Consider the following 60,488-nt stretch of genomic DNA (forward strand, 5'->3'; position numbering starts at 1 on the left):
TTGAATATATTAGGTAACCTACCTGTTACAACTATAAATGTCTTAGATAACCTTACAAGTATCAGTGTATTCAATAACCTACCTGTTTCCAGTACAACTATTTATGGTAACCTTCCTGTTACAACTAAACAAGTATTTGGTAACCTTCCTGTTACAAGTTTAAATGTATTTGGTAACATACCTGTTACGCCTATAAATGTATTAGTTAACCTACCTGTAAAAGTATAAATGCATAAGGTAACCTACCTGTTACAACTATAAATGTTTTAGAGAACCTACCTATTACAAGTATCAATGTATTAAATAACCTACCTGTTACGCCTATAACTGTACTAGTTAACCTACCTGTAACAGATAAACATGCATAAGGTAGTCTACCTGCTACAAGCATTAATGTGTTAGGTAACCTTCCTGTTACAACAATAAATATTTTAGATAACTTACCTTTTACAAGTATCAATGTATTAAGTAACCTACCTGTTACAAGTATTAATTTGTTAGGTAACATACCTGTTACAAGTATCAATATATTAAATAACCTACCTGTTACAAGTATAACTATTTAAGGTAACCTTCATGTTACAACTAAACAAGTATTTGGTAACCTACCTGTAACAAGTTTAAATGTATTAGATAACCTTCCCGTAACAGGTTTAAATGCATAAGGTAGCCTACCTGTCACAAGTATTAATGTGTTAGGTAACCTACCTGTTACAACTATAAATGTTTAAGAGAACCTACCTATAACAAGTATCAGTGTATTAAGTAACCTTCCTGTTACAAGTTTAAATGTATAAGGTAACATACCTGTTACGCCTATAAATGTATTGGTTCCCTACCTGTAACAGGTATAAATACATAAGGTAGCCTACTTGTTACAAGTATTAATGTGTTAGGTAACCTACCTGTTACAACAATAAATATTTTAGATAACCTACCTGTTATAAGTATCAATGTATAAAATAGCCTACCTGTTACAAGTATTAATGTGTTAGGTAACCTACCTGTTACAACTCTAAATGTTTTAGATAACCTACCTGTTATAAGTATCAATGTATTAAATAACCTACCTGTTACAAGTATAACTATTTAAGGTAACCTTCCTGTTACAACTCTAAATGTTTTAGATAACCTACATGTTATAAGTATCAATGTATTAAATAACCTACCTGTTACAAATATAACTATTTAAGGTAACCCTCCTGTTACAACTATAAATGTTTTAGATAACCTACATGTTATAAGTATCAATGTATTAAATAACCTACCTGTTACAACTCTAAATGTTTTAGATAACCTACCTGTTATAAGTATCAATGTATTAAATAACCTACCTGTTACAAGTATTAATGTAATAGGTAACCTACCTGTTACAACTATAAATATTTTAGATAAACTACCTGTTATAAGTATCAATGTATTAAATAGCCTACCTGTTACAAGTATTAATGTGTTAGGTAACCTACCTGTTACAACTCTAAATGTTTTAGATAACCTACCTGTTATAAGTATCAATGTATTAAATAACCTACCTGTTACAAGTATAACTATTTAAGGTAACCTTCATGTTACAACTAAACAAGTATTTGGTAACCTACCTGTAACAAGTTTAAATGTATTAGGAAACCTACCTGTAACAGGTTTAAATGCATAAGGTAGTTACCTGTTACAAGTATTAATGTGTTAGGTAACCTACCTGTTACAACTACAAATGTATTATATAACCTACCTACTGCAATAATAAATGTATTGGGATCCTACCTGTTACAACTATAAATGTTTTAGATAACCTGCCTATTACAAGTATCAATATAATAAATAACCAACCTGTTACAAGTATAACTATCTAAGGTAACCTTCATGTTACAACTAAACAAGTATTTGGTAACCTTCCTGTTTCAAGTTTAAATGTATAAGTAAATCTACCTGTAACAGGTTTAAATGCATAAGGTAGCCTACCTGTTACAAGTATCAATATATTAAATAACCTACCTGTTACAAGTATAACTATCTAAGGTAACCTTCCTGTTACAACTAAACAAGTATTTGGTAACCTACCTGTTACAAGTACAAATGTATCATATAACCTACCTACTGCAAGTATAAATGCACTGGGATCCTACCTGTTACAGGTCGAAATGCATCAGGTAACCTACCTGTTACAAGAATAAATGCATAAGGAACCTAACTTGTTACATGTATAAATGCAAAAGGTAGCCTACCTATTACAAGTATTAATGTTTTAGATAACCTACCTGTTACAAGTAAAAATGTATTATATAGCCTACCTACTGCAAGTATAAATGCATTGGGATCCTACCTGTTACAGGTAGAAATGCATGAGGTAACATACCTGTTACAAGTATAGATGTGTAAGGAATCTAACCTACTTGTTACATGTAAAAATGCATTATGGAGCCTACCTGTTACAAGGTTTAATAGGTCAGGTAACCTACCTGTTACAAGTATAGATGTGTCAGGAAATCTACCTGTTACAAGTATAGTTGTGTCAGGTTAATTACCTGTTACAAGTATAGATGTCTCAAGCAACCTACCTTTTACACATATAAAATTATTAATTAGCCCCTTGGATTCCCTACATAAAACCCCGGATCTGTGCCTGTGAATGCTATTAAAAGCAACGGGGCACCCCAAATCTTACATCCCACCCACAATATGCTGAGGGAATAAAAACCGTTTGAACCTAAAATAAAAGCAATCAAATAATTTCACGTTAAGTGATTAAACATTAATATTATATCATGTATATATGTATTCTTGTCATAATTTTTTTTTCATATTTTTAATGGTATTTTGTGTTCATGGAAATGGCAACAAAAACTGACAAACTCATGAAATGTATATGATGTTCAACGGGACCAAATCAATATTGTATGTATTTGCACTATAAACACACTATCAGATTATTATAAGTGTCTACTTATGCATGGTTTTTTTACTTCTACATTGTGTATGTCGTGCATTGAATCTAAGGACCTATGCTAATGAGTATATCATTCCTGGTCATGACCAAAGGAAAAAGAGAAAGAATAATGATATCCACTCTGGTACTATCAATCAAACGTCAGCCTTGTTTGAATAAAGCAAGTGCATTTACCAATGAACTTATCTGCGTCTGCTATGCTCCATAGCGAATGTGTAAAACACTGATCGACGTCCATACCATACCCATAAAAAAAGTAAATTATTGATCTTATTCCTGATGTTTTGTTTTTGAATTGACATACAAAGTGAAAACAAAAAACAAAAACAAGGAAAGTAACTCCAACTCGAACTTTTGGTTAAAGCATGTTTGTTAATTCGATAATTTACACAAGTAACAGAACCACGCCACATGTTCTCCTCAACATGACACCAGACAACCTCCCAAAGATACCATAGTCTAGGTTTTATAAGGATAACGTAATCAAGATGAATATCCAATTGTTATTTTAACTAAACGACATGGTTTGAACTGCTCTCATCTTCTGCTGGAAAACTTTAAACAAACAAAAACCGCGAATGTGTGTTTAAGTGGTATCTGGCTGACGCCTTATGTTTTTATATTCTGTTTAAACAAGGGCTAATTCTCAATGAAATATTATCCATTAGAAATACTGATATATCGCTGAAAACATCAACGTTGTTTGACAAGTACATACAAAGTATATGTAAATCATGTGGGAGCTATGACCTACATGTATTTTGAGATATTCTTAAATAAAACAAACAGGGTTCAAGTCTGAACCGCAGCTCTGCTTTGGACATTCGTTTTGGAAGGTGTAGTTATGGATACGACAGGTATAAAAAGGCCAAGTCGTCGACGACAATTTTATATCCAGACTCAAACAGACTGTGAAACACCCTGGGAACGTGTTAGATATTTCCATCATGTCGGACACAGAGGTTGATCTCATCAACAGGGATCCTAATGAACTAAATAACACCGTGCAGGTTCGTATTGCTCATATATCTGTTAAGAAATATGAAATTGCAGAAACTATGTAAAACAGAATGCCTAAAATATAGAAATAACGTAACAGAGAAAATAACAATAGAAAATTATAAGCTTTGTTTTATACATTTAAGATGAGCATAAACGTCTTGATATACGGTTGTGTTTAATGATTTGTGATAATGTTTTAAATGATTTGATGATATAATATTACATTAAAAGTTATATATGTTCTTTTTCAACGAATGTTATATATGTATATACATTTAATTTTAAAAAGCAATTAAAAAGTGCGTTAACACTTAGATCATCCATAATGTTGACAGATAATGTTGATTTTTTTCTCTTTCTGAAATGTGTGATTTATTAAACGTTGCCTTAAATTATTTTCGAACTAGTCAACTTGCACCTAGTCAAACGGATATTTCGGTTTCTAATTCAAACATAAAGAACATTCAAAATTATGAAATTCAAAAAGAAAAATATATTATGACAAATAAGAGAATTGTTGAGAATATCAATGTTTAATCTAAATTACAGGTAGCGTTTGAGGATGTCCTTGGTGAGCCGGAGAGTTCCCACAGTATTGACTGTGTCTGGACAAACAGTCACAAATGTTTTACGTGTGGAAAGAACTGCTGTTACAAGTTCATGAGTACCTTGTGTGGCCTTTGTATCGCTCTGTACTGGGGTTGCGAGTTTGCTATGATTACCTTCAACGCTGTCTGGTGCTGCACACCAAGTCTCAAGGTCTACAGCATCGTATTCGGATTTTGCCAAAAGTTCTTCGGCACCTGCATCGCCTGTTGTCTGGCTCCTGTGTGCGAGACCATTGGACTGATGTTCAGCAAGATACAAATAGCAAAGTCGTAGTGTTGACTTTTAAATATCCGTTCAAAGTACTTAGAATTGGATTTGAACATTGTCTTTGAAGATTAACCGTAAAAGATGTGTTCATGCTGAGTATTTTGTTTGCGGATACTTGCAAAGGAACAAAGTCATTTCGCTCACTTTGACAGCTCAAATAGCATGACTGTGATATTCCCGGTGAATGTGATGAATTTTACAGCTCCTAATACTCATTATTATTTATTTCTATTTTATGTCTTTTATAACATGTTGTTGACATAATCTAACTCTAAATTATTATTTTAAGCTGTAAAATGAACATTTGTTTCCAGTAAAACATTTAAACTATGATGTATTATTTGTCTTTAATTTGACTTTTTGATTAATGATAACTCAACACTTCACTCACTGGTCTCAATATCAGCTTCAATTTAATTACAAATGATAGGATTATGTCTATAGTAGTTATCATTAAGGAAACGCATGCTAAGTCAGACAGAGTCACACATACTGTGTATCGAGAATTTTTCGCCCAGTCACCCTTTCGCCTTTCGCCCATGAAATCAGTTTTCGCTCAGTGAAAAATTCGCCCTTCATATTTAATCACTATGCTTATTATGCTGTCGACTTATATTCGTCTTTATGATCAATTCCCCATCATGATGGAGGGCGAAAAGGGCGAAAATTTAACTGCAGCTAAACATTCCCGGTATATTAAAGGAAGGGTTTCGAAATATACAAATCACGGTAAACGAAAAACCTTTGTTGGGACTAGGTTGTAAAATGTTCAAAAGCATCCTTGATCAAAGACTTGGTAGTGCACGAAATACCTTTAGCAGGAAAAATGTATTAGAAGTGTACAAACATCATTGATTAAGGCGAGACACCGCAGTAGACAAACATATCTAGGTATTTAAATGTGAAATCTATCATTGTTGACTCTTTGGCATCAAAGTGTTCAACAACAAAAAAATGTGGTTTAGGTATCGACGTGTACAAACTCATTTTGTTGTCTTTATTCTCTGTCTATGGTAAGAATACTAACTAATCATCCTAAAGTTCCTCTGTTACACGTTCAACTACTTGTACATCGACAGTTATATTGCATGTTTGTATAAAGTAGCATAGTTGGCGTTCGAATATCGACATTCCCTTTTTATCATGTCACAATTTAACGTGTGCATTTTCGCACGATGCTACCTTCCCCTAGGTGGTGACAAATTGATTTGTTCCAGCTAAAACTGGATACACACCTGTATAAAGGATTGGCGAGAAAGACATATTCTATAAAACCAAAAAAGAAGAAAACGGAAGCGAAAAAAATGTTTTCAGGAAGCGTAATGCTTTCTGCCGCCGTCGTATAATATCTAACTGTCAAATACAGGAAGGTATCAAGATAAAAATTATGTAAGACACAGTTAATGCATATACATCAGCACTAAAATATCACAGTTGAACATCAGGTTATGATAACTTAAAACAGGTTCTAGAGTAGCAGAGAAACAAGATATTAAGATGTGCGTTGCTTAGTTTGTTTTACAGATAAGCATGTAAGTATACAAAGCAAATTGTCATAAGCTTGACATATAAGTGTACAAAACGAAATAATCATGAAATACAGTTATTCTAAAAATAAAAACATTTTAAATACAATAGACAAATTGATACGGTCATCCATCTGCAGGTTTGTTATGACAAATACGTTAGTTAAAGTTAAAATAATCTTTCATTGGATTTACTGTTTTATTCCGAGAGGTAATTATGTTCTTTTTTTCTAAAAATGAAACCCGGCATACGACCTGTATTTAACAATGTTATCATCTACTGCGTCCTGTGTGGTGATGGAGCGAATGCTCGACGGAAAGAGAGATAACGATGACGAGGAAGAGGGAACAAGACAGAGAGGGTTTGATACTAATTTCACTCGTTTCCTTGAAGTAGTTTTACTCAAACAAAGAATTGGCCATATTGGCATTACGTGTTTAAATCTCAATAGCAAGACATCGTTAATTCATATAAGAACTTTTTTCAATGATAATTGTCTTAATGTATTTCCATTCTTTGAGACAATTGTATTCAATTGTTACTAATTCAGGTTTCATCCAATACTCGGTAAATGTTTATTAATAAAAGAAGTAACGATTTGTTAAATATTGACATTATCAATATCCGATGTTCAAACAATCAGACGTTTTGATGAGCCTTATATGATCTTCTTTTTAATTCAATTCGAACTATATTTATTCTTCTATGGTGTTCAAACAACTATATAAAGAAAGCAAATAACGTATTATTTTCTTTCTTAAACATAAGTGTCAATCTCTTCAAAATGACAGCGTGTTTGTTCAACTCCTTCAAAAAACTTCAAAGCCAACAGTAGATTGTTCCCAATTAATCTTAGATAAATATGCTTCGTCAAAACTTTACTATGCTAGGATGATGTATCTGCCTTCCTAAAACACTCACCATAAGTATGACGTGATGCGTCTAGACGTAGGTAAGGTGACCATAAGTATATGAAGGCCGAAGTATTGGTGCAAACATTGCATTTTCCAAACATCCTAACCAAGATAAAATCGGAATGGATGACAAGGCCGAAACATGGCTGAGTGAGATGTTGATTCCGATCAAAAATACACTGATGCATCCAATGAGCACATACAGTTAATAAACTGTAGATGTTATGCAGTGTTGACCGTTTTGTAAAAACAACAATCTTCCTTTGTTATATATATATATTTACAGTCAAACCTGCTTGAGCGGTCACCTGAAATAAGAAGCCATCTCCCTTATGTGATCAGTCTGTGGTCCGCCCGATAAAAAAACCTATATAATGACCTGAAATAAGCATCCACCTGTGTAATGCGGCCAGCGGTCACAAAACTCTGGCCCGAGACGTTATCTCCACCTGTATTCGGTGGCCATTTTGTCCAGAAATTGGCATCAAGAAGATCACAATATATTAACAAGAACATATCTTAATAGAGAAAAGATAATTAAAATGTGTTATTAAAAACCTTAGGTAAGGTTTGACACGTTGAATTGACAAGTTTTTTACACAGCGATTTTCAGCTTGCACATTGGGGCAGGTCCTACCGACCCATCAACAATGTTTTACAAACAAAACAATTAATTCCACCTTGTGTACTCATTCAACTTGTGTTTTTTAAAACAAGTATGATCTTTTGTGGTATCTGTACATACTGTATCCAAAGCTACTCAGGCCTAATATGTTATGTGATCAAAAACTTGCCGCTTATTGCATGCAGAAAACACATCTGCTTCCGGTCTGCCAGTCACTATTTCTGTATCAACGAAGCACACATCATGTCAAAAGGATAAATTTCACAGCGCAAACGCTGAATCGGATTTTTTTTGATGACTATGTCGGGATTTATTTCTATAATATATTTATTTGGTTTATAATAGCTGTGCGAGATCAGGAAATTAGTGTTCACCTTTCCATACGGCGCATGGATGATGTGAATTAACCGTTACGCTAAGTTGAAAGCTCAAAGATTCTCGCAAAGTTCTATATTTATTGAGTGATTTATTGATAAGTGATGAATTAACTCAATACTGCTATATCATTTCATTAGAAAAATATTTGAACCACATAGGTAAGAATACATCGCAAAGCAGATTTTCATTAAAAGTAGATCTACATTTAGATTTCAGTACTGGTGGTTGTCTGCTAGCGCAAAACGTATGTGGAACACGTGTGTAGCCAAACAAAAATAAATTCATCGTTTCAAGAAATTAATCACCAAAACGCCTTTGTATCTTATTGATTATGCATTTATATTCAAGTAAGAACTCTTACCCCTGTTGATGTAGGAAGAAAAACTAAAAATAACATAGCAGCCTATATTGCCGGAAAAATGTCATTAAAACCCGTGGATGTATGAAAACATGGTTGTGATTTTCGGGTGAGCCTGGTTTTAGCAGCCACCTATCTTAAGCGGTCAATTTCTACCGGTCCGTTGAGTGGCCTCTTAATAAAAGTTTGACTGTACTTTTACGATGATATGAAGCAGATTATAAAATGACAGTTTTAATTTATTACCGGGTTTTTTTTACAAATACCCAAGGAATGGTTCCTGACTTTGTTGGCTTAGACCTTTGAAATATCGTACCAATTGTTTGGTCTCTTGATAAATCAATGGATACAAGACCCAAAAGATAAAACTGCATTGAGATAGTTTAAGGAACATCAACTTCGTTTAAAGATAAACAATGCTTTTAAGTTTCTTTAAAACAACTGGTACATTTTTCACTAGTTATGTTTCGATGACTTTGCGCTTCACTTTAAATTACCATCGTCATTTAACTTATCACTGATGCTGTTTCGTTCATCGGTGTATCGAACTTTATTAACCAGCGTGAAGTTGGTTACTTATTCAATATTGGGCTAGCCCAATATTGGACTGGACCAATGTTGGCCTGGCGCAATATTGGGCTAGTTTGATATTCAAATGTACCTAACATAATAGTTCTTATGCCTCTTTTTCACACCTATAACGCAGCTGGGCATCTTCCAAGCGGAAGCCTTAGAAGATGCCCAGATACCTTAGAAGATGCCCAGATACCTTAAAAGATGCCCAGTTGTGGTATAGGTGTGCAAAAGCGGCATAAGAACTATAACAATATACCGTGACCTGTTGAAAACGAAAAATTAACGATTATGTACTGAAATTCGAAATGATGCCTAGTGGGCATCTTTCGCCTGGGGTATCGTTGATGCAGTTTTGCATATGGATACCTTAGAAGATGCCCAGTTTTGGTATAGGTGTGAAAAAGCGGCATAAGAACCATTATGGTAGGTACATTTGAATATCAAACTAGTCCAATATTGCGCCAGCCCAACATTGGTTAAGTAACCAGCTTCACGCTGGTACTTTATTAGCATGTCAGGAGCTGGAGTTACAAATGCTTTACTTATGTTAAGAACTGCGGTTGTAAGATGATGACACCATTATGCGATATCTGTATTGGCCTTTACTTTGAATGGGAACTTGCCATAATCACTTCCAACGCTGTCCGTCGCTGGACACCAAGGCCAACATCATTGCCTGTGGAGTATACCAGAATATCTCCGAAACGTGTGTCACCTGTAGTCTGGCTCCTGTATGGGAGAGCTTTGGACAAACATTCAGAAAGATTTAATTCGTAATAAAATCACAACCAGTTTATTTTGTCATAATGAACATGTAAAGTTGGTACTATTAAGCACGTCAACGGTCAATCTTATAACATAACTCAACGTCTGAAACAGGAAATTCATAGAAAAAGAGCAAATAAAAAGGTACCTCTAAGATGATCCCTTAATCATGGTTACTTATGTTTAACTGAAACTGGAAGGCATTGAAATAAAACAAACAACGTTTCATACCTTTGCTATTGACTGTGATAGGATTAACTGCATACTAAACATGTGCTATTATGGACTAATTGTTTTATATAAGTGCTTTCAACAATGTTTTCTTACATGAACAAAACCGAACCAGATTTCAATGAGCTTCTGTAAAAAATGTACTTTCGAATTGAAAACGTATTTCAAACTTATTTATTGAATGAAGATTAATTCACTCTACTGCCTGTTTCAGATCGTATTTTAAGAGAAAAGTCCTTAATTCATCGGATCTTAGCTTATGCAAAAAACGTACGTACCTTACCAGCGAAATTGCTGAAAACCTGATGACTTGATTTCACACTCAAAAGATATAAATACCAACATGTGCTCTTATCGAGAAACATCGCATGTACAGATACATTATTAGGCGTTTGAGGTAAATCTGTTTAGAATTACGAAATTCTGAATCATATGTAGATAGCCATGCAATGCAGTGTTGAACGTAGGTGTATATTCAAAGAAACATGTTCTGTGCGTGTATTTGTAGATTAGAAACGTTGTCTACAAGAGGGAAATATACTGTTTTACTTTTAGAAATGGAAGCGTCAGCAGCACCATCTGAAATTAATAAACACGTCAGAGGGAGTGGCTGTGACTTAAATCATCCAAAGTATGTCATCTACCGCGCTACTAAACAGAAAATATCTAAGAATGAACAAAAACTCAAATTGATAAAACTAGGACAAAATGTGAACAAAGGAATGAAAAACACAATGACGCTTGAACGAGTAATACGACCAGGCGTTCCGGAATAAAAGTATCTTCCGTTTCATCAAAGGTATCCGACTTATACATCACGCTAAAATGAAACTGAGTCAAATATATCGATCCATGATCAAGCTTGGTATGGGATCACCTGTCCAACCATGAGAGTTTTCTCGAGGGACTTCGTTTTCGTCCCTTATAAGGAGTCCCTATTCTAGCTTCCTAGCTAACAAGAGGTAATAATACTACAACATTATAAATCCTGTTTCGTATCTGTTGTAAAATGAATAAAGTTAATTTTATGAAATAACCCTTTATCTAAGCATACATTTGTCGAAAAATGGCACTTGACTTATTGGTTCTTAAGTAGAAAACTTTTAAATATTTAAACTTATTTAGACTCTATTAGCTTGCATATGGCTCAAGGTGTTGCAAAGTTGATAGCCACATGTCTATCAGACAACAGGCCCACTGTCATTATTGTATGTTTTATTATTATTACTCAGGACAGTTAGAAGTGATATATATAACCCTATTACCTTGAATGTGTGTTAACTGTACTTATTTTTACTACATAGTATAACTATATTCTACTTGTTATAAACATACTTGTACACTTCTGTATATAGTTGCTCGCGACTGTAGATATAGTTATACGCAACAGGTATTAGCAACATTCTATATATACAATGTACTAGGTTGTTACAGGTGAGTACATCAAAATGAATCGTTCCTTTTCATTTGTGACTTCAGTTTTCTTGGATGGGGAGGGGTGTGGAATGTTGCCTTTTATTAATGTTTTGTCTACTTGTTTTGTTCTTTTATTTTGACATTATGAAATCATTTATTTTTCGAATTTACGGCCTGCTTCAGCAGCTTCCATTGCCTGGCACATAAGGTAATGTTTTGTCGCAATGAACGTCTTCATTGAAGTAATAGTTTAATCTTTGTCGATATGATCAATCAGAATTGTACAATAGACATCACGTTAAATCATTGTTTTGTTATTTCACTGCATTCTGCGTCGCCAATTGTGTGACATATTTTCAGGTGTGCTTGCTCTTTTAATCAATAAAAAAATGTATACGATGATTAGCACTGTGTAGGAAAAGGTGTCGTCACTGCATCAATACTTTGTTAATTATTCATCGCATTTTCAAGTGTTGTAGCTTAACTTCAAAAAGGAAGTCCAGACTGTCATCTACATACACATGAGATATTTGCATTTCCTCTCTCATACCAATTGAACGTCAAATGTGGTGTTAAGATATTTTAAACGAATATTTTGATGTTTTACGCTTTGTATAAAAAGTTGAGCATGACAAAGATGGTTCAATGTGTAGACGATAACTTTGGGAACTAATATAGTGTACCCATGGCATTCAACACCTCATGAAACAAAACGGATTGATAGTTGTTTTCACAGCCATTTAACGACAATTGGCACCAGAACCAGTAGAATTACGCTACTGTGTACATGTATAACTACACCATACTCTATAGAGTTTGTTGTTTTCACAAGCAGTTTGCAGACATTGTCACAAAGTGCAGCAGAAATATCAATTATACGATGGAAATACTGGATTTCAACAACAGAGACCCGAATGACATTAACTTTAATGTCAAGATATGGTTATTATATATATATTTGTTTCGCTATGTCATATAATGTCTATATAGCGCTTGGCTTATTTTTATACGAGTATTTCCTGTTTACATGAATCGAAATGAAAGCATGAAAGAGCTTCGAAAGATAGGAGCTATGACTTTTAGAGTCACAGTAATTAACAGCCCAAGTATGCAACATATTAATTTTTTCTTAGAAATTTGAGCTAGGCTGTGATGGGATTCAACATATAAAGGCCTATCAAACTGCATCGTCAATAATCCTAAAAAGTCGATATCCTGGATTTACTTCTTCCTAAACGCATTTGATATTTATCTACAAAACTTGCATGATGAATAATCAACTAAACGCTTATACACGAACTAAATACGAAAACCTTCATCAATGATTAATTATACAAATATTTTACTTTTAATTCTCTTTTATGATCTTAGGTTTCCTTCGAGGATGTGTTGGCCGAACCAGATGGTGCCATCATCACTGTCTTTGTGGTCTGTGCATCGCGTTGTCAGGGGGCTGTAAGTTTGCATGCATAACATTTGATCAGGTATGGTGTGTGACACCCACGCTGACATTCTTTTCTAATTACTGTGGAAGTTGTCAGAAGTTCTTCACCATACACTATAGAGATATACGCTACTGTGTATACCTACACCATACTCTATAGAGGTATACGCTACTGTGTATACCTACACCATACTCTATAGAGGTATACGCTACTGTGTATACCTACACCATACTCTATACATATATACGCTACTGTGTATACCTACACCATACTCTATAGAGGTATCCACTACTGCGTATAACTGCACCATACTATATAGAGGTGTACGCTACTGTGTATACCTACACCATACTCAATAGAGGTATACGCTACTGTGTATACCTACACCACACTATATAGAGGTATACGCTACTGTGTATACCTACACTATACTATATAGAGGTATACGCTACTGTGTATACTTACACCATACTATATAGAGGTATACGCTACTGTTTATACCTACACCATACTCTATACATATATACGCTACTGTGGATACCTACACCATACTCTATAGAGATATACGCTTTGTGTATACATACAACATACTCTATAGAGGTATATGCTACTGTGTATACCTACACCATACTCTATAGAAGTATACGCTACTGTGTATACCTACACCATACTATATAGAGGGATACGCTACTGTGTATACCTACACCATACTCTATAGAGATATCCGCTATGTGTATACATACAACATTCTCTATAGAGGTATACGCTACTGTGTATACCTATACCATACTCTATAGATGTATACGCTACTGTGTATACCTACACCATACTCTTTAGAGGTATACGCTACTGTGTATACCTACAACATACTCTATAGAGGCATACGCTACTTGGAATACCTACACCGTACTCTATAGAGGTATACGCTACTGTGTATACCCCCACCATACTATATAGAGGTATACGCTACTGTGTATACATACAACATACTCTATAGAGTTATACGCTACTGTGTATACCTACAACATACTATATAGAGGTATACGCTACTGTGTATACCAACACCATACTCTATAGAGATATACGCTATGTGTATACATACAACATACTCTATAGTGGTATACGCTACTGTGTATACCTACACCATACTCTTTAGAGGTATACGCTACTGTGTATACCTACAACATACTCTATAGAGGTATACGCTACTGTGTATACCTAGACCATACTCTATAGAGGTATACGCTACTGTGTATACCTACACCATACTATATAGAGGTGTACGCTACTGTGTATACCTACACCATACTCTATAGAGTTATCCACTACTGCGTATAACTGCACCATACTATATAGAGGTACACGCTACTGTGTATACCTACACCATACTCTATAGAGGTGTACGCTACTGTGTATACCTACACCATACTCTATAGAGGTATACGCTACTGTGTATACCTACACCATACTCTATAGAGGTATACGCTACTGTGTATACCTACACCATACTCTATAGAGGTATACGCTACTGTGTATACCTACACCATACTCTATAGAGGTATACGCTACTGTGTATACCTACACCATACTCTATAGAGGTATACGCTACTGTGTATACCTACACCATACTCTATAGAGGTATACGCTACTGTGTATACCTACACCATACTCTATAGAGGTATACGCTACTGTGTATACCTACACCATACTCTATAGAGGTATACGCTACTGTGTATACCTACACCATACTCTATAGAGGTATACGCTACTGTGTATACCTACACCATACTCTATAGAGGTATACGCTACTGTGTATACCTACACCATACTCTATAGAGGTATACGCTACTGTGTATACCTACACCATACTCTATAGAGGTATACGCTACTGTGTATACCTACACCATACTCTATAGAGGTATACGCTACTGTGTATACCTACACCATACTCTATAGAGGTATACGCTACTGTGTATACCTACACCATACTCTATAGAGGTATACGCTACTGTGTATACCTACACCATACTCTATAGAGGTATACGCTACTGTGTATACCTACACCATACTCTATAGAGGTATACGCTACTGTGTATACCTACACCATACTCTATAGAGGTATACGCTACTGTGTATACCTACACCATACTCTATAGAGGTATACGCTACTGTGTATACCTACACCATACTCTATAGAGGTATACGCTACTGTGTATACCTACACCATACTCTATAGAGGTATACGCTACTGTGTATACCTACACCATACTCTATAGAGGTATACGCTACTGTGTATACCTACACCATACTCTATAGAGGTATACGCTACTGTGTATACCTACACCATACTCTATAGAGGTATACGCTACTGTGTATACCTACACCATACTCTATAGAGGTATACGCTACTGTGTATACCTACACCATACTCTATAGAGGTATACGCTACTGTGTATACCTACACCATACTCTATAGAGGTATACGCTACTGTGTATACCTACACCATACTCTATAGAGGTATACGCTACTGTGTATACCTACACCATACTATATAGAGGTATACGCTACTGTGTATACCTACACCATACTCTATAGAGATATACGCTACTGGGAATACCTACTGCATACGCTATACAGTTATATTCTACTAAGTAAACATTCGCCATACTCTATAGAGGTATACGCTACTGGGAATACCTACTGCATACGCTATACAGTTATATTCTACTAAGTAAACATTCGCCATACTCCATAGAGTTATCATCTACAGTGTATTCCCATATCATACTATATATAGTTATACGTAAGTGTGCACACCATACTCTGTGCATAACTACATTGTACACCCATACGCTATAGAGTTAAACGGTACTGTGTATAATTGCACGATCCTGTATAAAGTTAAACGCTACTATGTATAATTACACGCTTCTGTATTAAGTCAAACGCTACTGATTTAACTACATGCTTCTGTATAAAGTCAAACGCTACTGTGTATAACTACACACTTCTGTATAAAGTTAAACGCTACTGTGTATGACTACACGCTTCTGTATAAAGTTAAACGCTACTATGTATGACTACACGCTTCTGTATAAAGTTAAACGCTACTGTGTATAACTACACGCTTCTGTATAACGTTAAACGCTACTGTGTATAACTACACGCTTCTGTATAACGTTAAACGCTACTGTGTATAACTACACGCTTCTGTATAACGTTAAACGCTACTGTGTATAACTACACGCTTCTGTATAACGTTAAACGCTACTGTGTATAACTACACGCTTCTGTATAACGTTAAACGCTACTGTGTATAACTACACGCTTCTGTATAACGTTAAACGCTACTGTGTATAACTACACGCTTCTGTATAACGTTAAACGCTACTGTGTATAACTACACGCTTCTGTATAACGTTAAACGCTACTGTGTATAACTACACGCTTCTGTATAACGTTAAACGCTACTGTGTATAACTACACGCTTCTGTATAACGTTAAACGCTACTGTGTATAACTACACGCTTCTGTATAACGTTAAACGCTACTGTGTATAACTACACGCTTCTGTATAACGTTAAACGCTACTGTGTATAACTACACGCTTCTGTATAACGTTAAACGCTACTGTGTATAACTACACGCTTCTGTATAACGTTAAACGCTACTGTGTATAACTACACGCTTCTGTATAACGTTAAACGCTACTGTGTATAACTACACGCTTCTGTATAACGTTAAACGCTACTGTGTATAACTACACGCTTCTGTATAACGTTAAACGCTACTGTGTATAACTACACGCTTCTGTATAACGTTAAACGCTACTGTGTATAACTACACGCTTCTGTATAACGTTAAACGCTACTGTGTATAACTACACGCTTCTGTATAACGTTAAACGCTACTGTGTATAACTACACGCTTCTGTATAACGTTAAACGCTACTGTGTATAACTACACGCTTCTGTATAACGTTAAACGCTACTGTGTATAACTACACGCTTCTGTATAACGTTAAACGCTACTGTGTATAACTACACGCTTCTGTATAACGTTAAACGCTACTGTGTATAACTACACGCTTCTGTATAACGTTAAACGCTACTGTGTATAACTACACGCTTCTGTATAACGTTAAACGCTACTGTGTATAACTACACGCTTCTGTATAACGTTAAACGCTACTGTGTATAACTACACGCTTCTGTATAACGTTAAACGCTACTGTGTATAACTACACGCTTCTGTATAACGTTAAACGCTACTGTGTATAACTACACGCTTCTGTATAACGTTAAACGCTACTGTGTATAACTACACGCTTCTGTATAACGTTAAACGCTACTGTGTATAACTACACGCTTCTGTATAACGTTAAACGCTACTGTGTATAACTACACGCTTCTGTATAACGTTAAACGCTACTGTGTATAACTACACGCTTCTGTATAACGTTAAACGCTACTGTGTATAACTACACGCTTCTGTATAACGTTAAACGCTACTGTGTATAACTACACGCTTCTGTATAACGTTAAACGCTACTGTGTATAACTACACGCTTCTGTATAACGTTAAACGCTACTGTGTATAACTACACGCTTCTGTATAACGTTAAACGCTACTGTGTATAACTACACGCTTCTGTATAACGTTAAACGCTACTGTGTATAACTACACGCTTCTGTATAACGTTAAACGCTACTGTGTATAACTACACGCTTCTGTATAACGTTAAACGCTACTGTGTATAACTACACGCTTCTGTATAACGTTAAACGCTACTGTGTATAACTACACGCTTCTGTATAACGTTAAACGCTACTGTGTATAACTACACGCTTCTGTATAACGTTAAACGCTACTGTGTATAACTACACGCTTCTGTATAACGTTAAACGCTACTGTGTATAACTACACGCTTCTGTATAACGTTAAACGCTACTGTGTATAACTACACGCTTCTGTATAACGTTAAACGCTACTGTGTATAACTACACGCTTCTGTATAACGTTAAACGCTACTGTGTATAACTACACGCTTCTGTATAACGTTAAACGCTACTGTGTATAACTACACGCTTCTGTATAACGTTAAACGCTACTGTGTATAACTACACGCTTCTGTATAACGTTAAACGCTACTGTGTATAACTACACGCTTCTGTATAACGTTAAACGCTACTGTGTATAACTACACGCTTCTGTATAACGTTAAACGCTACTGTGTATAACTACACGCTTCTGTATAACGTTAAACGCTACTGTGTATAACTACACGCTTCTGTATAACGTTAAACGCTACTGTGTATAACTACACGCTTCTGTATAACGTTAAACGCTACTGTGTATAACTACACGCTTCTGTATAACGTTAAACGCTACTGTGTATAACTACACGCTTCTGTATAACGTTAAACGCTACTGTGTATAACTACACGCTTCTGTATAACGTTAAACGCTACTGTGTATAACTACACGCTTCTGTATAACGTTAAACGCTACTGTGTATAACTACACGCTTCTGTATAACGTTAAACGCTACTGTGTATAACTACACGCTTCTGTATAACGTTAAACGCTACTGTGTATAACTACACGCTTCTGTATAACGTTAAACGCTACTGTGTATAACTACACGCTTCTGTATAACGTTAAACGCTACTGTGTATAACTACACGCTTCTGTATAACGTTAAACGCTACTGTGTATAACTACACGCTTCTGTATAACGTTAAACGCTACTGTGTATAACTACACGCTTCTGTATAACGTTAAACGCTACTGTGTATAACTACACGCTTCTGTATAACGTTAAACGCTACTGTGTATAACTACACGCTTCTGTATAACGTTAAACGCTACTGTGTATAACTACACGCTTCTGTATAACGTTAAACGCTACTGTGTATAACTACACGCTTCTGTATAACGTTAAACGCTACTGTGTATAACTACACGCTTCTGTATAACGTTAAACGCTACTGTGTATAACTACACGCTTCTGTATAACGTTAAACGCTACTGTGTATAACTACACGCTTCTGTATAACGTTAAACGCTACTGTGTATAACTACACGCTTCTGTATAACGTTAAACGCTACTGTGTATAACTACACGCTTCTGTATAACGTTAAACGCTACTGTGTATAACTACACGCTTCTGTATAACGTTAAACGCTACTGTGTATAACTACACGCTTCTGTATAACGTTAAACGCTACTGTGTATAACTACACGCTTCTGTATAACGTTAAACGCTACTGTGTATAACTACACGCTTCTGTATAACGTTAAACGCTACTGTGTATAACTACACGCTTCTGTATAACGTTAAACGCTACTGTGTATAACTACACGCTTCTGTATAACGTTAAACGCTACTGTGTATAACTGCACGCTTCTATATAAAGTTAAACGCTACTATGTATAACTACACGCTTCTGTATCAAGTTAAACGCTACTGTGTATAACAACACGCTTCTGTATAACGTTAAACGCTACTGTGTATAACTACACGCTTCTGTATAACGTTAAACGCTACTGTGTAAAGCTACATGCTTCTGTATAAAGTTAAACGCTACTGTGTATAACTACGTGCTTCTGTATACAGTTAAACGCTACTGTGTATAACAACACGCTTCTGTATAAAGTTAAACGCTACTGTGTATAACTACACGCTAATGTATAAAGCTATGAGCTACTGTATATTGGTTCATTACTAAGTACATCGCGATAATTCAACATAATCATTATTTGCTTTTTATGTAAAGCATGTCATATTTTTTAATTTATTTTGTTGTCCTTATAGGATGTTTTTTTCTCTATTTTACCCCCATGTTCCATGCTTTCCTTCTCTTGTCATTTCGTGATTGCATTATTGTCACCATCCTATTGTTGATCTGAAGATTTAATGTCATGCGATGTATTTAACGTTAAAACTGTTGGCATCACTGCACTAGATACATTGTCAGCAAGGATACCTAATTACAGGTATACTACTCTATTAATCAATACAATAGGTGAATGATGGACTCCCACTCCGGAGGGCATGGCAACACGTAAGTATCAACGCTTTTCTTAAAAATTCATCGTTAGGACAGTGTTTTGTTTTGTTAACTTAACAATGGCTACTGAAGCATTCCAGGTTGTGCCATGTTCAAGCAATATGCATATTTCCTCTCTCTGGTGCAGTTCTGTTTATGATTGTTATTCAAATATGTTGTAAGGAAAACCATTTTGAAGCAAGTATTTCCTAGTGTTTAGCTACAGCTTGACAAAGATGATTTAATGTGACACCACCAGCAACAATAGGATCGATACCCTTGGATACGGTATCGAAGATAGTGTACCAAACATGGTAGTCATGGCATTCAACATCTCGTGAATAAAAACGAAAGGTTTGTTGTTTTAGCAAGCAGTTTGGGGACAGTGTCACAAGGTGCAGCAGCAGTATCAAATAAATGATGGAAGTAGATTTAGGCAACAGAGACCCAAATGACATCAACTCTAATGTCAAGGTATGGTTATTGTATATATTTGTTTCGTTATGTCATGCAATGTATAGCGCTTGGCTTATTTTTATGCGAGTATTTTCTATTCGCGTGAATCGAAAGAAAAGCATGAAAGAGCTTCGACAGATAGGAGCTATGACTTTTAGAGTCACATTATTTTACAGCCCCAGTATGCATATAAAATCGAGTTAAGGTAAGATGGGATTCAACATAACTAGTTAGTAAAGGCCTATCAGGCTGCATCGTCAGTAATCCTAAAAATTCGATATCCGGGATTTAATTATTTTCCATTTCCGAAATGAATTTGATGTTTATCTACAAAAGTTGCATTAGGAATAATCAACTGAACGGTCTAACACGAAATAAATACGAAAAAGTTCATCAATGTTTAATTAAACAAAAGTTTTCTCAGACTTTTAATTCTCTTTTATGATCTTAGGTTTCCTTCGAGGATGTGTTGGCCGAGCCAGATGGTGCCCACAGCTGTGACTGTGTATGGAAGTTGAGTTATTGCTGCTTTAACTGTGGTAAAAATTGCGCCTACCGTTGGATGACCTTTCTTTGTGGTATGTGCATTGCGTTGTCATGGGGCTGTGAGTTTGCATGCATAGCGTTTGACCAAATCTGGTGTGTGACACCCACGCTGAGAATCTTTTCTATCTACTGTGGAAGTTGTCAGAAGTTCTTCAGTATTGTTATTAACTGCTGCATGGCGCCTGTCTGCGAAACCTGTGGTTTGTTCTTCAGTCGAATATCTGTGAATCATGGCGAGGGGGGACAGCGGTGTTGATTGCTGATCCAAATGTGGATTTTGTCACTTGCCAGAACAGGAACCGTGTATTTAGAGTGCAGGGACAGTGCCATTGATACATAAAGTAGCTCTTTTTTAATGGACCAGGATATAGAGTTCTGTGATATTGCGTCTACAATACGAATACGCCTTAACATTTTCTTAGCAATATCATGGATTGCAGGTTCCATCACTGAAAGACACTTTGCTACTCATTTTATAAATTGTAAACATCAGATCGATAACCAATTAATATGACAAAAGACCGAACTTTTTGATATGTTTATTTTAAAAGTTGCGATTTACAACGAACTGCATCGATACTTCAGATGAAGGTAAACGCTTCAATACTCACATTCGATAAACGTTTATTTTTATGTATGTCTAGATATTGCTTTTATTATCTCATTACCCAAAGAAAATGGAACAAACCATGCATGAAGGTCGCTATCAGAAAAACACATGATTATTTGTATCATTAAAAAACCATTAGTTTCCATTACACATCTGTGATATGTTTTGAGAACATACTAGTTGAATCAGGTTTCTCTATATTTTGTGATATGACTTAGTATAATAAAAGTGTGGTGTTTTAAAAAAATGACCTATTATCATCGCGTTGTTTTTTCTGTTACGAAAAGTCCTTTTTTATCAATACACTTTCTGTATACATTTCATAATAAACATTCCTTTGATGAAAATTATATGACCATGAATAGTATGCATGATGCGCATGTATCTTAACAAATCAGTTTTGGTAACATTAATTTTATGAAATAGAAGGATGCTTTGTCGTAAATTAATAGTAGTCATAAAAATAATAGTCAAAGGTACTAACTGTGAAGGGAAATGCGTTCTCTTTCTGTATAACATGAAATGTTCGTGGGTACTTTCCTTCGTGGTATGAAGCTATTTAGATCGTTTCGTGGTACAAACGTTCGTAGATATCCTTTATTAACAAACGGTAGACACGTATATCATTCAAATTAGTTGTAGTTATTTTCGTGGTTCAATAGCAACCACGAATGTTTATACACAACGAACATTTCATGATATACAGTATAAATACCGTTTTGACAGTAAATTTGTATTGCCCATGTTTTCGTTTTCTTTTTGTCATAAACGGTTCACATTTGACACGTGGTAATGCATGGTTCATACCAAACTGTACTAGCAACCCATACAACTATTAACATAACACGAGGCCGTTACTTTTTTATATCAGATATACAAAAGTTAAATGATAAAATGTTTCGAGGACATATGGTATGTTCTTTACATTTGTTTTACTTGTGTTTAATGATAGCATCCAAATATTTGAATATAAATGTAAAACAAAAACTCGTGAAAGTCTACATTCCAAGGTTATTGGATCAAATTGAAAATACAAGGGAATATAAGTATTTTACATGTCATTTAGGCCTGATTTATAGACTGTCTAGTAATTGTGTTTAAGTGTAAATGTGTACAAATTATTGATGCTTGACGTCAGTCTGTAAACACGATTTTTCAGGATGTCATTCATGAAATAGATGTCAGTGTATGCCTTTGTTAATTATTTATAACACGCTCCACACCATGTACTTTCCCATTGAATACCTTGTTAATGAAACTGCAACGATTCAGACAAGGCGTCATAGTTCATTAAATCGTCAAAGAATCCCTATAGCACTGAAAAAGCGAATACCGCTTACTTACAAATACATGGGTTTTTACCATAACAATACTATATTCACAATATGTAGATTTTAATAGAAATGTTTTAACGCCTAACGATTGATTTGTTATCTTTTACATTTTAATGTCGTGTACAGTTGTTCATCAAGTGTTATGTAGTTGATTGGTATATTATCAGTTGGTATAGTCGATCGATAGACGAACGGTGTTTCTTTAGGTACAGTGATATAGTCAATAAATCATTGTTTTTTTGGCGAGATCGTTGATCAAGTCAACAAAATGAACTTAATTGGTGGTATGAAGACTGATTAAATGGATAACCTGCATGGAAATGGAAATAAATAAAATTTCTATCATTATTAGAATTGAAATCAAAACATTGACATTCTGGATTTCAAACAAGATCACTATCGATCATGAGCCTAATTTGTTTTGAAAACACCCGTGTCCTTTCTGAAGAGAATATTGCTGCTTTTGTAGTCCACATACAGCTGAAAACAACTCGGTAAGCAATTATGTTTCTAAAAAGCAGTTTTCAAAAGATGCCGAGTAAAACACAAACTTAGTGTATATTATAATACGAAAACATCTTTGAAAATTACATTCTGAACATCTTTAAACAATTATCACGAACATACATATGTAAATACATGTACTCTGGCAATATCTCAAATCGAACCTTCGTAAGCTTGTACCGCTTGATAAATGTACTGAAGCCAACAATTTATTACAGCTGTTTCGTCCTCATTGAACACATGGATGATGGAAGGCAAAACAAATGAAATTTCCAAATTCGTATGAAAAATGGCTTAAACAGAAGAAAATGTGTGCAATACCCCTTAATTCTATGAATTCAAAATATGAAAGTAGAAGTTCGTAATTCCTTAATTTCAAATTAAATAATGACTAAAGTGTGTATGTAATGAACCGGACCTCTACTTCGTCTAAGAGATTCTTTTTATCCTTGTATGTTTCTGTCGGCATGAATTTACTTTGGATTTCGGTTTCTATTCGGTGTATATGTCAATCAACCATAGTTTCGCTCGACAAATTTTCTATGCAGCAAGATGCAAATTTTCGTTATTCGATTCGATATATTGAAGAAGTAAATGAGAGTTGACCTGAGAACGCCGTACAAATTTAAAAGCACCGTTGTTGGATACTGAAAAGGTTGATTGCACCCACAGAAAGCGATAAGTCGATCACTTTGACTTATTTCTAAGACCAAGCCAACTCAATTTGGTCATAATTGAATCTGATATGTATATACCATTGGCAGTTTACGTCGTTATGAACAGAGGAAATCAACAAAATATCACCATGATAGATACACCAACGTCCTTTTAAATGGGAATACATAAAAACTCGTTTCATTACGAGCCCATCTTAGGCAGAAAAATCTCACCGGGAATCCATCATGGAGTTGGACATGGATGGCAGAGATCCTAACGCATTGAATAGTCATGTTCAGGTATGGTTTATTTTGCTTTACAGAAATATATCACAAGTTGCATCATGCATTTAACGAATAAAAATGATTTTTTATATATTTATATTAACCATAATGTAAATGATTAGGGATTTTTTGCCTATCGCAATAACCTTTCAAATTGGTTTGAATATGTAGTAGCAACACATGACATTGCACCGGAGCTGTCTCGGTGATGTCTAGGCAGTGTGGCTGATCATATCTAGGGCATTTTTAAGCAAATATCAATGTGAAAGAGCTTTTGAAATGAGACATAAGAAAAAATGTTATATCATTTGGATTTTGTATATTTTTCAAAAATAAACGAGCTTTTTCGGAAAACAGCCAATTTGATAAGAAGTATGCTGTGAAAAAGAAGGAGGCATTTTGACTTAAAAACTGCAACGGATCGTTCAATAGAATTTCAATGTTTAATATTATGGAGCTACGATGATGGTGCTCTTAAATTATACGTCAAGAACTTGCGAATAATTCATTGTTTTGCTTCTATCTTGAAGGTTGCCTTTGAGGATGTTTTGGGAGAGCCTGACGGTGTACATAGCATTGCCTGTGTGTGGAAGAACAGTTACTGGTGTTTCACCTGCGGTAAAAACTGCTGCTACAAGTTCATGACCTGTCTTTGTGGAATTTGCATCGCCCTATACTGGGGTTGTGAGTTTGCCATGATAACCTTTGAAATGGTTTGGTGTGTGACACCCATGCTCAAAATGCTTAGTATTTACTGCGGATGCGCCCAGAAGTTCTTTGGTACCATCATTAACTGCTGCCTTGCTCCAGTCTGTGAAACAACTGGCCTAATGTTCAGTAAGATTTCACTTTCAAATAAATAACAAACACTATATGACTGTGTTTCAATGTGCTGTAAAAAAACATATATCAAGAACTGAAGGACACCAAACTGTGTAACTAGGACTTGTAAACTACCTCATCGATACATGTATGTTTCGATAGTATTGACCTAAGTATTATATATTTCCTCTTAAGTTATGTATACACGTACTATTTATTGTGATGCCAAACTATTTCCTAATAAAGGTTTCTGTTTTGATATATTTTTTTCTTCATTTAAATGCAAAAAACACGTTGATAATCACCGTTTCAAATTAGAAAACAACACAAATTGATAACTCGTGAAAAAAATCATTATTTTTGTTTCAACGTTTATTTTAATAACCGGTATTAAGTAATGCAAGTAAAGACATTTTACCGCTGATAAGCGATATAGCGGTATACGAGTACTTGATAACAAATAAATAACATACAAACAACCTATTTTGAAACAGTCATACCGCATTCAAATTGGCTTCTAATTCCAATCACACGATCTTTAAGCTTGCCAGGCAATATAGTTATATTATATTTTGAAATAAAGAAAGGATATATTTATCAAATCAAGGGTTCTCAGTTTTTACCTGTGTACATATGATAGACAAATATATACCATTCCTTATAGATTTTCGATAGTCTAATAAGCTTTATAAATGGCGTTACAGACGAGAGTTGTATTTATCTCTGTCAGATTTATTTGAATTTTCAATTGAGAATTATTTCAAAATATTTCAAAACTTCTCCTCAAAATTAAGTTCCGATGATGACAGGTCAAAATTTCTTTGGTACCGGGTAATTTATCATGACGAATAATTTCTCTTAAAAGGTGGAAAGTTAGTGAGGACTTGCTTTTAAAATAATGCATTGAGTCAGGATGTCGATAGGTGTATGATATGAAATTAATTTGTGATATTTATAGAACATCAATATATTGTCATGATTAAAATGAACATATATCAAAGTAAGTAATACTCATGTAATTGTATATGTAATAAGGAGGAAAACCGATTTATTTCCATTTTGCTATGTTGCCATAATCATTTTATTAAAATTAGATAATATTATCAAAACAAAGCATCAAAGCAAATTACTTGATGATTTAACTAGATTGAGATGTAATACAATTTTAACACTTCAATATAGACATCGTTTTATCACAAACTGACAAATATGCACATATTACTGTAAATATATTTAAGATTAAAGTGGTTATTGTTATTTCATCCGATGTTTGATGCTTTCATAATAGTTTGGATATTATTCTTTTTCCTTAAAAAAGTCATAATCAGGAAATCTAAATAGTAAATAGTTTCTGTAACTTATGGTATCAAATAATCACAAATAGAAAGAAATACGAAATTATCAATACACAAGACCAGATCCGAACTCGAACCACAGGGAAAACAACAATAACTGCTGAAACAACACATCAAGGAAAAGACATTCTGTTCCAAGGCAGATTGAAAACCGGAAACGTGTGCTTAGAAAGGGGAATGTTTGTCTCTTACACTTCACAAACACATTCACGTATTTTGAACACGTCACGATCACGTCATCATTGTATACAGAGTAACCAGGGTAGCGTTAGCAACTGTGTCACACTTTCCATGCGACCTTGCAGACGGCGCGGTGTATTGGGTTTGCCATAACATATACTATTTACGATAGAAAATTTGTAGGAGAAATAATCAATAACTCCTCTGTGATGACGACAGAGAAGCTGCAACCATTGAGACAATGAGTTTTGAAGTTAAACACTCGGCAAATCCTCGTGTTTAACTTCAAAAATCGTACCGTAGGGTTAAAATTTCTTTATCTACATCGCAAAGGAGTGATAGTTCTCCTGCACTACCTGGTGAATCTGTAATAATGTCTTCTGCCGTATTAATTAAATAAATTTATATTACTTGCTACGTTTTGATTATGAACCGTTAGATTTAAATGTTGAACAGTTAGCTTTAAATTTTGAACAGTAATATTTAAATTATGAACCCCTAGATTACATTTTTGAACTGTTATATTTAAATAAAGAACAGTAAGGTTTAAATTATGAACAGTTAGATTATAATTTGGGACCGATAGATAAATGTTCTCCTGATACCTATACAAAGCAGTTTTAAGTATAGGGAACCTGACACACCCCAGTGTCGTTATTCAAACCTGACCATTTACACTAAAAAAGAAATACATACACTACATTAGACTTCAAACCAGACACCAGCGAAGTTTTACGTTTGTTTCCTTGTTGCTATGCTCTAAGGTTTTACAGGTCGATACACATCATTCAATAACCGCAGTATGAGATTGACAAATGTGTTCGTGCATAAAAATCTTTCATTTACAGAATGAGTACACATATGTTTTATGCATAGTAACGCACCTGGCTTTGTATGTGACCGTACAGAGACTATGAGAAAACCAGTTCAGATGTTCGTGTGAAAATATGGATTGAATGTTTCGTGTCTGATGACAAGGCGTTATTTCTGCATGGTGTTTTTGTTCCGTATACAAATATATTACTTAATGCTTAATGCTAACGTAAGGTTTTTTATTTAGTATATCATGTTGTTTACTCTGATGAAAGATATTAACGGAAATCTCAGAAAATGTCATACTCATATCTTCCTCTGAAAAAAAGGTATGAACTGATGAATAAGACTTATGACCCCACCTCCACAGAGGAAAAACCATGAAGGGATTGATCAGATATACTCAATCCATCCATAATCGGCCCCAACCCAGCAAATATATCATTAATAATATTATCTTACACAAGTATTAATGATGGTTACCTTTTTCCGTTTCATATGACAGTATTTAACTTCCCATGCCTAATAGTAAAACCCTGTGCATCAACTCGATAGCACACGTCTTGCTGATGAATGCATCGCTGATCATGAGTTATGTTGTTATGTGAACTTGCAATTTTTTTTTTATTTGTGTGAGACGTTTTAGTTTATTAACACTTCTTTATAGGCGTATGGAAGTGTCATATACAGTTTATTCACTATTTATGATCTACTGGGTTCATTTTTAAAACAGGTATATTCATAACTCTGATATATAGCGTATATCTGTAACTGTCCTTGTACCAATACACTGCCACACGGTAAGGAGTCAGTTGCGTCCCTAGTAACAGTGTCCGGGTGGGCGTAGTCTACCAGGTGATGATTGACATTTCCTAACGTAGACACTTCCTAAATAGTCGTGTCATAACTTGTTCTATGTGGAACTGGTTATATAGGCCTTAATGGGTAAAACCCAGCAACAAAGTCGGAACGGTACATGTCAGGGAATCGTTCAGAATAAGTTGTGATTTGAGATATCGTAGATGACGTATACTATAGAGCTGTTTATAGACATGAGTGATATCTGCTCCTGCTAATTAGCAAGAGATTAATAAAGATATGATTTCCGACTGAATTTTGCAGAATCAACGGTGAAAGACTTTTACAAAAATGTTTTGTATGTATATGATTAAGAACAAAATATTTAGAAATGCACATACTAAGTTGTAATGGGATAGTTCATTAAGACGTGCTTTTGTAACCCTCTACAGTCTATCAATCCAATATTGGTAATACATTTTCGAAATAGACGAAATATATGCGTCTTATAAAACTGGAGCACAATCGTGGAGGGTTCAGGGGAGGGAGGAAGCATACAACGATTAAATATAAGTGGACTGAAGACAAATATCTACACGAAATATGTCTGAATCGTTCCTAATCAGGTTACTCTTTATTCAGGGCCAAACCGTTCACATCTCTATTAGTTAACGATATTTCTAAGCTCAAATCGTCTAGACCATCCAAAATATTTAAAAATTGATCAAATATTGAATTTTGAAAATTTCCGTTTTAGACTCGTTAAGCTAACAAAGTGTCAAACAGCCGGTCCCAGGTAACTACATCTGCTGACAGGATTGTATCACCGATTTACTGACTGATATATAAGTATACTTGCATATGTATGTACAGTAATCACATACATTGTATCTAAATCGTTGTCATGTTATCACCAGCTCGTGAATAACATATGAGATTTGGACAAAGCTTGACTCTGTAGTATAACGGAAAAGGATATATATACATTGAAGCTAATTATTAATTTTCACACATAATGCTATGACAAGATACTGACCGATAGAGATGTCAACTAACACTGAAATAGAATCCCGTATATATTCACATATATAAGGACCAGATGGAGAGCGATTGTAAACGGGTACACATTAGTTCTATACAATAATACAATGATATGAAATGGAAACCCGTATATATTCACATATATAAAGACCAGATGGGGAGTGATTGTAAACGGGTACATTAGTTCTATACAATAAAACAATGAATAAAATGGAAACCCGTATATATTCACATATATAAGGACCAGATGGAGAGTGATTGTAAACGGGTACATTAGTTCTATACAATAATACAATGATATGAAATGGAAACCCGTATATATTCACATATATAAGGACCAGATGGAGAGGAATTGTAAACGGGTACATTAGTTCTATACAATAAAACATTCTATGGTATGTCATGGAAACCCGTATATATTCACATATATTTAGTACAGGGTGAGATTGATTGTAAATACGTAGTTTACATCGGTACAATAAAACAGTATATGACATGGAATGGGAAATGGATTACTCTAGTGCATTTGTATCAACACCTTGACCTCATTTGTGTAATAAGTTATCTTTTATAGTTTATTCACAGTTTTCTCTTAAAAATAATGCACAAACATGCTTAAAGGAGTTAATATAAACTTAATTTCTTTTACAACAATTATGAAACAAGTTTTTACAACTTATATATTAATCACTCTTGTTGGCCTGGATGTTACCGCACGGAGGTCTTAATGTGGTAGGAAACCGTAGTACCCGGAGAAAATCCACGTTTTACCACGTACTCGTAAGCATGAAACGCATACGGAAAAAGCAATCAGTGCTATTAGTTGTTGACACACCGATACACACTAATATTACCAATAAAGCGGGTGTCAGTACGCGTTCCATTATACATTAGGATGGTTTAAGGTCAGTGGACGACACCGATTATTTATAATCATCATTACGCCTGTGTATTGTTGGTGTGTAAATATCGACAGACATTCCTCGGTTGAGGACACATACAGTTATCTAAGGTGTGTCAATAGAGCAAAATGGGAAAATATATAGTCAACAGGACAAATTATACAGTCGACTGTAAAACGTTGAAAGCTAGAAACGTACTACTCCAATTCCTTTATCAAATTACTTTTAAAAAAGGTCAGCATTGAAAATGGATTAAAATCATATACTATGGAACCATTTGAAATAAATCCACTTTTTAGAAAAGGAAAAAGAGGCATCATTGATTTTGTAATTATCTTCTTCCTTTCAGGTAAATTACGTCCATGCATTTTTAACATATGTCAGGAAATCAATAACATTAGTTATATAAATCAATATTTAATTAGGCACATCCTGGATAGCAGGATTCCTTACTTTGCTTCGTAGAACCTACTATATGTGTATGTTTATTTAATCAGTCACATGGGGAACCTACATCTGCCCACTGATTAAAGTACATTTATGATTTATCGTTTAGGTACATATCTTATGTGTGTCGAAGCGAGTCTATATCGAAAAAATAAAGATATTCAAAGCAGATTTGTAATAAATAACATGCTATTTTATTCTTTATACAGTCAGCCTAAGAACTTTAACAATACATGTATGTAATTCTACTTTGTTTAAAACATGTGGTTTGCTTTTGTGTTTTGTGTTTTGTATTTTGTTTGCAAGGTAAAATAAATATACAACATTTGATATAGCGTCCTATCTAGCTAGAATAGCTACTTTAAAGTGCATTACAGTAGATAGATATACAATTTATACAATCAAAACAGTTAGCATATACATTAATCAAAAGAAAATTGAGGAATTCGTACGAGCTGCCTTATCAGGCGCTATTAACTAGTAACTACATAATTGTGCAATACACATTAAAATGAACGTTTACCACTAAGTTAAACCGTGGTACATAAACGAATCATAAATGATCAAATATAACAGCCTGCCTTCGGCTGACGGTACAAAAACGAAGCATCACTGTGTCCTAAAATAATAACCCACAGAACAGACTTCAAAAACGAAACATAACTATATATCAGACAAAAGATTACCGCGGTTCAGAAACGAAGTAAACATGCTTCCCATACAAAATTAAACTATGGTACAGAAACGAATTATAAATGCCTCAGATGTGCCTGTGCTGCCCTCGGCCATCGTACCTGTCTTTGCATTTCCTATTGACTTTGAAATCAAATATGTATTATGACAATGTGGAATAGTCTTAATAGAATGACCTGGTGAGAGGTGATCAGTATAGTCAGCATACACAAAGATTTACTATTGATTATTATCATATCATGGTATAAGAGTAAGCTGACCAAGCTCGATATCACACAGTTCAGACTGATTGGTATCACGTGTTTCATTAACTGCCATAGCATCGTACTGTCTAAGCCCTCTATGCTATTGTTGATTAGGGAATTTAACATTAAGATTGTAAACAAAGTATGACTCTATTGTTATATCATATTTGTTTTATTGTTAGACTTTTATAGAATAGATACATTATTGAGAAATTTTGGTTGTGTGTTGTTTTAAGTCTGATGTGATTGACGCGTACGTTAGTTTGATTGTGACATTGTCCTGGTGTGAAATGCTATTTCATATAAGTGATACGTACCTTAGAATGCAGATTGTCTAACCTTAGTTACATCTGTTTTACACAAACAAAAAAACATAAGGATGACGGATTCACCTGAAGTTAGTATCTTAAGCAGGGATCCAAATAATATCAACGAATTCCTCTTGGTAAGAATGAATTACTTTTTATCATTTCAGCTAATACATACTCCTATTTGATGTTTTATCAGATTTACCAATACTGTACATATGTAAACAAAGATTAATCATTAAATAACAGTGTTTAGAGAGTGAATTGAGCATTCGTTTGGACAAATATATTTCGTTTTCAATATGTAAATAAGTGACCATTCCTTTCTCTTCCATCAAAAATATTTAAGAGAAGGAGGCAACTACAGGCAAACAATGCATAACAACCTGTATAACGTATTCCTTAATCTATTCTATATTATACAAATCTGATTATAAACAAATTATGTTTGACTCATGTATCTTAAAAGTTACGAGTGGAGGGTGTTGTCGCAAATTTATACCTAAACGCACCTATTGCCAGCTGATTGACAAGTCGATAATGTGACAGAAAGATATGTCGAAAAACCGACAGGACGACAAGCCGTCAGAACGACAGACCGACAAGACGATAAGCCGTCCAAAAGACCGACAGGACGATAAGCCGTCTAAACGACAGACCGACAGGACGATAAGCCGTCCAAAAGACCGACAGGACGATAAGCCGTCAGAACGACATACCGACAGGACGATAAGCCGCCAGAACGACACACCGACAGACCGCCAGGACGACAATCAATCAGATCGACAGACCGACAGGACGACAACACGACATTACGTCATACCGACCGGATGACAAGCTGGCAGAACGAAACCGACAGGACAACAAAACGACAAGACATCAGGATAACATATCGACAGAACGGCAAGACGTCAGTACGACAGACCAAAAGGACAACAAGCCATCAGATCGACAGACCGACAGAATGGCAATAAATAATGAGTAGCCGATAGGTTGATAGACCACAATCAATAAAGTAGTTTCAGTGAACAATTACGGCAGTAATGATACCGTAGTTATGACGTTTATCTTTGGAATCAACACATTCAGTTCAATAACTGTCAAATAACTTTTACGCCAATTACAACCTAGTAAATGAATGAGAAAATGACATTATTTCAACAATGTCATTACGGTAGTATTGATTATTTGTATAGTTTTGTAGTCGCTACAATATATAATGATTGGAAACAAGAAATTATCGAAAACAGGGAGAGAATGGGTTTATTCAGATACAGTTTATTTTTATTAATTGCCGGTCTGCCGATGCCTGTTAACCGTTAACATCCGATATTGGCCTGGTTACAAGCCTGTCGTCTGTCAACCCGTCGGCCAGTTGAAATGTCTAATAGGGTCTGTATTTTTCAAACGTGGCCATATATTTAATATGGACTACTTTTTTGCATAAACAGACTCAATTTCATTTCATGACGATACAAATTTTCCATAAATCAGACTTGATCAAAGATGGTCTTTCTCGTCTGTTCCTTTATACATTTTCTAACTCTAGGTACAAAATGTATATCAACTGTTAATTTTCGTTGAAAATTAAAAGAAATACATATATTAATTTATCTTTTTTTTTTACAAAATGCGCTTCAAGAAAATTCTAAAAGAGCAATTTTCCTTTATTTTATAATGTTCACACTTACATTTTGCCAATTTTTTTTATAATAACGACGGCTTTATTGTGTAGGTAAACTTTGAGGACGTTTTTGCCGAGCCGAAAGACACGCATAGTCCTGGATGTGTTTGGCGTAATGGGTTCGGCTGTTACAGAGGAGGCAAGAACTGCTGTTACAAGTTCCTCACGTCAATATGCGGTCTGTGTATCTCCCTGGCCTGGGGCTGCGAATTCGCTCTCATGTCCTTTTCTATGGTTTGGTGTTTTGCCCCAAGTTTACGAATGTTTGGTATATGTTGCGGATGCTTACAGAAGGCTTTTGGCACTGCAATAACGTGCATTCTGGCTCCAATCTGCGAAAATTGTGGACTTTTCTTCAGCAGCATGCACTTACAAAATATGTAAATGAAAAAGGTATGAAAAATGGTTTAAAAGTAGCAAGATATTATAGCATAAAGACGTAATAATCGTAAAGATATACCGGAAAAGTCTCTGGTAAAATCCATATTCGATCAATGTAAATTTTGTCCTACTCATGACATTACTAAGAATTGTACAACTATAAGCTGTCATGATAAATTTGATCTAATTACGGAATATATAAAAATAATTTGATCAATGGCGGATTTGTAAAATATTGTCAATCATTTCGTGGTACATGCAACATCAAACTTGTTAAAGGGATGCAACAGGCATAATGTTATAACAAACTGTAGGAGATATGTTATTCATTATATAATAATTGTTGAGCTTTATGTGTCCACGTTTCCAACTTTAATTGGCTTTGATTATGAACATAGTTATATATTATATGTTCAGTGTAGAAACATGAATGTAAGACACTTGTGATGGCACTTTTCAAATTTGGTAATAGATGTAGTACATCCAAATGAAATACACTTCACCAGCTGTTTCATTATTCTATGGTTCATCGGTGATGCTAGGGGCCATAAGATGAAAACAAATAACTCTTAACAACTATTATTTTAACAGAATGGGAGGTGCGTGAACCCAATTAACTATATAACTTTATGAGTTTAAGAAAAAGGTAGGAGAATTAATATTGAGTAAAGTGTGTATATATCATGATCCGTGCCACTACTCAAAAGAGAAAACCGTGGTAGTTAAGGTTACAGCAAACCTCAAGCACTAGAGAAACCAACAGTAGAGTATACCACCGTGTATCTCGAAAGAGGGATATAAGACATACATATAGGATTGCACCTTTAAACATTTGGTAAAATAGTGATTCCCCTTCCCTAAATTAGTCTGCAGGTATACATATATATATAAACCGCCCGTGTTCTTTTGTAAAACGTCACGCTTTCTTTGTCCCCTTTAATGTGTTGATATTTAATTGATACATGTATATATAATATAACAGATGTACATTTTTTTTTATTAATGTAGCCTTTATTTTATATTCTAGTTCTATTGATCTTAACAATTTTGTAACTGTAATGGGTTGATGCTATGCGACCAGTAGAGTTTTTTTCAAATAATCAAATCTATGTATTTGTTACAGTGAAACTTGAATACACCATTCTTAAAAGAACGTCTGTAGCGTACAAAGCCTACCTGTCCTTATACTGGGGTGTAATTATAGACAAACGCTACAGTGTGACTATTCTGATAAATATGTTAAATATACAGGGAGGACAAAATGTCACCTGACTACAAACAAAGTCAACCAAAGTAAACAATATGGAAACCTATTCCAGCTTTTAGACCTAATATGCATTGGTGTTTTCCTCAACCCCCATTAACTATTTGAAGGTTAATGATCACAAAAATAGCACACGTCGTGTGTTTAACAACTAACAAAGGGCTAGAAACACTTTTTTTTAGATCTACGTCATCGAGATTGAATATCGTGACTGACAGGGAACAAAGAAATCGAACCATATGGGTGGTGCCTGATTTAAATACAAGCGAATAAATTTAAAAGTTATTTCAAATTGTACAAGCATTAGACGAAGACATTGTTACCGAATACGAGGGTATATATTTTTGCAATATTTGACAAAGATGGCGGTAGACTTACAAAACAGAGACACGTACGCGATAAATTCCCACCTACAGGTAATGTGAATTTTACTTTTTTATTGGTATATCATTTGTCCTGATTATGTCTATGGCATTGTTTCAAAACAAACCCGTGTCTGTAATGTCTAGGAATCAGTGTAGATTTGAGAAAGATTAATTCATCGGGTAGTTTTTGCACCTGTTTAAAGTTTCTCTTCGTTGACTTGTTGATCTAAAACATTGTCATTATTATCAAGCATATACTATATATTTAAAGTCTTAAGTGATTAAGTGCAGTTATTTACATACGTGCATGATTGTTTACTCATGCAAGATGTAATGTCGATACATTGTCCTGGGGGGGGGGGGGGGGGGTTCTTTCATTTTCTTGACAAGTTGCAAATGGCAGTCTATGAAATAATATTTACATGGCAATAAATTAAAAGAGTCCACCAAATATGGGTAGTAATTTCTAGTCCGTTTTGTGACGTCACAATAAATTGGCCTATGAAACTATGAATTATTCATCTCTCATAAACAGCTACTACAAAAGGCAATATCGCTCTGATACCAAGTTGACGATATCTAAAACATTTCATTGTAAATATGGCATTTTGCGTCACAAGATTGGTGACTCTCCTGGCGGGCTCTCAGTTCCAGAGGTTGGCTGTTAGTTTGAACCTAAAATATATTCTGGCACGACCAATATGAATTACTAGATGAAGAATTAAGTATCGACCATAGCCAAAATGTCAATTTTTAACATAAGTAAGGGTGCTGTAGCCACATTTTCCTTTTCGCTTTATTTCTACATGTGATTGGAACACTTTATGAACTTTCGTTCTATTGACATTTTGTACCACTGATGAAACGTAAATGGCCAAAATGACCCTACATTGCATAAAAGTAGCTAACTGCATATAATTTCATTTCAATAAGTGATCCTTACTCGGAATATCTAGTGGTTGAAGCTATAGTGAAAGGATTAATTAAAACTACTGAAAATAATTAAACTTTAACCAATCGTTCCTGGTTTATACTCATGTTTCAAAGTTTGAAAATATCACATGTCTAATTCCGTAAAAAAAAAAAAAACATAATTGCAGAATGCATTCAAATTATTTTAAACAGGTAAATTTTGAAGATGTGCTGGCCGAGCCGGAGGGGACTCGTAGTTGTGACTGCGTATGGGAAACTAGCTTCTGGTGTTTCACTAACAGCAAAAACTGCTGCTATATGTTAATGACAGGAATCTGCGGCATCTGTATCGCACTGTTCTGGGGATGTGAGTTCGCCGCTATCACGTTTGAACAGGTATGGTGCGTAACGCCGTTTCTACGAGTGTTCTCCATTCACATGGCCTGCTGCCAGAAGTTCTTCGGTACCGCTGTCCAGTGCTGCATGGCTCCCATATGTGAGACATTTGGATTATTTTTCAGTAGAATTATCATAGACCATCAAAATAAACGTTCATGAGGTTCAAAACATGAGGATTCGCATCAGAAGATTAATTTCAGAAAAGAATCTGTTTTCATTTTTAGGACATACAATGAACAGAAAAAAACATAGGTATAGGTGATATCTAATATGGATAAACTGCTGTGTGTTACATTTAGTTCTCTGAAGCAAAGTCTTCCTGTAAGTGTCCGGTATTCGGCATCAAATTCGTCCTCATGCACATGAAATAATACGTTATATCACATAGAAACGATTGGACTCTTATCCACTTCATAAGTATGGGATTTGATTGAAAATTAGACGAAATGACGTCAATCCATGGTGACAGTGTGTTTATGTGCCGTTGAACATTGTATCACTTAGCTATTAGCAATTTCCTATAGTAATTTAGACTTGACTGTATTTCAGTTAAATGTAGTAAAATAAGAAAATGTAAGTGACATTTTTATCAAAAAAATTAAAAAAAAATATGCTTAAAGACTTATCATGGTATACAAATGTATCGCACTGTTGTTTCATTTCCGAGGAACCGCCATGTCATAGACAATTCAAAATGCTATACTATACAGTCACTACAACCATTAAAAGTCAAAGAAAAATGTTTTCATCTTCACACGTTAAATGTTACGCATTCTGGAATATGAATAGTCTGAGTACCATGCAGTGGAATAAAAAAATTGAAATAGTCATTACATATTGTTGTGATACATGATATTTCTCATATGCTTTTTGTATCATTTTTTTTTTAATTTATTTACATTTGTTACATTAAATACCTACATAACACTCTTTTTGTATTGTTGTATTACTTTTTAACGTTGTCAATATAATGTGACAGGGTGATATACTTTGTTAGGTGCCTTTGGCATGATTTTCTGTAAGTGAAGTAGCTCTCAAGTCGACATCATATTTCCATTCGTAGTACCGTTTTATCAGGGTTTTCACAAAGAGGGATTAAAGGAATATGAATTGTGAAGAATTCAAAAGGTATTTTTCTAAATCTTCAGCACTCTTTCCTCAATAATGTTTCTCTGTTTACTCTGTACACTTACATACCTCAGATGGAAGGAACGCCTTCGTTATCTAATGGTGATAGCTTTCGCTTAAAAACAAACCAACTACAATACAAAAATATGACAGTAAACTATTTTGGAGTATATATTATTACGGAAAAAAGGAGAAAGACCAAGATCATCATCACTTAAAAGGCACTTTAATGATTTAATGACAGTGCTGCAAAAGTCATGTCAATGCGTGTATTATTGTTTATCTGACAGTAACTTAAATCCACATTGACACGAGATGTTTAATTGCCATTGTGATCAATCAAAGCGAAAGTGGTTCGATATTGTGAATCACTATTTCTGCGTCTGTTACACGTAGCTTTACATAGACATTGACAATCAATCAATTTTATATGATTTGAAACTGTTTGTTTATCATGACAATTCGTTCCTCTCAAACATGACATTGAATTATAACTTTACCAGTGCCATCTGTTTCGCACTGTTCTGGGGATGTGAGTTCGCCAAAATAACGCTTCAACAAGTGTGATGCCTAAGGCCTTATCTACGGGTGTTTTCCGTCTACATGGGGTGCTGTCAGAAGTTCCTCGGTACCGCTGTTCAGTACTGCTGGGCTCCAAATGTGTGAGACATGTGGATTATGTTTCAGTAGAATTGTCATTGACCATCAGAATAAACGATCATGAGGTTTTAAAACAGGATGGTTGGCATCAATCAATAGTAAGAATTCTTCATAAATATAAAACATCATATTTTCATTTGAGAACTAAAAATATCTATAAGGCTTTAACTAAAGTCAGAATACCGTTTTCTTATCAATTTACATTTACTTCACTTAAATACAGTCCTCCTGATGAATGTTCTGTATTGGGCATCGTGTGTGTGACCATCTACATGTAAAACCTAATATTGTTAAAAATTAACGAACTCTTATCTCCTTTTTTGTAGAAAATAGAGTTTGGTTGAAAATGAGATATTCAAAGAGATGTGTCTGCAACATGTTAAAGATTGCATCTCTCAGATGTTGTTGATAAAATTCAGGACAATCCAAGGCGATAGAGCACTAGAGTGATATGTTAAGGTTATAAGATATCTGTTACAATCACTACTGGCAGTCACGAGAAAACAGTACTTATTTTTCATACTTACGAATATACAATGATAACACAGAATACGAATATGAGAGAAAACTATTTTGGAATGGTGATCAAAGTTAATGTCTTCCTTAAAACTGTTTTGTGTATGTTTTATATTTATTCCAGTTAACAAATTGTCTACTCTATGAATTATGGTAGATAGCGAGTAACAGACCGTGTTAAGTATTCCTTATGCAGTTCATGAATTACTTTAAAAGCACATAAACCAAGAAAGTCGGTTATTTACATCACGACAGCAATGTTGTAATAACAAGACATTTAAAAAGGGAATATGTTATACTAAAGTCCAAATCTGCTTGATCTAATGACCTCAATGTTCATTAAACGTTTCAGATGCGCCCATGGGTGACCTTGTTTACGACCTGTTTGCAAGTTGTCAGTACCAACCATAAAAAAACAAGTCCTATAAGTGTGTACTAAGATGATTATAAGTAAAATAACTTGGAGACGAACACACAAAAACTGATTGGGTCTTGACACCAAAGGCCTTCGTGTCTGTGGTATATCATTACATACTGCGTTACAAGGGCATACTTTCCTGTTATAATAAGTATTTCAACAATGTATTCATTTGAGGTAGATGAAAGTAATATTGTGATATTACATTTCATTTAAAGAAAATGAATTGCATGATTTTATAGTAATTGAAGAAAGATGGAAAAGTAACAATCATAATGTCAACACTTTTCTTTCCATATTTCCTTCTTTAGGTTATAACCAAGCAAAATCACACATTTTTTCTAATGATTTCTATAGTAGGGCTTCTATTCTTTTCTTCCTCTCTTTTTACAATTCAAAGTAACGTTTGACGCAGATGGAAGGAACAGGGGGTGATCCCTTCCTCAGAAATATAATCATGGATCGAACTTTAGGATATCCATCGTGAACAGCGATATTAGAAACATTAAATAGATAGGTCACTTGTTTTTGTTCAAAACGCATCATCTAACGCCATACCTGAAATGAAATATTTCTTCTCTCACCTGTGACACACTTTGTGTATAGAAGACGCTCTCACTGGGGCACGGGATCAACGTCCGCCTTATCAGGTCAAACTGATCAGTTTAAATCAATATTCCAAGTGGAGGTTAATGGCCGAACACTGATTAAACAGACTAAGGTGACCGGAGGTCGTTCTGGCCAAACACTTCAAAACTGAAAGACGATAAGAAGTAGAGTTCTTGATAAATTATAACAACTTAGAATTGTTTGGCACTTTCAAATCATGTCAGATCAGAGTCTGACGCAAAAAGGTGAAGCCCAATCTACGATTTGATCTGAATTCAATCTACAAATATTAACCTAACAAACACATGTGACGGCAACTTTCAAATTTGGTAATAGACCAATATGCAATAAAATCAATAATACTGCACCATACAGCTGTTTCGTCCCTCTATGACTCATCAGTTATGCCAAGGACAGAAAAGCTGGAAATCAAAATTGATCAAACTACCTTTGACAGAAGAGGATGTGCGTTTAACTTCTTGTTCATATGAATTCCAAATATTAGAGTGCTGGTTTATTTCAAATTAATAATAACGAGTAACGTGTGTATATCAAGAACCGTGTCACTACTAAAAATATGATCTAACACTATTAATACATAAATGATAAGGTATTGATTTCAGATAATCATAAGATAGCGTGACATGGTATTAAGATCATCCACAGACTTTGTTAAAGACGAATTAATTTAATGAAGATGAAAGATACTGGCATGAGAACTATCCAGTAATATAACAGAAGAGCAGTTATTGTTATCAAATCGCTATATGCAAACACCATACAATTACTGATAATATCATATCGATTACAAGTATGTCATTGGAACTAAAGCAAATTCAAAAATTGTCAATCATGAATATAAGTCAACTTTTCGCCGGTGACTTCGTAAACCTGTTGCTTACTATATAATGGTGATTGTAAGCCATTTTTGTTTCACAATTATAACTAATACTGTTATCCATATGTTGTAAAGCGCTTTATATTAATTTTACAAATTATATAGGGCGTTATATAAATGTTGTATATTATTATTAGTATTATTGATTACCATGGTTATTTATCGATATTCTGATGACAGCCATTGTTTTTTCATCTATAACATACGATTTTTAATATTGATACTAGTATTCACATTTTCCTATAATTCTCTTTAAACATTTATTTCTAACTTCCTTTCTGTAAACGTATCGTTAATTAACAGGAAAGAGTAATCACGATACCACAAGTAAAACCGTTCCATACGACAGACCTATTTCCAGTCTATTTGATTGTGACGTGACGTTACTTAAATACCTATAATTTTACCCACTTATCCGTTTAAAGACTTTCTTTTCAAGGTATACATAAAAAACACATTCTTAAACAAACGAATCTTTGTGGTGTTCCGGGTCGTCATGGTAAACCACAACAAACAATCGCGACCTACACTCAACTACAAGCCCTTATACTTTTTCGGTCGGCTATTCATAACGGATGTCATTAACAAACCTATTTGGGTACACATCGGTAAAAAAGAAGTCAGCCGTGATGTGCTGAGGTAGCCAAATAACCCACAGCAACTTGTAAATATTTACCTGATGAAGAATGAAGTCTTTGCTTTTCACCTGGCCGACTGAAATTGTATTCCCTAGGCGCACCCCGTGTAACACGCCTCCTGTCCAGAGGAACGCATAGAATTTTAACCGATTTCATTACAAACATAGCCAGTTACTTTTAAAGAATGGTAGATTTGAGAAAGCAATTATTTTTACCGTATAATTGCTTGTATAAATCATGCATATTATAGCAGTCGTCTGCCTTAACGTGCTGACACATATATGTATATTTCTTGTTTCAGATATATTTACCAATTTTGATTCATAAACTTAAAGACTATGTAATCAATTTACGTCTTAAAAGAAATGTACGTACACAATACTGTTGTTATATTTACTTTCGTTCACTTTAATCAGTGACGTTTTTACATTTATCCACGGTGTACGTTGTTATACTTATAATCAGTGTACGTTACACAGTACTGTTGTTATACTAATAATATGTGTACGTTACAAAGTACTGTTGTTATACTTATAACATGTGTACGTTACACAGTCCTGTTGTTATACTTACAATCTGTGCACGGTACACGGTACTGTTGTTATACTTAAAAACTGTGTACGTTACACAGTACTGTTATTATACTTATGATCAGTGTACGTTACACAGTCTTGTTGTTATATTTATAATCAGTGTACATTACACAGTACTATTGCTATATTTATAATCAGTGTACGTTACACCGTACTGTTGTTATACTTATATTCAGTGTACGTTACACAGTACTGTTGCTATACTTATAATTAGTGTACATTACACAGTCCTGTTGTTATACTTAAAATCTGTGTACGCTACACAGTACTGTTGTTATACTAATAAACACTGAACGTTACACAGTATTGTTGTTATACTTATAATCAGTATACGTTACACAGTCCTGTTGTTATACTTACAATCTGGGCACGGTACACGGTACTGTTGTTATACTTATAATTACTGTACATTACACAGTCCTGTTGTTATACTTATAATCTGTGTGCGTTACACGGTACTGTTGTTATACTTGTAAGCAGTGTACGTTACAGGGTCAGGTTGTTATACTTCTAATCAGTGTACCTTACACAGTCCTGTTGTTATATTTATAATCAGTGTACGTTACACCGTACTGTTGTTATACTTATATTCTGTGTACCTTACACAGTACTGTTGTTATACTTATAAGCAGTGTACGTTACACAGTACTATTGTTATATTTACTTTAGTTCACTTTAATCTGTAACTTTGTTACATTTATATACGGTGTACGTTTCTATACTTATAATCAGTGTACATTACACCGTACTGTTGTTATACTTATATTCTGTGTACCTTACACAGTACTGTTGTTATACTAATAATATGTGTACGTTACACAGTCCTGTTGTTACGTTTATAATCAGTGTACGTTACATAGTCCTGTTGTTATACTTCTAATCAGTGTACCTTACACAGTCCTGTTGTTATACTTACAATCTGTGCACGGTACACGGTACTGTTGTTATACTTGTGATCAGTGTACGTTACACGGTGCTGTTGTTATACTTATAATCAATGCACGTTACACAGTACTGTTGTTCTACTTATAATCAGTGTATGTTATACCGTACTGTTGTTATACTTATATTCAGTGTACGTTACACAGTACTGTTATTATACTTATAATCAGTGTCCGTTACACAGTACTGTTGTTAGACTTAAAATCTGTGTACGTTACACAGTACTGTTATTATACTTATGATCAGTGTACGTTACACAGTCTTGTTGTTATATTTATAATCAGTGTACGTTACACACTACTGTTATTATACTTATAATCAGTGTACATTACACAGTACTATTGCTATATTTATAATCAGTGTACGTTACACCGTACTGTTGTTATACTTATATTCAGTGTACGTTACACAGTACTGTTGTTCTACTTATAATCAGTGTATGTTATACCGTACTGTTGTTATACTTATATTCAGTGTACGTTACACATTACTGTTATTATACTTATAATCAGTGTACGGTACACAGTTTATACTTATAATCAGTGTACTTTACACAATACTATTGTTATATTTACTTTAGTTCACTTTAATCTGTAACTTTGTTACATTTATATACGGTGTACGTATCTATACTTATAATCAGTGTACGTCACACAGTACTATTGCTATACTTATAATCAGTGTCCGTTACACAGTACTGTTGTTAGACTTAAAATCTGTGTACGTTACACAGGACGGTTGTTATACTTATAATCTGTGTGCGTTACACGGTACTGTTGTTATACTTGTAATCAGTGTACGTTACACGGTGCTGTTGTTATACTTATAATCAGTGCACGTTACACAGTCCTGTTGTTACATTTATAATCGTTGTAAGATAAACAGTAGTGTTGCTATACTTATAATAAGTGTACGTTACCCAGTCCTGTTGTTATACTTGTAAGCAGTGTACGTTACACGGTGCTGTTGTTATACTTATAATCAATGCACGTTACACAGTACTGTTGTTCTACTTATAATCAGTGTATGTTACACAGGACACGTGTTATACTTATAATCAATGCACGTTACACAGTACTGTTGTTATTCTTATAATTAGTGTACATTACACAGTCCTGTTGTTATATTTATAATCAGTGTACATTACACCGTACTGTTGTTATACTTATATTCTGTGTACCTTACACAGAATACTATTGTTATATTTACTTTAGTTCTCTTTAATCTGTAACTTTGTTACATTTATATACGGTGTACGTATCTATACTTATAATCAGTGTACGTTATACCGTACTGTTGTTATACTTATATTCAGTGTACGTTACACATTACTGTTATTATACTTATAATCAGTGTACTTTACACAATACTATTGTTATATTTACTTTAGTTCACTTTAATCTGTAACTTTGTTACATTTATATACGGTGTACGTATCTATACTTATAATCAGTGTACGGTACACAGTACTGTTGTTATACTTATAATCAGTGTACGTTACACAATACTATTGTTATATTTACTTTAGTTCACTTTAATCTGTAACTTTGTTACATTTATATACGGTGTACGTTTCTATACTTATAATCAGTGTACGTTACACAGTACTGTTGTTATACTTAAAATCTGTGTACGTTACACAGTACTGTTGTTATACTTAAAATCTGTGTACGTTACACAGTACTGTTGTTATACTTAAAATCTGTGTACGTTACACAGTACTGTTGTTATACTTAAAATCTGTGTACGTTACACAGTACTGTTGTTATACTTATAATCTGTGTACGTTACACAGTCCTGTTGTTATATTTAGAATCAGTGTACGTTACACAGTCCTGTTGTTATACTCATAATCAGTGTACGTTACACAGTACTGTTATTATACTTATAATCAGGGTACGTTACACAGTCCTGTTGTTATATTTATAACCAGTGTACATTACACAGTACTATTGCTATATTTATAATCAGTGTCCGTTACACAGTCCTGTTGTTATACTTATAATCAGTGTATGTTACACAGTACACTTGTTATACTTATAATCAATGCACGTTACACAGTACTGTTGTTATACTTATAATATGTATACGTTACACAGTACTGTTGTTATACTTATAATCTGTGTACGTTACACGGTACTGTTGTTATACTTATAATCAGTGTACGTTACATAGTACTATTGCTATACTTATAATCAGTGTACGGTACACAGTACTGTTGTTATACTAATAATATGTGTACGTTACACAGTCCTGTTGTTATACTCCTAATCAGTGTACGTTACACAGTCCTGTTGTTATACTTGTAATCTGTGTACGTTACACAGTCCTGTTGTTATATTTAGAATCAGTGTACGTTACACAGTCCTGTTGTTATATTTATAATCAGTGTCCATTACACAGTACTATTGCTATATTTATAATCAGTGTACGTTACACAGTCCTGGTGTTATACTTATAATCAGTGTACGTTTCACAGTACTGTTGTTATACTTATAATCAGTGTACGTTACACGGTACTATTGCTATACTTATAATCAGAGTACGTTACACAGTACTGTTGTTATACTAATAAACAGTGAACGTTACACAGTACTGTTGTTATATTTATAATCAGTGTACGTTACACAGTCCTGTTGTTGTATTTATAATCAGTGTACATTACACAGTACTATTGCTATATACTTATAATCAGTGTACGTTTCACAGTACTATTATTATACTTATAATCAGTGTACGTTACACATTACTATTGTTATATTTACTTTAGTTCACTTTAATCTGTAACTTTGTTACATTTATATACGGTGTACGCTTCTATACTTATAATCAGTGTACGTTACACAGTACTGTTTATAATCAGTGTACGTTACACAGTCCTGTTGTTGTATTTATAATCAGTGTACATTACACAGTACTATTGCTATATTTATAATCAGTGTACGTTACACAGTACTATTGCTATATTTATAATCTGTGTACGTTACACAGTACTGTTGTTATACTTATATTCTGTGTACCTTACACAGTACTGTTGTTATACTTATAATCAGTGCACGTTACACAGTACTGTTGTTATACTTATAATCAGTGTACGTTACATAGTACTATTGCTATACTTATAATCAGTGTACGGTACACAGTACTGTTGTTATACTAATAATATGTGTACGTTACACAGTCCTGTTGTTATACTCATAATCAGTGTACGTTACACAGTACTGTTATTATACTTATAATCAGTGTACGTTACACTGTCCTGTTGTTATCCTTATAATCAGTGTACGTTACACAGTACTGTTGCTATACTTATAATCAGTGTACGTTACACAGTACAGTTGTTATACTTATATTCAGTGTACGTTACACAGTACTGTTATTATACTTGTAATCAGTGTACGTTTCACAGTACTATTATTATACTTATAATCAGTGTACGTTACACATTCCTGTTATTATACTTATAATCAGTGTACGTTACACATTCCTGTTATTATACTTATAATCAGTGTACGTTACACATTACTATTGTTATATTTACTTTAGTTCACTTTAATCTGTAACTTTGTTACATTTATATACGGTGTACGCTTCTATACTTATAATCAGTGTACGTTACACAGTACAGTTGTTATACTTATATTCAGTGTACGTTACACAGTACTGTTGTTATACTTATAATCTGTGTACGTTACACGGTACTGTTGTTATACTTATAATCAGTGTACGTTACACGGTACTATTGCTATACTTATAATCAGAGTACGTTACACAGTACTGTTGTTATACTAATAAACAGTGAACGTTACACAGTACTGTTGTTATATTTATAATCAGTGTACGTTACACAGTCCTGGTGTTATACTTATAATCAGTGTACGTTTCACAGTACTGTTGTTATACTTATAATCAGTGTACGTTACACGGTACTATTGCTATACTTATAATCAGAGTACGTTACACAGTACTGTTGTTATACTAATAAACAGTGAACGTTACACAGTACTGTTGTTATATTTATAATCAGTGTACGTTACACAGTACTATTGCTATACTTATAATCAGTGTACGGTACACAGTACTGTTGTTATACTAATAATATGTGTACGTTACACAGTCCTGTTGTTATACTCCTAATCAGTGTACGTTACACAGTCCTGTTGTTATATTTATAATCAGTGTACGTTACACAGTCCTGTTGTTATACTTTTAATCATTGTACGTTACACAGTACTATTGCTATATTTATAATCAGTGTACGTTACACGGTCCTGTTGTTATATTTATAATCAGTGTACATTACACAGTACTATTGCTATATTTATAATCAGTGTACGTTACACAGTCCTGTTGTTATATTTAGAATCAGTGTACGTTACACAGTCCTGTTGTTATACTTATAATCAGTGTACGTTACACAGTACTATTGCTATATTTATAAACAGTGTACGTTACACAGTACTGTTGTTATACTTATATTCAGTGTACGTTACACAGTACTGTTGTTATACTTAGTATTGTATAATATACATTACTGTTAAAGCGGCACATCTGCGGTATATCCTGTATATGATATGAACGAAAATTATTATTTAATTTTCATATTAGCTATTTGGTTTAAATAAGAAACGCATAATATGATGACTGATACAGTCAATACGTACATGCAATTACAGGGCTAACACAACAGATTGACATTCTACATTAGTTATATTCATTTATGTCAAGTGAACCTGATCTTAACATCATGGAATAATTACGGGTTTTACGTTTGGTTATTGCCAGACCTGCCGTTTGAAACCAATAGATTTACACTTGTATTTTGTTATTGGACATTTGACATGACAAGGGAGGTAACTTTTCAACTATAGCGATAAATAATCCCCATTCGCTTGGAATTGTCGTTCACAAAACCGTTATTTGATTCAATATCCTCTTCAGAGAATCGAAATTGTTTGATGATAATACTTATGACAGAAATAAACATGTATCTTTCAATTCAAATCAATGAAGTATTCATGTCCAATGTTAAATCAGGATATCCTGTTGTTTCTATAATTTCATTAAAACTTATTTTAGATTATCTATTTTTTAGCAATAAGTGGAATAATATAATGATCTATATCTGCTCATATTTATTATTGTCCCCTCTAGAGGAAACAAAACTCCAATGAATACATATAAATAATATATCCTTTATAACTTGTTTTTTTTATTCAGATTTGGTACACTCACTTTAGAAACTTTCTGTTGATTTACCTTGTATACGTGTACAGAAAACCATTCGTTTGTGTGTTGCTGTTGTATAGCAAAGAGTTTTATGTCAACGGGATATATTTCTTTTCTTATTTTTCGAATATTTATCATGAAATGTCAAGTGAATCTAAAAATGAATAATCCTCATTGTCAGAGCGACCACTGGCCGATCTACGGGAAATATATTGGTTTCTGATAGTACTTGAAAGTGGGAAATGTTGTACATTTAAACAATTACATAAAACAGGCGACATAACAAAAGAGCAGAGTCAGGCACTGTAGGTGATGTGAAAATGTGATATTATTTAACTTTTTTTACATAAAATGCACGCTTGAAATGGGCAATATCAAATGAATGCTTTCATAGGGACATTATATATGTTCATGCATCGGTTGTGATCGTGTTCGTAGCTGACACGTATGGTACTTTGCCAATGTCTTCATACTGTTATTTACACGATTCAATAAATATTAAAATTTCCTTGGTTAAAAAATTCTGTCTATATCAGATATCGCTTTATTGCGAGTATTCCAGCAGGGAATTCGCAATATAGGCCTTAGTTTTCAGCTTATGTGCTTTCTTTATAAATTGTTGTTTGACTTTCCTATAAAGGTCTGCTTTTGCATGTGATAAGCTGGCGTTGCATCGCGTTTCTGTACAATATTTTGAACGTGAAACGTCACGTTACTGTCAACCGTAGCCAGATGAGTTTGTAAAATACCCAAGATGCTAGCGTTGTGAAGCTAAATCCTAATCGAAAACATGTTTAGATAGCATTTTTATGTGATTAATTTCTATATATTTTCTTATTATTATTTTAAACGTGTCAGTTGAAAACATTCTCTTCTTAAGTGAAATCAATTCAATTTCACTGTCGTACAATATTAATCCACGAAAAAAGAAAACCATGATAAATTGATAATATAATTACTGTAATGAACATGGTCATATTTTGATTTGTACCAAATGTAAATAGTGTAAGGTGGTATATTTGGCCTTGATACTCTATGGGATTTTATTCACAAGAAATAATTTTAGTTAAAATCCTTACAGCACAAAGAAAGGATTCCAACGCAATATAACTACTGAACGATGCATGTTGAAATTTGGAATACCGATAGTGGAAGGGAGGTAACTCGTTTGCGATACTTGCTCACCTCAGTTCAAAAATAAAACTTCATGTAGACATCTTAGGATGTATTTACCGTTATCTCGAAACGTGACTTTATATAATGATCCTTCGTCTTTAAGTTAGTATTGTAATGTATAAGACAGAAACCCATGAAAAAGAGCCGGACTTTCCGTGCCTCTGTTTAGTACCAACAACAATGGAGTTTCGGTTTTTATTAACAAAAAACATCACACTTTATAAATGATTCCAAATATGATATCAGCAAAACCAAAATTCTTACATAATATTAACATGTATTTCAATTGTACAGAAATTCATTATCTATAAACTTTCAAATCAAATTAAAGAAGCACTTTTATTCCAAAAATAGAAAAGGTGATATTCAAGGGAAAACATCCAACATTAGTTTTCTTTAAGCTGCAAAGTCCCATGTTAATGGACGACAACGACGACGATGATGATGATGATGATTATGATGATTTGTGACCCTAACAGTGTTGGCAATATTACAAATACTTAAGAAAGTTAATGGAATGCAAAACAGGCACGTTCTTCGAGCAAGTTATATATAGAAGTAATGAAGGTTTTTATTTTTTTCCCCGATAGGAATTACAGAGAGGCAGTGTATACGTCCTATGAGATATTCTCTATTATACGAAACTTTCATTTTGTACTTTTTCAATTGTTACACATGCGATGGAGCTGTGGAATTTAGTGTAGCGAAAACAAAAACTCAAGATGATATTAAAATCGATGACGCGATAGAGTTTGTGAACATAACATCACTTCACAATCGTTTCCTTTTGTACAGCGTCTTGATTGATCGGACTAACAGTAACTGGGACAGAAGAACAGTGACTTTAAAAGCAGAAACGTACACGTTTCACAACAAATAGTGGACAATGAAACAATGCGATTGTCACAGAACATAGCTTAAACGTCTGTTGAGGTATGTATACAACATTCATGATGAAGGATTTACATCGCAATTATATCGTCAATGACTTACTCTTTTTAAAAAGTAAGCATCCTTCTTTGCACAGTGCACAATAACGCTTATTTACACACAATTCCCTGGAAAACTTTACAACATTTACTTTTGTCAAAAAACAGGATTGTATACACCGGCGTTTGCCGGATTTATCGTTCTTTCCATGTCATTTAAGATATATATTATATTTTGCGTGTTTTGCGGCGAGACCCGGATGTCCTCTGATTCCAGCGTAGAAGCTTAATTACCACTCTACCCATTGCCTCTATGTCGGGGTATCCATATGGTGCCTCTTCATCGACTACGCTTGGGTCCAGTCTGCTGTAAGCTCTCAACTTCTTCTACAAAAGCATGAAGGCTTAGTTGTGTAATATGCCACTAAATCAAAGCAAACAGTTGGTAACTGTGGTACAAACACCAGCGTGCTATTTGCTACTCATGTTTCGTTCAAGTGATTGTCTTAAATATTCTACATCTTACCAACACGTTTTGATATGTTTATCAATTGATACCTGCTTTAAAGCGGGGTTTTTGGGTGGTTTTTTAAAATTATATTATCACTTTCATTCGAAAAGATCTTTTAAGTACCCAACATGTTTTCATACAGTATATGATTCTAAAACTATCCACAAAAGTCTCTTACATTTTTATCCCTAGTTACTATGACCATTTCATCGGATACAGAACCATGGAGAAGTTTACGTCTATGGAGAAAGTCCAGATGTCCCGCTAGGTCAGTTACAATCTTGTAAATCTCTCCCACGTCTGGTGCACCCTCTTTTGTGTATTCTTTGAGGGTCAAATGACAGGGCAATTCAGCTCCGATAATAAACTTGTCACTGTTACAAATATCGCTCCATATTGACTCCGGTGTTGAAGTTGCTGAAAGATGAAATTAACACAGACACAGGTGATCATAATAAAACAAGTCATATACTAGATTATTTTTTAATACATAATGACTCGAATTATGTTTGTCGCCTGTGGCAGTATATACTTATAACAAAATTAGGGTGGGCGGGTTTTACAAGATAATACAATCGTTACAAATTATTTTATTATCAAATATAACATGTATCTTATATCGTGATGGTCATATAAAAAACAGGTTATTTGAAATTCAGTTTAAAAACTACGATTGTTTGACAAAAAATATTAACAAAGAAGTAGAGGTGCTTTTTGGCGACGAGAATTACGTTAAGTGTTGGAAATAGCTAGTGAATTATTCGATTCAACCATACGAGGGTTTTTTTCGGGTTTTTTCTTCTTTTATATTCTTTGGATTTGACTTCTTTTGGATTCTTCGACAGGGCATTAATAGCCCAAAACAAACTACAATGTACATGTTAACAAGCACATATTGCCGTGTTCGAAACATATATAATCGACAATTATTTTAGAGAGTATGTTAGTCCTATTTGGATATATAGTCTGTAACATCCCCATATTTGTGATAGCTTTGAAATATCTAAAAGGTTTCGGTCATGCAGATATATTTGCTAGTATTATCAAACTACCTTCATTTTTACTAACAATTGTTGTTGGAGTGTGGGTTGTTCTTGGGGGGGGGGAGGTTGTTTTATCTCTCAGGCCTTACCATAAACTTTGCACTTAGAACCATGTAACACCATATTGCATATTGTTTACCTTTCTTTATCAATGTCACTATATAACCTTAATACGTCATTTCATAGACCCAATCGGGTCGCTAAAGAGACTGACATGTCACAAGTCCGGTGAACTATTTCGATTAAAAAATCAGCCTTAATGCGTTTGTAATTGACTACGTTAGCCTCGCTATGGAACATTTTAATAGCAAATGTACAAGTTCAATATATTCAAATTACATATATGAATTCCGATCTTTAATTGCGTTTTTTTAAATATCAAGGGGTTGACACTAAGGGTGACTAGAACCTCTTTCAGGGGGCTTGTTGAATCTTGACATTGAATACCACTAACACTTCCTGAGACATGGTCGTCCTGTTTATACCGACCACAAACTTTAATACTTAATTCGAATCAAGTACTGACTCTTAATCAAGGTACTATTTATTTCTATAAGATGAATATATTCGAAACTGGTAAATATAATATTGCATTCAAATGGTTTTCAGAATGAATGCCAGCCTAATGTTCTTCAAAGAGTTCGGTGTTACAATTAGGCACAATGACAGTGAATGCCAACTGAAAGCAGTTTGATGCTAAAATTAATATATGAATCTAACTCCGTTAACCGACACAACGAAGATTTGCAGAAAGGTAAACAGGAATGCTACACTTTGTTGATTTGGAAGGGAACTCACATGTTGAGAGTCGAGAAATTGCTGTTTTTGTACTCGCACGATAGCGACTGTTTTTCTGTTAAAAGCAAAAAGAAAGCAATATAATTGATAAACATTGAAAGTTACGATAATAAAATTAAGAAAACAACCCTAAAACGATTAAAAACATTAAAAGGTTATGAGAACAATCTTATTTAAACTTGAAAAATATTTAGCAATTTTTTTCAAATTATTTTATTTAATATAGAAGTGATGGTGCCTGTAGACCTACCCTCTGCCTTATAATGGCGGAGAATGTGTATAGAATTGGATTTAGTGCAGAGTTGATTGGTAGAACAAACACGGCGGCCCAGGCGTACACCGCTGGTGGGATGTGATGTCCAGATAACGCCATTAAGCCTGCAACAGGAAGAGAGGAGTGTTCTTAATCGAAAATATTCCTGAATTATGTGGCAGTATTAAAATCTAAAGCTAAATATCAAAATATCAGTTTTATTGAATATAGTATTCAAGGGTTGTGATAAGAGGAAAACGCAATAAAATCAAATAATAGTTTCAATTTTTACTATATCTGATTGCTATCAATGTCTTTTTTGACAATGCTTTTACTTACCCATTATTCCAAGGGGAAACCAACACAGGAAGTCCGAGAAAACCACTAAAAACAGACTCCTTGCTATGGCTGCGTCCTGGGAGCGTCTCTGTGATTTAATCAGTTCGTGCGTGCTAGATACTTCCTTGTAAATCAGTACTTGTCCAATGGCTATGCTTATAAAAATAATGAAGTTAACGAAAATAAAAATTGCGGTTCCATACTCCCATCCGGCAGGCCATTCACGAGTAAGAGGTAAGGCCAAACAAACAGCGGACCTCGAATAAAATTGACCTTTGAAATATTTTATAGGGAATAACGGAAGAACTGCAATAGACCACGTGATAAGCCAAACGCCCATGCAAGTAAACATTGCTTTCCTCTTGGTGAATTGGATTTGTCCGAATACGAATTTCACCGACACAAAGCGATCTATAGTTATCAGTAACAAAAACATAACAGACGCTTCGCTGGACACAGTTGCCAGGACGCCAGCAAATTTGCAGATGATACTGTTACGCCAGTATATATCATTCCAGATGTACCTACCCCGAAACATGGTATCAGCGATAGCTATAATTAACATGTAAACACCCATTAAGAAGTCAGCACATCCAAGATTCATTATGAAAATTCCATGACCTTTTTTCAGACTTCTACGATCATAAATCACCTTATATATGATTACTCCGGCGTTACCGAGCAGGGAAAGGCATCCTATGATCCATAAGAACGATCTAAGATGGTCTTCTCGCATCAGATCGGAACACGAGGAAAATTCATCTTGGTAGGGATGGCAGTTTTTGTCTGTGACAGTTTCTGGTTTAACACAGCAGAACATGTATGCGTCAGTATACAATTCCTTCAAATTGGTGAGTCCATTGAAAATGCCGTCAGAAAATTCCTGGATATTGTTGCTGCGTATATCCAGAACAGAGAGTTCTTTAAGGGATGCAAACGCAAAATCTTCAACTTGTGTGATTCTGTTTTGAGTCAAATTAAGGACTGTTATCTGATCTAAACCAACAAAAGTCTTACTAGCTATCTTTTTAATCAACGTCTGATGGATTATCAGCGATGGTAATACTGACAGTCCTGCAAAGGCGTCGGGATGAATAAAACGCAATGCGGTATTACCGTGTAGGTGAAGGGTTCGGAGATTCCTCAGATTGTGAAAAGTTTCTGCCACAATGCTTGTAAGAGCATTATGGCTTAAATCTAACGTATATATATTGTTGAGATTTTCGAAATTTTCCGGTGTGAGGTGCTTGATTGAGTTACGAGAAAGATTTAACTCTGCTAATACATAGGTTTTCAGTTTCGGAATTCCCAAAGAGAAATCTGACGCTTTAAAAGACAGTTTTCGTATGTTTGAAAACACAGCAAATGTATCGTTTGATGCCACCGTTATGTTATTGCATTCAGCGGTCAGTTCGTTACATGTACAACCTGACGGACATGTGACGTTACACAAATCCTCGTCGTCGCCTTCTGGACAATTCGGTATCCCGTCACACACCTGGACTTGACCAAGACATACGTCACTCTTGTGACATCGGAAAAGGCCAACACACGTTCGATCTAAATAGAGACACAAACCTTGAAAACGTACACAAATCGGTAAAATAACATAATGAATAGAATTGATATACAGGAACTTGTTTCCACAAGTTGATTAGTATCCTGTCATTTAAAGATATACAGGTACATGTGTATGAAAAACGACAAGTGATGCACCTGTAAAATTGTTTAAATCCTACCTGTCAAGAAAACCCGATTCACAGATATTTCAACTACAGAATGAATCAAGAATTATATATTCAGTGACATTTTAACTACGTGTATGTAATATTTGGATAAGTATATATTCAATAGGCGTTGCTTCCCCTCTACAACTGGGCAATGCTTATCCCAACTTTGACCTAGGGTGATTTTATGTATATTCACGAGGATAAAATGTTTTGAAAATGAATTATCCCTTTTACTCATAGCAATGTGTAATTACGTCATTCTTACTATTTTGTTATGTTAAATCTTATACATTTCACAAAAAGTGGACAATATTATTTTCGTTCTAATTTTCTTTCATTTACCACACATGTCTTCATCCTCCCCGTTTGAACAATGTTTTTCATCATCGCATAGAAACCGGACAGGAATACAATAGCTGTTGCTACATTTTGCAAAGTCAGGGGGACATTCAAAATCCGCTACAAATAAGACAAAACTTCAATAAATCCGAAAGCTTAAACCATTTGACTTATTATATTATTTCAGTTTACACTAAAATCATTTTCGTTTCGTATCTAGTGTCAATCTAGACCGCTTTAATAACATTAGCAGCATATCGATAAGCTATGTTTGATTTTAACAGCAGAACATCCACCTGTATGTGTATAAATTATGTTTTAGTAGTAAATGTGTTAGTTATAATATTTCAAACGTGCTAAACTGCTATAGGATAATGACAAAATCAAAAAGAAATGACAAGATTATTACAACAGTAATCCAAATGAGACAGATCTCTGCAGCCTTTGATTTCGCCGTACTCATCATAGTCCATTAAACAATACACTGATTTGTCCACTGATATTCCGCTCCGACATAGAAACCTCGCAGATTCACCGATTTCGTCTGGAAAACACAACAACAACAACTACACGTCGGTAAAATAGAAGAGAATGTTGACGTCAATAATTTAACTCATTGCCATGCTGGTTACAGTAAGTTGTTGTACGTTACATATAAATTCTCGAATGATTGATGGTTGGTTATTATCTTTGTCTTACTAGAATAAGTCAATTTTCAAATTGTTAAAAGATATAAGGACTACCGAGTGTGCATTTTTCTTTTAGTTTAGATGAACGTTTCAGAAAGTTATATATACATGATAACAAATCATCATGGGTTTTGAAACTTTTTTCTCCAATACCATTTATATCAAATTATATTTGGAAAAAACTCAATGTTTCTCTTGGAAAGGCCTGATTTCTCCTTCTGCTCAGGGAAACTTTTGCCATGAAACATGACGCCATAACGGAGTTTGCCGGGGCATAGCATTGTTGCGGTACATCATTATTATAAAAGACTGGCAAATGGTCATGTTCAAGTCGTTAACAATTCATGAGGGACAAGAGGTGTTTATCAAATGCTTTGCACATGGGGAAATAAACAGTTGGTGAACGTAGCACACACACGGGTATTTACACCTTAAAAATATTGGTCATAGATAAAGTATTCCAGAAATTAATAAAACTATGATGCATGGAACTACTTCGACAGAGTATTCATATAATCGCTAAAGAGCAATTCTACGAAATGGTAAAATATATACTAGCTGTGCAATTATATTTGTTTTTGTTACATTTTCAAAGATTATTTATACCGACTTTTAAAATGCATCAGACATGATTTTGATGTGTAGCAACTCGTTCATATTATAAAGAATACAAATACAATCTTTAATAACAAATAAAAAGAAGTCTTTCACAATCATATTCACCGTTTTCACAGACTAAAGGATCAACTTTGAACCCAAGGTAGCTGTATATTCCCCCAGCCAATCCTGCAGCAATGCCAATAATTGGGAGGTCGTCTTGCACCGCTATATCCCCCGAGTCCTCGAACACGTCATTGACACCTACCACGTACCAGTCGTAGAATTCCGTGGTACAGTTACACCTTAGGAGAAGATACACAGCGAATTCGTCAAAAAACAGTAATACAAACCATGTACTGGATAATCAGGTGGGTTTTTTTCAATTTTTGTCATCCAATTATTAGGATTGATTTAATTGAATTGAACAAAATTCTTGAAAACTTATTAAACAAAACATTCTGAAAATAGAAAATAAACTTGAACGATACAAACTCAACAGCAATGTATCTGTGATTATAAACACATGTATTCGTATATTAAGACGTACCACAGGATATTTTTAGCGCACCAATCTTTTACGGAAAAGTGATTTTATATTGATCATCGCCTCTGTTTACAAACAATGATCTACACTTTACTATTTTGAATAATTAGTCGAGATAGTAATTTCAAATTTTGTGAACACGTATCTGTGATGTGAAAACAAAGAATCTTAAGTAGTTAGTTGTACCTGTCTAGTTGTGTGTCACATTTATGAAACATCGGACAGGAACAGGTGCCGTTCAATTGTCCTTCGTTTATTGAATCGTGCCAAACACCATTGCCACCTTGCCACTGATTGATCACTGCAGGACTCATGTGACATTTAAGTCTTATTTTCTGAGAGCATCTGTATTGTTTTTTCAAAATGTCAATATGACTCATAGGAATTCTGTATTCGATGACGTCATCAATGTTGTTGACTACTCCAATACGCCATTCTTCATGGTCGTGGTGAACGATAGTCTTTACTGATGTCTTGTCGTTTGATGTCGAAAACGTGCACTCTACTCTGACAGTCGCTGTAATGATAAACGAAACCTTTGTTTATTTATGACTGACGTAAGTAATCTACTGACGAGTTTTAAATTGTATTTAATGCTATGCTAGAACAGATTTTGTAACTAAAGATAGGTTGTGGCATGAGTTCTTCGCTTTTTAAATTATACAGAATAACAATAAAAAAATTTAACTTAAACTTAAATAAAAAGGGTTTCCATTGCAATAAACAAGTTAGATCAAATTAGGTCCTGTAGAATGTGTATAGTGTTCGTACTTTCTGTCCCTAAAGTAACAAGGTACTCTCCGTTAGTCGCTATCCCTAGACTCAGAAGATCTGTGCACGACGAATGTTGCTGTCTTTCGCATTGCTGACTTTCGTCTTCTGAAAACCGTCCGCCACAATCGATGTTTCCGTCACATTGTCGGCTTCCACGAATACACGTCTGGTCGTAACACAAGAAGTTCTCAGCTCTACAAGTTTCTGAAATCAAAACAAAAACTTTTTTTGTTCAGTAATTGATAGTGCTTTCATTGATTTTATCCTTTTTAACACAGATGTAAATATCTTCTTGTAATTAAAATGTGTTGCCATGGAATGTTGATAGGGGTTGTACATTTCTGTTCTGAAAATGACAGCTCAAGATTCACATTTTTAGTTCTGATTATTCCCTTGTGTGTTGAAAAAATATACACATACCGCAGTCGTCTTTATCTTCATCTGATCCATCCTTACAGTCCTCCTTTAGATCACACACCATGTGCTCCGGTAGACAGTGGCCATTTTTACAGCGAAATTCACCTGGTTCACACTCATGGTGAACTATCCCAAAGATAACAAGAACAGTTGTAATATTCGGTGTTAGCATAAAAAAAGTCAAGCGATATATGACGTGAAAATAATAATACATTTTAATATTTCACATCGACACATGATAAAAAATGCTTTCTTTTAACGATTTCTGAAGCAATACTCACAATCATAAGTGCTGTTGACCAATATCAAACATACATGGCTGTAATCAATAACAATTCTACCTTTACATCATTATCCTTGTATGTGTGATAATATATTTCTATGATGCGGAAAATATGTGTAATGAAAGCGTCCTTTCAATTCATACCACAGTTTGTCTCGTCGGATTTATCCTGGCAGTGAGGGATGAAATCACAGAACAGACTCAGAGAGATACACTTCCCGTCATTACACCGGAACTGGTGCGGCGCGCAAGTCGTGTTGCTTACTCCTTGCATGGCGTCACAACAAAAATAGATATCATTAAATTTCAATGTTGTTATAAACATCAGGAATATCTCATTACGACATGTATCATTCAAACTAGTCAGGAGAAATCACTTTATATTGAATGCAGCCAATATTGAATAACTAAATCAACATAAAACGTACCACACCCATGTTCATCACTGCTGTCACGGCAATCTCCTTTACCATCACACACAAACTGTCGTGAAATGTCCTCTCCATTATTACAGTGAAAACCGGAGCTGTTAGTGATGCTAGTTGCGGTAGTAGCCGGAAATATGTCTTGTCGATTAGTTTCTGTAAAATATGTATATTGATAGAGATATACAAAAGTTAATTAACATCGAATTTCTTATCAACGCACTCAAAATAAAACAGTACACACAAATATTGTATAGTTAAATTGTGAAAAGAATCCAAATCAAAATAATCCATTATCGTATAAATACATAGACATGTATGTATGAAAATAGACGTATGTTATTACCGTTACTATCTGTGGAAGAACTCATCTCACAAATGTAGCTTGGTATGCGATCATAAGCACAGGCAATGTCATGCCAGTTGTCAAGAGAATTTATACTAAAGAGACGAATTACGGTACATCGCTCACTGGCTAGGCCATCTGGTTGTGACGTTGAGGTCCTGGGATCTTTAAACCTAACAAATCCGAAAGATAATCTTTAATGCATTAATGTTATATTATAACTAAATGTAAAAATGAATGATTCCAAATTCTCATAATTGTTTCTTTGGTACGCCTTACAAATTGTACCCCGTGTGCGTCAAAAACAGGTTAAGCTACTGACTGACTATTTCTAAGTTAATTTCTAATAAGGTGGCTCCACACTTTCGCAATTAACCAGCAAAATTCGTTGAAACTTTCATATAATTGTTATGCAACTATGTCGAGTTGATTTTATGAAAATCTAAACATTCCGATAGTTTGGGGAATTTTTTGGAAAAAATACCAAAAAATTGAATTTTCGTCAATTCTAATATTTTCCGGGTTTTTTTGTGTGTGGCATTGTTCGGAA

The 60,488-nt window shown here is 34.4% G+C and overlaps 4 protein-coding genes across 4 annotated transcripts in view; 3 read left to right on the forward strand and 1 right to left on the reverse strand.

Moving 5' to 3' along the window:
• The first annotated feature begins 3,825 nt into the window (after nt 1-3,825).
• Nucleotides 3,826-5,144, forward strand: LOC110443457 (caveolin-1-like). The gene is made up of 2 exons (XM_021487679.1): nt 3,826-3,954; nt 4,496-5,144. The coding sequence occupies exons 1-2, from the start codon at nt 3,892-3,894 to the stop codon at nt 4,826-4,828; spliced, it is 396 nt and encodes a 131-aa protein (XP_021343354.1). The 5' UTR covers nt 3,826-3,891; the 3' UTR covers nt 4,829-5,144.
• A 19,267-nt stretch (nt 5,145-24,411) lies between these two features.
• Nucleotides 24,412-25,598, forward strand: LOC110443448 (caveolin-1-like). The gene is made up of 2 exons (XM_021487670.1): nt 24,412-24,517; nt 25,033-25,598. Exons 1-2 carry the CDS (start codon nt 24,464-24,466, stop codon nt 25,363-25,365), a joined length of 387 nt encoding a protein of 128 aa, XP_021343345.1. The 5' UTR covers nt 24,412-24,463; the 3' UTR covers nt 25,366-25,598.
• A 10,095-nt stretch (nt 25,599-35,693) lies between these two features.
• On the forward strand, nt 35,694-37,939 carry LOC110443426 (caveolin-1-like). Its single transcript, XM_021487647.1, has 2 exons — nt 35,694-35,851; nt 36,926-37,939. The coding sequence occupies exons 1-2, from the start codon at nt 35,798-35,800 to the stop codon at nt 37,268-37,270; spliced, it is 399 nt and encodes a 132-aa protein (XP_021343322.1). The 5' UTR covers nt 35,694-35,797; the 3' UTR covers nt 37,271-37,939.
• Nucleotides 37,940-50,111: 12,172 nt separating this feature from the next.
• The window catches only part of LOC110443453, a 69,686-nt gene continuing 59,309 nt past the window's right edge, over nt 50,112-60,488 (reverse strand). Inside the window, exons 19-32 of the mRNA XM_021487675.1 lie at nt 59,939-60,111; nt 59,596-59,748; nt 59,312-59,434; nt 58,888-59,010; nt 58,465-58,671; nt 57,880-58,210; nt 57,273-57,451; nt 56,270-56,404; nt 55,864-55,980; nt 53,792-55,351; nt 53,450-53,577; nt 53,200-53,254; nt 51,537-51,775; nt 50,112-51,234 (exon numbers count right to left, since the gene is read on the reverse strand). Coding sequence (XP_021343350.1) covers nt 51,076-51,234; nt 51,537-51,775; nt 53,200-53,254; nt 53,450-53,577; nt 53,792-55,351; nt 55,864-55,980; nt 56,270-56,404; nt 57,273-57,451; nt 57,880-58,210; nt 58,465-58,671; nt 58,888-59,010; nt 59,312-59,434; nt 59,596-59,748; nt 59,939-60,111 — 3,682 coding nt within the window. The 3' untranslated portion in view covers nt 50,112-51,075. The remainder of the gene's footprint in view (nt 51,235-51,536; nt 51,776-53,199; nt 53,255-53,449; nt 53,578-53,791; nt 55,352-55,863; nt 55,981-56,269; nt 56,405-57,272; nt 57,452-57,879; nt 58,211-58,464; nt 58,672-58,887; nt 59,011-59,311; nt 59,435-59,595; nt 59,749-59,938; nt 60,112-60,488) is intronic.

The sequence above is a fragment of the Mizuhopecten yessoensis genome, unplaced genomic scaffold, assembly GCF_002113885.1.
Source record: "Mizuhopecten yessoensis strain PY_sf001 unplaced genomic scaffold, ASM211388v2 scaffold716345, whole genome shotgun sequence".
In the NCBI taxonomy this organism is placed as follows: Eukaryota; Metazoa; Mollusca; class Bivalvia; order Pectinida; family Pectinidae; genus Mizuhopecten; species Mizuhopecten yessoensis.

What these genes read in the sequence shown, in the direction of transcription:
- LOC110443426 (XM_021487647.1), top strand. Translation starts at nt 35,798, where the DNA reads ATGGCGGTAGACTTACAAAACAGAGACACGTACGCGATAAATTCCCAC. An exon ending in CGATAAATTCCCACCTACAG is followed by an intron (nt 35,852 to 36,925) that starts GTAATGTGAATT and finishes TATTTTAAACAG; the next exon opens with GTAAATTTTGAAGATGTGCT.
- LOC110443448 (XM_021487670.1), top strand. Translation starts at nt 24,464, where the DNA reads ATGGAGTTGGACATGGATGGCAGAGATCCTAACGCATTGAATAGTCAT. An exon ending in CATTGAATAGTCATGTTCAG is followed by an intron (nt 24,518 to 25,032) that starts GTATGGTTTATT and finishes TCTATCTTGAAG; the next exon opens with GTTGCCTTTGAGGATGTTTT.
- LOC110443457 (XM_021487679.1), top strand. Translation starts at nt 3,892, where the DNA reads ATGTCGGACACAGAGGTTGATCTCATCAACAGGGATCCTAATGAACTA. An exon ending in AACTAAATAACACCGTGCAG is followed by an intron (nt 3,955 to 4,495) that starts GTTCGTATTGCT and finishes TCTAAATTACAG; the next exon opens with GTAGCGTTTGAGGATGTCCT.